The sequence below is a fragment of the Rutidosis leptorrhynchoides genome, chromosome 10 (assembly GCF_046630445.1).
Source record: "Rutidosis leptorrhynchoides isolate AG116_Rl617_1_P2 chromosome 10, CSIRO_AGI_Rlap_v1, whole genome shotgun sequence".
Classification (NCBI taxonomy): Eukaryota; Viridiplantae; Streptophyta; class Magnoliopsida; order Asterales; family Asteraceae; genus Rutidosis; species Rutidosis leptorrhynchoides.
This window is the reverse complement of record NC_092342.1, coordinates 8568361-8640449: the sequence shown is the minus strand read 5'-3', so window position 1 is coordinate 8640449 and position 72089 is coordinate 8568361. Positions and strand designations below refer to the sequence as shown.

The 72089-nt window shown below is 32.7% G+C and overlaps 3 protein-coding genes and 1 long non-coding RNA gene across 5 annotated transcripts; 2 read left to right on the top strand and 2 right to left on the bottom strand.

The window, feature by feature from the left end:
• Positions 1 to 28502: 28502 nt before the first annotated feature.
• LOC139873381 (protein PIN-LIKES 6-like) lies at positions 28503 to 34492 on the top strand. The gene is given in 11 exon segments (XM_071861316.1): positions 28503 to 28685; positions 29086 to 29165; positions 29265 to 29389; positions 29486 to 29607; positions 30420 to 30576; positions 30579 to 30610; positions 30704 to 30778; positions 30871 to 30971; positions 31099 to 31151; positions 34024 to 34212; positions 34317 to 34492. Coding segments are annotated over 11 exon segments (1239 nt in total). The 3' UTR covers positions 34439 to 34492.
• A 6966-nt stretch (positions 34493 to 41458) lies between these two features.
• Positions 41459 to 42699, bottom strand: LOC139870003 (uncharacterized). Its single transcript, XM_071857858.1, has one exon. It carries the CDS (start codon positions 42697 to 42699, stop codon positions 41512 to 41514), a length of 1188 nt encoding a protein of 395 aa, XP_071713959.1. The 3' UTR covers positions 41459 to 41511.
• Positions 42700 to 42715: 16 nt separating this feature from the next.
• On the bottom strand, positions 42716 to 43633 carry LOC139873081 (uncharacterized). Its single transcript, XR_011767263.1, has 3 exons — positions 43594 to 43633; positions 43444 to 43504; positions 42716 to 42806 (listed from the first exon to the last, which is right to left on the bottom strand). It is a non-coding gene; the product is annotated as an uncharacterized lncRNA (long non-coding RNA).
• A 6326-nt stretch (positions 43634 to 49959) lies between these two features.
• LOC139873520 (uncharacterized) lies at positions 49960 to 53519 on the top strand. Of its 2 annotated transcripts, none has more exons than XM_071861448.1 (6): positions 49960 to 50289; positions 51192 to 51359; positions 51552 to 51677; positions 51791 to 51982; positions 52678 to 52842; positions 52991 to 53519. In XM_071861448.1, the coding sequence occupies exons 1-6, from the start codon at positions 50065 to 50067 to the stop codon at positions 53276 to 53278; spliced, it is 1164 nt and encodes a 387-aa protein (XP_071717549.1). In that variant the 5' UTR covers positions 49960 to 50064; the 3' UTR covers positions 53279 to 53519. The 2 variants fall into 2 exon arrangements, with proteins under 2 accessions (XP_071717549.1, XP_071717548.1); XM_071861447.1 differs by having other exon boundaries at positions 52678 to 52860.
• Positions 53520 to 72089: the final 18570 nt, after the last annotated feature.

Here is a 72089-nt window from a genome sequence, read left to right as displayed (position 1 = left end):
TTGTATGGCCGATTCATTTAGAACTTCTAATTCAGGATTTTCAAGACGAGAAAGATGATCAGCTGCGAGATTTTCTGCTCCTCTTTTATCTCGGATTTCAATATCAAACTCTTGTAAGAGTAAGATCCAACGGATTAATCGTGGTTTAGCATCTTGTTTCGAAAATAGGTATCTAAGAGCAGAATGATCGGTATAGACCACCGTTTTAGCTAGAACGAGATATGATCGGAATTTGTCAAAAGCAAAGACAATAGCAAGGAGTTCTTTTTCAGTAGTTGTGTAATTCGTTTGTGCTCCTTGTAACGTCTTACTAGCATAATATATAGGTTGAAATCGTTTTTCAATCCTTTGTCCTAAAACGGCTCCCATTGCAAAATCACTTGCATCGCACATAAGTTCAAATGGTAGATTCCAATTTGGAGTTATCATAATCGGCGCATTAGTGAGTTTTTCTTTAAGTATATTAAAAGATTTGATGCATTCATCTGAAAAGATGAATGGAGCATCCTTTTCTAGGAGTTTATTCATAGGAGTGGCAATTTTAGAAAAATCTTTTATGAAACGTCGGTAAAAACCGGCATGCCCTAGAAAACTCCTAACTCCTCTAATATTGGTGGGATGTGGAAGTTTAGCAATTACATCTACTTTAGCTCTATCCACTTCAATTCCTTCCTTTGAAATTTTATGTCCAAGAACGATGCCTTCTTTAACCAAGAAATGGCATTTCTTCCAATTAAGAACAAGATTTGATTGTTCGCATCTAATAAGCATTCGTTCAAGATTAACTAGACATGATTCAAATGTATCACCGAAGACTGAAAAGTCATCCATGAAAACTTCCATGCATTCTTCTATCATGTCGTGAAAAATTGCCATCATACACCTTTGAAAGGTTGCAGGAGCGTTGCAAAGTCCAAATGGCATGCGTTTGTAAGCAAAAGTACCATAAGGGCACGTGAACGTGGTTTTCTCTTGGTCTTCAGGTGCTATTGGAATTTGAAAATATCCGGAAAAACCATCAAGGAAACAATAGTAACTATTTCCGGCTAATCTTTCCAACATTTGATCAATGAAAGGTAAGGGAAAGTGATCTTTTCTGGTGGCGTCATTTAATTTTCTATAATCAATACATACACGCCATCCTGTTACAGTCCTAGTAGGAATAAGCTCATTTTTCTCATTTGTAATGACAGTCATGCCACCCTTCTTAGGCACGCATTGAACTGGGCTTACCCATGGACTATCAGAGATTGGATAAATTAAACCTGCATCAAGCAGTTTAATAATTTCTTTCTTAACAACATCTTGCATATTCGGATTTAGTCTTCGTTGGCGTTGCACATACGTTTTATGACCTTCTTCCATAAGGATTTTATGTGTGTAATACGAAGGACTTATTCCTTTAATATCATGAATCTTGTCATACCCCGTCCAAATTTTTCTGAACGAATACAATAACATCTGGTACCATTGCGATGAAAGGACCTCTATATGCCATGAACGACTCCATGTGATATCTTTAAAATGAGCAAATGCACGGCGGAAGATTTCTTTCATACCTGAGAATAAACATGCTTTCAAGTGTCAACCAAAAGGTTGGTGAGTTCATTAGTTTAACATAAATAATCATTTCATAATTTTAATAGACCACAAGATTTCATATTTCCATTTCTCATAAACAAACGTCCCATGCATAGAGACAAAATATCATTCATATGGATTGAACACCTAGTAACCGACATTCACAATATGCATATAAGAATATCCCCATCATTCCGGGATCCTCCTTCGGACATGATATAAATTTCGAAGTACTAAAGCATCCGGTACTTTGGATGGGGCTTGTTGGGCCCAATAGATCTATCTTTAGGATTCGCGTCAATTAGGGTGTCTGTTCCCTAATTCTTAGATTACCAGACTAAAAAGGGGCATATTCGGTTTAATAATCCAGCCATAGAATGTAGTTTTAAGTACTTGTGTATATCTCGTCAAACATTTATAAAGCAGCGCATGTATTCTCAGTCCCAAAAATATATTGCAAAAGCATTTAAAAAGGGAGCAAATGAAACTCACGCATATAAATATTATAAAACAGTTAATAAAGCATTTGCATGTATTCTCAGCCCAAAAATGTAATGAGTAAAAAGGGAGCAAATGAAACTCACCTAATGTATTTTGTAGTAAAAATACATATGACGACATTGAACAAGTGTAGGGTTAGCCTCGGATTCACGAACCTATATTAATTATACATCTATTAACACATATAATTGAAATCGAACAAATTTATTGATTATTCTTAGTGATATAATTATTATATTTAATAATTTATAGGTTTCCTTAATAATTTAATTAGATATATTTACTTTATTTACGTTAGATAGATAATTATTGTTTATTATAAAAATACTAATATAATTATGTTATATGTATTAAATATATTTTTATATAGTTAATATTTATTTGTTATAATATTAATAATAGGAATAATATGATATAATAATAATAATAATAATAATAATAATAATAAATGTTATTATTGATAATAAAAATGATAATAATAATAAAATATATAAATTTTTTAATAACGATAGTAATAATAATAAAATAAAAAGGTTATATTATTTTTACAATAAAATCACTAATTTTAATAAAAAAATTTAATACTAATAATACCTAATAATAATACTTGTTTATAAATATATTAATGTTAATAATAGTAATAATAATAATTAGGATAATAATAATTATAAAAATAATAGTAATAATAATATTAATGATAATGATAATTATTTATAATACTTATGTTAGTAATAATATTAATAACAATAATAAAAATAATAATAATACTAATAATGATAATAATGATAATAATTCTAAGTCTAATAATAATAAGAGTATTAATAATATTGAGTAATAAGTAAACTACCTCAAATATGCTAAAAAGAATGCCGTAGGTAGGGATTGAACCCACGACCTCCTGGTTAACCCAACATCCTCATGAACCGTCTCTTTAACTTTGCATATATGTTTGTTACTAGAGTTTTAAATTAATTAACCCGATACATAACAGTTTCCCTTTTCTCCTCCTATTTAATGAAGCCCGATCCAAATCAGGTTAAATGATCCAAGTTGCAACGAGTTAGAAGGGTTTCTATCATTGTGGATTTCGACTAAAACCAAACAAGCAGAAAGCAAACAGAGATTATGCAGCATACTTATTTAGTTATCGGCGGTTAAAAAAAAGAAAAAATAATAAAAATAATTACGATCATCATAATCTTCGGTCCATTTTATCATCACAATCATAATCATGTACACCATTCATTTAACATCTTTATCATCATCATGAACTCATCACAGCATCAATGGGTTTCTTTATCATTATCATGATTATCAAGTTCATCACTATTTTCACTACCACCATTGTAATCGATAGAAAATAATAATAATAATAATAATATCATCTTCATTCCATTTCGCTGCAACATCTTACATCTCTCAATGAACGGAAGTAGAAGAAGAATAACAGGAACATATATCAGTGTAGCAGGAAAAATTGTTGTGTAATTATAGGATTGGGCTTCGATTAAAACATACAACAATTGAGTGTTCGGCTATGGCCCAAAAATTGAGGGGGACTCTAGCCCGTTATTAATTACTTCCACAGCCCAACCGAAATGAATATGAATCTCGGCCAAAGTGTCAACATAAACACAAGCCCACACTCGATTAAATGTCCAAAATAAAATTCGGTGTATATATAAAATATATAATAGGAATGGCAAGCCATAACCATCTTTATTATATATAAAAGATTCGTACAATTTCAAAATCTTTTTGTCTGCCACCATTTACTCAATCAATGATAAAGTAAATAAAAAAAATTGTTGTTGGCTTTATCGAACATGAGAGGAAAAAAAAATATTTAGCAGCAACAAACAGTGGTTCTGGGTGCGTTTAAAAACAGAAACAGAAGTCACGAGTTGCAGCTACATGGTGACGATATAACAAGGAAGGAAATAAAAAAAAATATAACCGTGACCATGATGGTTATGGTGGTTGTACATGGGTTTTGTTTGGATAGAAGAAGAAAGTAGGCGATGTAGGGTTTAGAGAGGAGATAGGATCGAATAAGAGGTTGATACATGAATATGTTTATATGTATATGAATGAAGGGGTGGTGACGGTTTTTGTGGTGATTGATTGTATATAGTATGTGTATGTATATTATATGTATGTGGTGTTAAAAAAATATAGTTTTTGTGTTGGATGAACCATAACCAGAAATAGTACGCAAGCAGTGAATGGTTTGAGTTGGGATGAATGTACATCTCACGTTTGAGGGTTAATGGGTTGTAATGTGTATGGTGACCGATACAGTAAGCAACAAGGAAATTGTTTTGGGTGGTGTTTTATTTGAGGAAGATAGGAACAATTTAATATAGCAGCAGTTAGTAATATTAAGTGGGTGTTGTAGGTGATAGATGTTCATGGTGATTTTGGCATTAAACAGAAAGTATAGTAGGTTAACGGGGTGGTGAGGTTCACAAAAGAAGAAAAAAATTTGGGAAGTTAGAGAGTTAAAGAAAGAGATCATTGTAGTGGTGATGAAGTGTGGGCTCTTCTCATTTACATGTGTATGTATTATAATTAATTGAGAGTGAGAAAGGAAACAAGAAAAAATTTGTGGGGTTCAGGAAATTACATAGATAACAGAAAGTGGGTTGTGATTGATGTTGTGCAGTATATCGAATTGTATTATAGTGGTGATTACGGAAGACTTTTGATTCACGTAGACACGAAGGACAAAGGAACGGAAATAAAAGTTGATTAAGATAGCTAACAAATTTTGTTTCTTGCCTGTACAATTTTAATTATAATTAATATAAATTAAAATAAAGATGTTAATAATAATAATAGAAATAATACTAATTTTAATGATAAAAGTAATTAATAATATCAAATAATAATAATAAAGATAGAAGTAAAACTAATGATAAAAAAATGATAAATAATCATAATAACTAATGATATTTATGTTACATCTAAATTATAATTTCAACCATTCTTATAATAACATTTATATTTAAAAATCCTTATTTTGATAATCCCTAAAATTATTAGAATTTTATTAATTACCATTATAACAGTAATAATAATTATAATAATATAAATAATATTAATATTGCTATTAATATTAATTATAAATAATGACAGTAGTAAATATTATTATAACGACTATATTTTTGATTTGTAACTATATTTAATATATACTCCAATATACATATGTTTACAAATTGTTGTTCGTGAATCGTCGGTAATGGTCGAAGGTCAATTGTTTACATTAATGTAGATTTCAAAACTTTCGAGACTCAACATTACAGATTTTGCTTATCGTGTCGAAATCATATAAAGATCAAGTTTAAATTTAGTCGGAAATTCCCGGGTCATCACAGTACCTACCCGTTAAAGAAATTTCGTCCCGAAATTTGAGTGAGGTCGTCATGGCTAACAATTAAAATGTTTTCATGACGAATATGAGTTGGTGAATAGAGTTTTATCATCATTGAGTAATATAGATAAAACAATTTGATTACGCGAAGAGTATAAGTGAAGCTATCGCAAGAGAGTAAAATGAGTAAATGTAAATTCATTTTAACTGATGACGTAGTTATGATTGATTTTCGGAATTCATGGGATTTAAAGAAAATCTTCGAAATTTAAAAGATTTGATTCTTCGGCGATTTAGGAAATTAGGATCTTCTTTGGTTAAATGCGATAATCTGTTTCGATTGCTCCATCGGATATTTCACTATAAATCCACCCTCTTCGTTTCCTTACAACTCACACCTTTTATTCTTTCTTTCCCAAATCATATTTCTAGAACATTCGTCAATATGCTCTATACCGTTCTAATTCTTGATATTCTTTTAACTTTCATTTCTGTCATTCTTCTCTTTCGTCTACCGCCAGAAGAATCCATTCACTTCTATTATTTCCTTGGGAATATAATGTTTTTAATTCTCCCGTGTCTTTACTTTGCAATACGTATTGATATACAAGGTTTGTAATTTATGTGTTATTGTCGAGTTTTATATTTTCTTTATATTCAAGAGTTCTATACTTTTGTCTCCTCTTCCCGACTTCAAGTCAAGCGAATAATGGTCCGAAATTCGTAGGTATGGATTTTGAAATAAACATAGTTAATGTTCTAAGAAAGAAATCGTAATTGCATGACCTTGATTTGGTAAATTACCAAAATATCAGAAAGATAGAACTATCAAGAATATATGTTCCTGATATGTTTAGAGATTAGATAGAATGTAAGAGTCGTGTAACATGGCACATGATGATGGTACTGTAAATCATCACATTCCATTAGAAACTCAGCATGAATTACTGTAATATAATCACGTTGATCAAGTGTCATTATATTATACTAACTCATGCATCAGTTCCCAATATTACTTCAATAACATTCATATTTTAAGCTCGAAAGTTTCAAGAATATAGAAACTAACAGTTTCTATATGATGTAACACTGATAGCACGAAGAGATTAATGATTTCAAATAAGAATAGTTATAAAATTATCTTCAGAAATATGGTGGATATTTATAACGAAAGATACGATGATATCTTGGAATTTCTAATATCGAATGATGGTGAAGAAAATTTGTCTGCGAGAGTTTGGAGTCAGAAGCAAGGTATTCGCTAATGATTTCAGTAGGCATTGAATCATTTGGATTCTTTGAAGTCAAACTTATTCTTTTTGATTTGTCCACGGCTTCCTTCATAGTTTCGCATAATCCGCTTTTCGGTACTAAATTTTCTATTGAATGTTTCCAATATAATGATACACAGGAAGCACGAAGAGGTATATAATTTCGGACGAGAATATTTATGAAAATATCCTCAGAAATATCGAAGATATTGATGGTGATATTTTGGAATTTCTAAGTTCGATGGTTGATGGAGAAAGATTTTTCGCAAGATTTTAACATGACTTCGAAGCAAGATATTCTCTAAAGATTTCAACGGATCCAGAATTACCTGAATCCTTTGAATATAGGGTTTAGTCCATGTATTTGTCCTTGGTCTCCTTCATGGGTAGCTCAATCTGTTTTTCAATACCCAATTTTCTATCGAGCGTTCCTAACACTCCTTTCTTTATCATCAAACTTTTGGCCGTTTAGACCATCTACCATTTTTCTGTTTCCTCTGCATTTAATGCTGTGATATCTGAATCATCGGTTATTATTCCAAGGTGGTTTCAGGAGAATTGTGTTTTTAGATGATTAAACGCTGATGGTAATATGGTGGAATATGAAAGGTTCCCTGGTAACAATAAAAGAGCACGCGTATATATCAACGTTATAATAAGGTTATTTCGTACGAAAAGTCGAAGTTGTCTTGCTGGAGCTGTGATAAAATTGGCTATTTTGAAGAAAAACTGCAAGGTTATTTTGGGTAATAATAACACTAAAGAAATTAGCACATTTATGTGTTAAACGTTTACTCAGTTTCCGAGAGTTTTTCAAGTGCATAACTATATGCATCAATCTTTTCTTCCGTAGATGAAGTGCGGTTGGTTCATCCTATCGGTTGAGGTGTTTTCAAGAATCATGAAAGGTTTGAACGCAGATTGTAATCGTCAAGATACAAATGAGGTTTAAGATGAAATCAAGTGGCAAACTTGAAGAATTGTTTAGTTTCATATGTTATAATTAATATTTTAATTTATTTTAATTATCCACTGTTGGTAGTCCTCTTAGTCTATAGTTAGCTAGGAACAGTTAGCTAGGATTTTGTTAGCGTGGATTTTTAACAAAATTTCTCATAGTTAATTTGTTTGTTTCTAACAAATTTTATTCCGTCAAATGTTTTCTTCATTATGCCACTTGTTGGATTCTGATAGGTCAAAATCCAAATATGAAATTTGAATGGAAATGGTTATTCTGTGGTGAACGGATTCATATATCTGTGGATGTAAGTAGGATAGTAAATGGATGTTGAATCGGATTTGAAGAATGTACATTGTAACTTATTAATGTGAAATCTTAAATATTCCTCGGGTATTACCTACCTGTTAAAATGTTTTCATCATTAACAGTTTGTACGAAAGAATTTTTAATCACAATCTCTATGAAAATATATATACATATATATTTTCTTCAGATGTAATCATGGATTTAATGAGTCAATATAATATTAGACTCATTTGATTTTCGGTTTAAGCTAGAATAAGTAATCTCTAAAATTATTAGGATCCACATATTCTTCGCAGAATATTAATGAAGTTATGAATCAATACTTCATCGTTAATTGCTGATGGTACTCCTTGGTATCTATGGTACGTATGATGTTGATGTTTGTGGGACAGATTATGAAATTGAGGTGTGGGATGCGGATGTTGCTGTTGGTGGTGGTGGTACTGTTGATGTTGCTGAAGCTGGTAAGTTTTGCACCATATTCTCCAAAATCATTACTCGGGTGCGAAGATCGTTGACTTCTTCGATTACTCTGGGATGATTGTCGGTCGTAACAAACAATGAATAAAGTTTAAAATTTTAGATAGAATCTAATCGTGGCGAGGTATTCGGGAAATGAGTACGAAAATGGTGTTTCTAATAGGTTCATCGGTAAGTGCTTCAGGTTCTTTGCCAAGAGGGAAATTTGATTGATGAAAGGATCGCCTTCTTCTCGTCTCCATTGATTTGGTCGACTACGAACTCATCAGATGAATTGGGGATGGTTGATTGATTGATTCATTCTGGTGATGCTGCTTTAGGAGCTGGAATGGGACTCCGTATCGGAATCCGAGGGACTTGAACTAGTGGTGAGTTCCATTGCGTATGATTGAATAACGGAGTTTTCGATATGAAATGATTTTCGGATATTGGATGATATTCTATTTACATAGAATATATATGTATATAGAACAAAAGATTTCGTAGATTACGGAGGAATTTACGAAATATATCAGGCATAGTTTATGGTAACAGATACGCTAAGATATGGATTAGCAGATACGTTAAGATATGAATTTTTGTCTATACACTATTCATGCAATCAATGCAGTAAGATGTGTTTAGACTTAAGATGATAAGCAGGTGATTTTGACAAGAAATGAAAAGCAAAACTTTTGACATGCAGACCAGGTTCAAGTCCAGACTCATTAATATAACCTAACAACTACTATGTCGAAGTCCAGACTTCACTAATGCATCCTAACAACTACTGGTTAGACACACTAATGTTGACCTGGTTCGCTAAGACTACCGCTCTGATATCACATGTCATACCCCGTCCAAATTTTTCTGAACGAATAAAATATCTGGTACCATTGCGATGAAAGGACCTCTATATGCCATGAACGACTCCATGTGATATCTTTAAAATGAGCAAATGCACAGCGAAAGATTTCTTTCATACCTGAGAATAAACATGCTTTCAAGTTTCAACCAAAAGGTTGGTGAGTTCATTAGTTTAACATAAATAATCATTTCATAATTTTAATAGACCACAAGATTTCATATTTCCATTTCTCATAAACAAACGTCCCGTGCATAGAGACAAAATATCATTCATATGGATTGAACATCTGGTAACCGACATTCACAATATGCATATAAGAATATCCCCATCATTCCGGGATCCTCCTTCGGACATAATATAAATTTTGAAGTACTAAAGCATCCGGTACTTTGGATGGGGCTTGTTGGGCCCAATAGATCTATCTTTAGGATTCGCGTCAATTAGAGTGTCTGTTCCCTAATTCTTAGATTACCAGACTAAAAAGGGGCATATTCGGTTTAATAATCCAGCCATAGAATGTAGTTTTAAGTACTTGTGTCTATCTCGTCAAACATTTATAAAGCAGCGCATGTATTCTCAGTCCCAAAAATATATTGCAAAAGCATTTAAAAAGGGAGCAAATGAAACTCACACATATAAATATTATAAAACAGTTAATAAAGCATTTGCATGTATTCTCAGCCCAAAAATGTAATGAGTAAAAAGGGAGCAAATGAAACTCACCTAATAGTAAAAATACATATGATGACATTGAACAAGTGTAGCGTTGGCCTCGGATTCACGAACCTATATTAATTATATATCTATTAACACATATAATTGAAATCGAACAAATTTATTGATTATTCTTAGTGATATAATTATTATATTTAATAATTTATAGGTTTCCTTAATAATTTAATTAGATATATTTACTTTATTTACGTTAGATAGATAATTATTGTTTATTATAAAAATACTAATATAATTATGTTATATGTATTAAATATATTTTTATATAGTTAATATTTATTTGTTATAATATTAATAATAGGAATAATATGATATAATAATAATAATAATAATAATAATAAAAAATGTTATTATTGATAATAAAAATGATAATAATAATAAAATATATAAATTTTTTAATAACGATAGTAATAATAATAAAATAAAAAGGTTATATTATTTTTACAATAAAATCACTAATTTTAATAAAAAAAAATTAATACTAATAATACCTAATAATAATACTTGTTAATAAATATATTAATGTTAATAATAGTAATAATAATAATTATAAAAATAATAGTAATAATAATATTAATGATAATGATAATTATTTATAATACTTATGTTAGTAATAATATTAATAACAATAATAAAAATAATAATAATAATAATACTAATAATGATAATAATGATAATAATTCTAAGTCTAATAATAATAAGAGTAATAATAATATTGAGTAATAAGTAAACTACCTCAAATATGCTAAAAAGAATGCCGTAGGTAGGGATTGAACCCACGACCTCCTGGTTAACCCAACATCCTCATGAACCGTCTCTCTAACTTTGCATATCTGTTTGTTACTAGAGTTTTAAATTAATTAACCCGATACATAACAGTTTCCCTTTTCTCCTCCTATTTAATGAAGCCCGATCCAAATCAGGTTAAATGATCCAAGTTGCAACGAGTTAGAAGGGTTTCTGTCATTGTGGACTTCGACTAAAACCAAACAAGCAGAAAGTAAACAGAGATTATGCAGCATACTTATTTGGTTATCGGCGGTTAAAAAAAAGAAAAAAATAATAATAATTACGATCATCATAATCTTCGGTCCATTTTATCATCACGATCATAATCATGTACACCATTCATTTAACATCTTTATCATCATCATGAACTCATCACAGCATCAATGGGTTTCTTTATCATTATCATGATTATCAAGTTCATCACTATTTTCACTACCACCATTGTAATCGATAGAAAATAATAATAATAATAATATCATCTTCATTCCATTTCGCTGCAACATCTTACATCTCTCAATAACGGAAGTAGAAGAAGAATAACAGGAACGTATATCAGTGTAGCAGGAAAAATTGTTGTGTAATTATAGGATTGGGCTTCGATTAAAACATACAACAATTGAGTGTTCGGCTATGGCCCAAAAATTGAGGGGGACTCTAGCCCGTTATTAATTACTTCTACAGCCTAACCAAAATGAATATGAATCTCGGCCCAAGAGTCAACATAAACACAAGCCCACACTCGATTAAATGTCCAAAATAAAATTCGGTGTATATATAAAATATATAATAGGAATGGCAAGCCATAACCATCTTTATTATATATAAAAGATTCGTACAATTTCAAAAGCTTTTTGTCTGCCACCATTTACTCAATCAATGATAAAGTAAATAAAAAAATATTGTTGTTGGCTTTATCGAACATGAGAGGAAAAAAAAATTAGCAGCAACAAACAGTGGTTCTGGGTGCGTTTAAAAATAGAAACAGAAGTCACGAGTTGCAGCTACATGGTGACGATATAACAAGGAAGGAAATAAAAAAAAATATAACCGTGACCATGATGGTTATGGTGGTTGTACATGGGTTTTGTTTGGATAGAAGAAGAAAGTAGGCGATGTAGGGTTTAGAGAGGAGATAGGATCGACTAAGAGGTTGATACATGAATATGTTTATATGTATATGAATGAAGGGGTGGTGACGGTTTTTGTGGTGATTGATTGTATATAGTATGTGTATGTATATTATATGTATGTGGTGTTAAAAAAATATAGTTTTTGTGTTGGATGAACCATAACCAGAAATAGTACGCAAGCAGTGAATGGTTTGAGTTGGGATGAATGTACATCTCACGTTTGAGGGTTAATGGGTAGTAATGTGTATGGTGACCGATACAGTAAGCAACAAGGAAATTGTTTTGGGTGGTGTTTAATTTGAGGAAGACAGGAACAATTTAATATAGCAGCAGTTAGTAATATTAAGTGGGTGTTGTAGGTGATAGATGTTCATGGTGATTTTGGCATTAAACAGAAAGTATAGTAGGTTAACGGGGTGGTGAGGTTCACAAAAGAAGAAAAAAATTTGGGAAGTTAGAGAGTTGAAGAAAGAGATCATTGTAGTGGTGATGAAGTGTGGGCTCTTCTCATTTACATGTGTATGTATTATAATTAATTGAGAGTGAGAAAGGAAACAAGAAAAAAGTTGTGGGGTTCAGGAAATTACACAGATAACAGAAAGTGGGTTGTGATTGATGTTGTGCAGTATATCGAATTGTATTATAGTGGTGATTAGGGAAGACTTTTGATTCACGTAGACACGAAGGACAAAGGAACAAAAATAAAAGTTGATTAAGATAGCTAACAAATTTTGTTTCTTGCCTATACAATTTTAATTATAATTATAATTAATATAAATTAAAATAAAGATATTAATAATAATAATAGAAATAATACTAATTTTAATGATAAAAGTAATTAATAATATCAAATAATAATAATAAAGATAGAAGTAAAACTAATGATAAAAAAATGATAAATAATCATAATAACTAATGATATTTATGTTACATCTAAATTATAATTTCAACCATTCTTATAATAACATTTATATTTAAAAATCCTTATTTTGATAATCCCTAAAATTATTAGAATTTTATTAATTACCATTATAACAGTAATAATAATTATAATAATATAAATAATATTAATATTGCTATTAATATTAATTATAAATAATGACAGTAGTAAATATTATTATAACGACTATATTTTTGATTTGTAACTATATTTAATATATACTCCAATATACATATGTTTACAAATAGTTGTTCGTGAATCGTCGGTAATGGTCGAAGGTCAATTGTTTACATGAATGTAGATTTCAAAACTTTTGAGACTCAACATTACAGATTTTGCTTATCGTGTCAAAATCATATAAAGATCAAGTTTAAATTTAGTCAGAAATTCCCGGGTCATCACAAATCTTCCATGCAATAGCTGGTTTATGAGCTTTTAACACAGAAATGAGTTGTGATTTTTCATTTTCAGTAAGAGAAGTCGATATTATTACAGGTAATTCAGATTCACCATGTAAATAAGCATATTCCAAATGGTTTGGAAGTGGCTTTAACTCTAGTGTTCGTGGTTCTTCTATCGATGATTTATATCGATATCTGTCTTCCTCTTTTAGCATTTGAATTTCTTCTGTTGTTGGTTCATATCCATTAGCCATTAGTGTAGCAAACATTTCAGTTTCATCAATTGGTTCAGTTCCTTCTCCTAAAGAACATTCTTCTGTTCCTTGTAATTCTGGAAATTCTTCTAACAATTCTGCATGTGAATCTATAGTTTGAATATAATAGCATGTATCATCTGCAGATTGCGGTTGTTGCATTGCTCTATCAACTGAAAAGGTAACACTCTCGTCCTCTATACTTAGGGTTAGTTTCTTACCAAACACGTCTATCATTGCTTTAGCCGTGTTTAAGAATAGTCTTCCTAATATGAGAGGAACTTGAGAATCTTCTTCCATGTCCAGAACAACAAAATCTACTGGAAATACTAAAGTACCAACTTTAACTAGCATGTTTTCCATTATCCCTCTAGGATATTTTATTGATCTATCGGCTAGTTGTATACTTATTCTTGTTGGTTTCAATTCTCCAAGGTCTAGTTTAGCTTATAGTGAATAGGGCATTAAATTTATACTAGCACCTAAGTCTGCCAATGCTTCTATTGAACTAAGACTACCCAGAAAACATGGAATTGTGAAACTTCTTGGATCAGATAGTTTTTCTGGTAATTTATTCAACAGCACTGCAGAACAATTAACATTCATAGTAACAGTCGAGAGTTCTTCCATTTTCTTTCTATTTGTGATCAGATCTTTCAGAAATTTAGCATATCTAGGCATTCCTGAAATCACACCAATAAAAGGAAGATTTACATTTATCTGTTTAAACATATCCAAGAATTTGGATTGCTCGGCTTCAAGTCTCTCTTTTTTTTATTTTACTCGGGTAAGGAAGTGGTGGTTGGTATGGTTTAACATAAGGTTTAGCTTTAACTGTGAAAGGACCCGTCCTAATCCACCTGGACGAAGTCATCAACATTTGGTCCCATTGCGATGATCGGCTCCAAGTAATGTTCTTATATTGAGTAAATGCACAGCGGAAGACTTAATTCGTACCTGAGAATAAACATGCTTTAAAGTGTCAACCAAAAGGTTGGTGAGTTCATAGGTTTATCATAACAATTATTTCAATATGTTAATAGACCACAAGATTTCATAATCATAAACATAATACACTCGTAAGTGTATGTAAAGCATTCTAAGTGGTTGAGCACTTGGTAACCATACTTAACATTTAATCAACGTCGCATATTCCCTTTATTATGAAATCTCACTAAACCGTACCAAATGTAGTCACCAAAACGAAGTACTGTGCAACCGTTGAATACTGGTCGTCCAGTCCGGTTGGGGTTGTCAGGCCCGATAGATCTATCAACAGGATTCGCGTTTACAATACCCATGTAAATAGTAGTTACCAAGCTATAGGGAAATATGCCAGTGGTACAACTCAACGTAGAATATATTTTTAAGTACTTGTGTCTATTTTGTAAACATTTATAAAAGCAGCGCATGTATTCTCAGCCCAAATATATATATTGCAAAAGCAATTAAAAAGGGAGCAAATGAAACTCACTTTTTCCTTGAAGGTATTTAATTCGACTTGGTCTCCGATAGATATCACGAACCTAACCATATATATAATATATCAACATATTTTCTTTTTAAGTAATCGTTACATATATATATACTTTTAATACTTTTAATATTTTCTTAGTCCGTAGTTAGCAGTCCGATGTTAGTGGTCCACAATTAGTTGCTTAAATAAAATAAATAAAGACCCCCATCATATTCGTATTGATCAGAATTAATCTCGACCCATGGTACCATGTTGTCAAATGACGTGTTGCGTACATAAAGTACCGTGTTGTCAAATGACGTGTTGCGTACAATCATGAGGTCTTATGATTAATCTTCTCGTGTTGTTTACGGGTGGTCCTGAAATATATAAAATCAAATCATAAGTAATTATATATAAAATATCATATTAATTAGAAAAGATATGATTAATTTACTTTTTCTCCAAATATTTTCGTAGCTAAACTAGCTTCGGATACCCAATCTTGTTTTAGTCGTAGTTTCTTCATTACAACTCCGTTTTTGTTGGTTCAACTTGCCACTTCCTTGGATCGAGTTAAATTTTAAGAATATGAACTAAAAATACCTTAGTTTGTATTTGAAATCATAGGTTATAGGTCAAACTTTGGTGAAACTTATGAAAGTGATCGTTTTCCATCATAAAAACAACATTTAATGATCAGTTTTCTAAAAATACTTACACTTTGAGTTAAACCATGAAATTTTTATTTGTTAACATATTCATAAGAAATATCATTTTTCCAGAACATGAACTTCCAATTCAAAGTTCAAGATGGTTTTTAATTATCCAACCCAAAACAGCCCCCGGTTGCACTCCGACGACGTAGATTCAGTTTTTAAGATGTTCTTTGTAAAACCAAGTTATATCTTTTTAGGTTAGCATATCATTATGATATATTACAGGTCTTGAAGTGTTTTAAAAGTCAAGTTAGAAGGATCTATTTAGTTTGCGAACAAGTTTGAAATCATTCAAACTATGTTCTTGTTGTTAAAATTTTATACCACAAAAAAGATAGCTATATGAATATGAATTGAATAAGATTATGAACAAGGTTACTACCTTAAGTTACTTGGACAAAGTTACTGCAAAAGATAAGAAATAATCTTGGAATCAAAGAATGGTGGAGTTAGATCAAAAGGTTGGAAGTAAACTTCTTCAAATGGGTGGTTATTTTGATATGTTCTTGAAAGAGTTTTCTTATGGTGTTTAAGGCTTGTAATTGAAGCTAAATGATGGGGAAAATTTTTGGAGATGATCAAGTATGAAGTTAGGAGTATTTTGAGAGAGAAATGAGGGTGTAGGTATGAGAAAATGGAGTGAAAAAATGGTGTTCATTTATAAAAACGTTTTTAGTTTATAAAGAAAGAAAAGGATTCCTAATTTTGTTTTCTTACTAATAATTCATACTACTTGACAAATCCTAGTTACCTCATATCTAGGGCAGTAATAATGTTGATTAGGATGTTGATTTGATGTGTATATACCAATAGTAAATACGTATAGAAGCTGGGTATGATACGGGTACATATACCCTAGATATACGTATAGAAATCTTGAGGAAACGGAACGAGAATTCAAATATAGCTATCTTTTGTGAATATACTTATATTGTTTTATGTATTTAAGTCCTTAAAAAGTGATTAAATACATTATATATACGATACATGTATAAGCATTATAGATTATAAGTATATATATCAAAGAATGTTACGTATAGTTATCGTTTTGAAAAACTTAAGTTTGTAGTTTCAAAATATACTTATAACTCATTATCATTAGTACACAATGAGATGTTAAACCATCCTTAGATCATGTTAAATATATATAAATACATATATATACACAAACGTATAATTATCGTATGTTATATAGTTCGTGATATCATCGGTCATATTGGACGGTCAAACATTGTGTAAAACTCTTTTCAAAAGCACAAGTCTCAACAATTTGGATTGCTTATCATGTTGGTATGGTTTAATTTATGTAAATATTAATCTCATAAGTATAATTTGGTCGGAAAATTCCGGGTCATTACAAACTGTGTTATCTTCATTAACCTTTTCAACTACCGGTTCTGTTTCCTTATCTTGCTCAAGTTGTGGTTTTTGTGGAGTAGGAATAGCTTCATCAGAAATTACAGGTATTTCAGGTGGTTTAAGTGTAATACCACTTCTTGTAGTAATGGCTTTAGCTGTTTCATTTCGGGGGTTAGCATTTGTATCACTAGGTAGACTTCCCGGTTTTCTTTCACCTATTAACCTTGCTAGGTTGCTCACTTCTTGTTCCAGATTTTGAATAGAAGCTTGTTGATTTCTAAATGCTTGAGCATTTTGTTCATTGGTTTGTTTCTGAGATGTAAAAAACTGCGTTTGAGATTCAACTAGCTTCGTCATCATATCTTCTAAATTTGGCCTTTTATCATCGGTTTATGGTGGTTTGTTTTGAAAATTAGGTCTTTGCTGATTGTAAGTATTATTAGATACTTGTTGATTACTAGGACCTTGTTGGTTGTTGTATGGAATATTTCGATTATAATTCTGATTTTGATTGTAGATCGGTCTTGGCGGTTGATAATTATTCTGATTATTATTTCCAGGCCTTTGGTTTAGATATGAAACATTCTCCCTTTGTTCCATTGTTAGTTCAATACTGAGACAATCTTTTGTCAAATGTGGTCATCCACACTGCTCACAACTAATTCGTATTGAGTGAATATCTTTAGTCATCTTTTCCATTCGTCTCTCTACAGCATCTATCTTTGCGGAAATAGAATCTAAGTCATGGCTAGAATCGGCTCTAGCTGCTTTAGATGATCTAACGATATCTTTTTCTTGGTGCCACTCATGTGAGTGGGAAGCAGTGTTATCAATAATCTTATAAGCGTCAGTTTCTGTTTTCTTCATAATGGAACCACCAGCTGCTATGTCTATGTCTTTCCTTGTAGTGATGTCGCATCCTTGGTAGAATATTTGTACTATTTGACAGGTGTCTAAACCATGTTGCGGACATCCTCTCAATAACTTTCCAAATCTTGTCCACGCCTCATATAGAGTTTCATTTGGCTTTTGTGTGAACGTAACAATTTCTCCTTGAAGTCTTACGGCTTTAGATGCCGAAAAGAATTGTTTAAGAAATTTTTCAACTAAAACGTCCCATGTATCAATCGCCCCTTCAGGTAACGATTCCAACCAATCTTTGGCTTCTCCCTTTAAAGTCCAGGGAAATAACATGAGATATATCTGTTCATCCTCCACTTCTCGGATTTTAAATAGAGTGCAGATCCTATTAAAGGTACGAAGATGTTCGTTTGGATCTTCCTTCGGTGCACCACTAAATTGGCATTGATTAGTTACCATGTGTAGAATTTGTCCTTTGATTTTATAATCTGGCGCATTAATGTCTGGTTGAGTAATTACGTGACCTTGGCCAGTGTGTTTAGCTCTCATTCGGTCTTTCATACTTAAAGGTTCCAGATTTTTCATGATTGAATTTGTTGATTTTGAATCACTAGAGGATTCTGATTTAATGGTTGGTTCCTCAACAATTTCTGTTTGAATGATTGGTGGTTCCGGATGAAAGATTAATGGTTCAGGATCTATGAATTGTCCCTGAATATCTTCCGGATTCTCAATTGTGAGGTCGGATTCAAAAAATGGATTGTCGGAAATTTGAATTGGAGTACTTGGTCGACTGGATGACGATTCTAAAGAAAAATCAACGGCGACAATATTTGCTAGATGTCTTGATCGAGTTACAGGTGGTGAACGTACAAAAGGTGGTGAACGTTTTGCTCGGTGCATTCACTGAATATCCTATTAGTTATAAAAATAAGAAAAATTATATAAGTTATCAAACTAATAGACTTTTCTGATTTTGCCCACATTTCGAATAGCCAAAAGATGCAGCAGAGGGGCAGGATTCGTTTGTTCTCAATATAATTGAGTACTGTTTGGCTCCAATAACCCGATCCACGTACAAATCCAACTATTATTACGAACCAGAAAATTTTGATATCTATTAATTTAACCGCTTAAAACATTTTTTCGTTTGAAATTTAAAGAAATATTAGATAAGAAATAGAGAAAATTCTAAGTCCTAAAAACTAGAATGGTTAGAAATAAGAAAGAAAAAGAGCGCGTCGAAAAAGGTCGAAAAATAATAGGCGTCGAAAAATAAAAATAAGAAAGTAGCGCGTCTAAACTTAAAAAGGCACTAAAAACTAAAAATTAAAAGTTGCGTCTAAAAATATTAAAGCTTAATAGAAAAACTATATCTCAAATGTCAATAACTTAAAAAGAAACTAAAAACTAAAAACGGTGTCGCAAAATTCTAAAGCACCTAGATCTTAGTCTAAAGAAAAAGCACTTAAGGGATTTTACGGCAAAGCCTAAAAATCTAGAAGTAAAAAATAACTTTGGCAAATACTATATTTAAAACTAAGTACGAACGATAAAAAAAATACAAATTATGCTAAAACAAATAAAAAGATACAAAATATAAAAATAAACTTAAAGTTTATAAAATTATAATTTTTATAAAAATATTATTTTTATATTATTTATTTTATAAAAGTATTAATTTTATAAATTAATAAAACTAATTAAACTAAATAAATAAATTAATTAAAACTAAAACAAATTAATTAAATATTTAAAACCTAATTAGGGTTAATAATAATTATTATTATTAATAAAACCCTAAACTATAATTAATGCGTACTATGTTTGACTTGTCAGAGGACCTCCGCGAGTGGCGTTAGTCCCAGTTCAAAAGCTCCGCGAGTCGCGGAGGGTTCAGTTTCAGCTGATAAAGGTTCGATTTTTATGCAGGTTCAGATTTTTTTTTATTTTTTTACTTTTTCTGTTTTTCTGTTTTATAAAATATAAAAAAATATAAATATAACTTAAATAAAAATTTAATTTTAAAACTAAAATAAAAATACTTATTTACTTTATAAATATTATAAACTCTTAAAAATATAAATATATTATTTTTTTATATATATAGCGTTGCGCTTCCGGCGTTTTAGCAGAATTGTCCCCGGCAGCGGCGCCAAAAAAATACTTGATGTTATGCGAGGCGTATATGAAATAGTGTATATTTTACTAGGAAAAACTATTAAATACGATACAATTTTACACAAGATATTTATTTATTTTTAGAATGGATATACTTAAACCTTGCTACAACACTTATAGGCAGTGTACCTAATCGTACAGTAGTGTAGTTTTTAGTAAGTCCGGTTCGTTCCACAGGAAAATCTTTTAAACAAAGCTTAACGCTATATTAGTTTAAATTATAAAAATACAAATATATATATAAGTAATATTATTATTATAAAAGGGGGTTTTTACAGTTTAATGACCGGTTTGTCAATTTTTAAAACTTTAGTCGCAGTTAAAATCTAATGTAAATTATTAAAAATAAATACAACTTAATTTAAAGCGTAAAGTAAATAACGGTAATGAAATTGCGAATAATAAAAGTGCGATAAAATAAAATTAAGATAATTAAAGAGTACGAAAATTAAAAGTGCAATTAAATACAATGACAATAAATAAAAGTGCGATAATTAAAAGTGCAATTAAATATGAAAATAAAGGAATTATGCTTATTTAAACTTCCGTAATCATGATGTTTGACGCGTTGATTTTAGTTTTATGCCCACGGGTTAACTGTTCTTTGTCCTGGATTATTTAATATGTCCGTCTGGTTTTTGTCCATAACAGTCTATCAGTCATAAATATAAAGTGCGAGTGTCCTCGTCAAATTATCCTTATATCCGAAATCAAATATTTCAACTAATTGGGGACTTAAACTGTAACAAGGTTTTAATACATTGTTTAATAATTACACCAGGATGTCGACTGCGTGTAACCCAAGGTTTTAATACTTTGTTATCAATTATGCCAAGTGTCCTTGTACATAATTTCACCCATGTTTTAATAATTCCATAGACTATTAATCCATTCCCGTGTCCGGTTAAATGAACGATTATTCGTACATATAAATACCCCACCCATCGTGTCCGATTGAGTGTATATGGTTATTTATAGGTATGTCCAATTGTAAACCTTTATATTAAAATTAACAAACTATCATTTAGTTAAACAAATATAAAGCCCATTAATAGCCCATAGTCTAATTTTCACAAGTGTCGTTCTTTTGTCCAAATCCCAATTATGGTACAAAGCCTAATTACCCAATTTTAATATTTTTAGTCAAACATCACGATTACTTCGGCATTAAATAAGCATAATAATAACTTAGCTACGAGACATTAATGAAAATAACATAAACATAACTTACAGTGGGTGTTATTAGCGTAGTGGTACACGGACAGAGTTTCGACTTACAAAACCTTAAAATATTCGACTAATCGATCCCTATTATTATCACTAACTTAAAATTAAAATTACAAATTGAGATTACGATTTGGAGTGATACTTGATACATTAAAATGGAGAAAGAAAAATATATATAAAATATAAAAGGTATATATAAATCGTCGAAATGCATGTTCTTTTATAGGCAGAGAGTGCTCCGCGAGTGCGGTGCATTTTGGTCTTCAAAGCTCCGCGAGTGCGGAGCTGTGGATTCCAGCTCACACAAGTTTGGATCTTAGTCTGCCGACGGATTTTATTATAAATATAATATAAATATATAATTTATATAATTAATTATATATTATATTATATTTATATACATAATTAATTTATAATTTCTGATCCGTTGCGTCGTACGTTGAAAGCTGGTTCATGTCTCGGTTCCGGATTTTCGAACGTCCTTTCGTATAATTTAATATCTTGTACTTTGCATTTTGCGTCTTGTACTCTTGTAATTTTGAGACGTTTCTCATCAATAATTTGAACCACTTTGATTGTACTTTGTACTTTTGAGCTTTTTGGTCGTTTGCGTCTTCAATTCGTCGAATCTGTCTTTTGTCTTCACCTTTTATTATTTAAACGAATAATACTTGTAAATAGAACAACTGCAACTAAAAGCTTGTCTTTCTTGAGGGATAATGCTATGAAATATATGTTCGTTTTTAGCATTATCATGTATACAATGGGTCGTGGGGTGATTTAGAGAATATATATATTATGTGTCTTAATTATATTAAGACAATATATAATAGTGTTAGTTAATTCTAACACGATATATATATATATATATATATATATATATATATATATATATATATATATATATATATATATATATATATATATATATATATATATATATATATATATATATATATATATATATATATTATTTGATTATTGGACTATCGGACTGTTGGACTACTAACATTGGACAATTAAAAGTATCATAAGTATGGAATATTAATTATATATATTTTGACATAAAATATTGTTATTAGGTTCGTGAATTGTCAAGGCCAAGTCGTATATCCATCTATTTGAAAATCATCATTTCAAGTGAGTTATAGTCCCATTTTTACTATCTAATTAATTTTGGGATGAGAATACATGTTGTTTTATAAATATTTTTCGAAATAGACACAAGTACTTGAACTACATTCTATGATCGATTGATTACACCTGATATTTCCCCTTTTTCTGGTAACCTAAGAATTAGCGTTTATTATACACCCCTCATGCTGAAAAATGGTATGGGGCCTGTATAATGGCCACTAATTGACGCGAATCCTAAAGGTAGATCTACGGGCACTAACTCCCCTCATACTGGAAAATGGTATGCTTTAGTAATTCGAATTTTTGTATATCAGCAACGCGCTGTATACTGGGGAATATTCTATATGCATGTTGTTAAGGTCGGTTATCAGGTGTTTATCATATGAATGATTTTTATACACATGATTCGTGTACGCTATTTATAAATGAAATCTTGTGGTCTATTATTATTATGAATTATTATATAGGAATAAACCTATGACTCACCAACAGTTTTGTTGACGTTTTTAAGCATGTTTATTCTCAGGTGATTATTAAACGCTTTCGCTGTTGCATGTTAACCCAAGGTCAAGATTTGGAGTCGGCATGCTTTTCTTAATAATTAAACTTGCATTCGGAAGTTGTGTTTGTAATATATTGTCTACTTTTATGTAATGGTGTATGTAAAAATTATGTACTTTGAGGAGATTGTCTTTAATCGACAATCTAAATTTATGTCATTAGACCTTTATCATATAATAAAGGTTATGGTTGTTTTTAAAACGAATGCAAGATTTGAAAAACGTCTCATATAGAGGTTAAAACCTCGCAAAGAAACCAATTAATATGAAACGTTTATAATCCATATGAACACGGCACTTCAAAAATGACATGTGGCGCCTGACGCTTTCTTTTTCGCTGGAAGTTCAACTAACGCCTCTGAGGCGTCAGACCTAACATTTGGTTAATGGCGTTGGGAGGCGTAAGTAACATCGGGGTAGAATTGATCTTAACGTTCGTGTTTCTGTCTTGTTAAAATCATAATGGTGGGGTCTGTACAACTGTGGCGTATACAAATCATATGTTAACCACTAATTATACCTCTCTTTTTAGTCAAATATCTATTGAATATATTTCTTGTCGTATACAAATAATTTTGATTTGAAAACAGGCAACTCACTCTCTATATATAATAAATCTTAATCTTAATTCTTTTTCATAATCTTAATAATTACCAATGCAATTATTGCTATATTATCAACATCAATATGAGTCATCATCCTAAGTCTATTATTAACCTACATACTAATTGGCATGGCAACCGTTTACCAAAATCAAACACACACAAAAATTCCCAAACGACATTGACTAAAAAAAATTAACCAACTATCACACAAAAGACCTCCAAACTTTTACCCTTTTCGCAATTTCACCCCTCAAAATAGGGGTATAAATTGTAAAAACCATTATTTTGATTAATAAACTTATATAAACTCCAGTAACACTTTTAACGAGCCGTATCTTTCCGCTTGCTATGAGTTAAATTATCCCGACATCACCGTTCAACTCGAAATAATTTTACGAACTCAACACAACTAACTATACGCAAAACGGACAGCTTTTTAAAAACGCTAAATATTTCGGACTACCCTTCATACATATACAAACAAGCACAATTAATAACCCAAACTAACTACATCATATCGATGGTTTCGTTCCCCCTTATATACACAACCTTAATCCGAGAGCCCCGCCGCATCGCGCGGAGTAACTTTTGCTAGTTATTACTATAATACTCCGTACTGCTTAGTGAAATTATGTTGCAAAAGTGAAATTCAAGAATTTATACGTAGTACAAGAAAGTCGAATTCTTGGCTTACCAAAAAAAAGAAAGAAAGAAAGTCGAATTGTAATGAACAATATATATCAAAAAACTAAAATTACTTAAAACAACAAATTCACCATAAGCTTAATCCTTAAATTTTAGATGTTAAAAATTACCATCATGTCAATTCTCATTAGTATTTAATATATAAATATATAATAATAGTGAAACAAGGAAATTTATGTCAATTTACTAATTTCACATCAAGATTTCGTTTATAAAATTTTTAACTAAAAAAATTAATCATATTTACCTTCATCTTAATCAAGACGGAAGCACTGGGAAAAGTGGGGGGAAGTAAATTATTTTCATTTTTTAAATATTTTTTTTTCAGGCATCAAGATCACATGAAAATATGAAGATTTGAAAAAGACACTTCGTGATGAATGTTATTATTTGACGGGAAAACGCTCGGAGAAATAAATGATAACATTCATTGCAATCAATGTTTTGCTTCTGAGTTTGTTTTATAGGGTTTAGAAATTAGGGTTTAGAAATTAGAAGTTAAAAATTAGAGTTTAGCTATTAGGCTTGAGAAATTAGGGTTTGAGGTTTACAAATAAGATTTAGAGTTTAGAAATTAGGGTTTATATTGAATTTTTAACACGAACGGTTTAAAGTTTAGGGTTTAGGGCTTAGAGTTTAGGTTTTGGGTTTCCCTAAACCCAAAACCCAAAACCCAAAACTCTAAGCCCTAAACCCTAAACTCTAAACCCTAAACTCTAAATCGGGCTAGATCTTGAATTTTTTTTTCACATATGATGGAAAAACGACGCTCGAAGGATAATATTCAGGAATAACATTACGCATGCTGCATGTTATCAGTTTTTTCTTCGAGCGTTTTCCCGCTAAATAATAACATCTAGCACAAAGTGTCATTTTTTTAAATGTTTAAATTTTCACGTGCTCTTAATGTTGGATTTTTTTTTTTAAAACAAAAATAATAAATTTGTTTCCCTTTTTTTCAAAAAAGTGTTTCCCTCTTGATTATGATCCCATCCCGTATAACTGTTTTCAAACAATTTTTATACCAAGTATAAATCAATGAATCGTCAAGTTTTTTTGTTGTGTCTAAAGTTAAGTTGACCAAAACATATTATAAATTATATGATATGATTAAACTTAATAAATGAGATTAAAAAGAGTTTAATGATTTTAGTAGTTATTTTTGACAAGTAAATAAGTTTTTTTTATAGATAAAATATTTAATAGATAATAATTAAAATGGGATGAGAAAATAACACATGTATACATGTTTTTAAACGTTATCTTCTATTATCCTAACTTTAATTATTTATTGAGAGGGTCTAAAAGTGCCTTCGCAGGGAAATCATGAAATCTGTTTTTTGGTAATTGGAGGCATTTGTCTTGATTTGATCTTTAAATTGAAAATTCATTTTCTTTTATTATCTATCTATTTTATTTTAATTGTTATATCAAAAAATTTAGAAACATTAATCTTGTCCTTTATAAAAAAACCTATAAAATCCAGTTTGTATTTTTTTGAAAGGCTAAAAATTTTATTAATCAAAGACAAATTGCCTCAACTTTTACAACCCATAGCACACCAGAATCGTACTTTTAAAATGAAAAAAGTATTCACCAAAACAAAACAACTAAACCTAACGCCTCTATTACTGATGTCCTGATTTTTGTTTTCATTCTTCAAATCCATTTAGAATTTTAGCACCTCTCTTCGATAAACATAGATGGAGCGAACATAGGCTAAAACCTCCTCGTTTAGAATTAATCTTCGGTCTTCTCTAGATCCATACACAAGTTTATTTCTCCATTTCCACACGGTCCATAATAGTATATATAAGACGGCCAAGTTACACATATTTTTTGCTTCTGGGCCGATGTTGAAGTTATCCGAACTGATAGAGTTTGACTAGCGTATTAAATTTACGGCAGTTGTATTTCTTTTTGTCGGACACATAATTATATAATTATTGCCAAATTTTTAATATAAATATCTAATCTAAATCTAAATAAATATAATATCAAAAAAAAAAAAAAAAATATATATATATATATATATATATATATATATATATATATATATATATATATATATAGTGGTAGGATCAAGAAGGAAGTAACCATTCGGGGGAAGCGGGGGGAAGCCAAAACTTTTTTTTTCTTCGTTTTTTGAAAAAACTTTGTTCACGAACATTATAGATGAGATGAAAATATGAACATTTAGTAGAGACACTTTGTGATAAATGTTTTTATTTTGGCGGAAAACGCTCGAAGAAGTAATATATAACAATTATCGTGTTTTTCGAGCGTATTTTGAGTTTTTAGCTATTGGGGTTTAGATATTAGGGTTTATAGGGTTTAGATATTAGGGTTTAGAAATTTAGGGTTTAGGGTTTAGATTTAGGATTTAGATTGAGTTTTTAACACGAACGGTTTAGAGTTTAGGGTTTAGGGTTGGTGTTTTGGGTTTATGGAATAAACCCAAAACACCAAACCCTAAACCCTAAACCCTAAACTCTAAATCGGGCTAAATTTTACTTCACAAAACATGAAGAAAAAAAACGTTCATATTCTTCAGGAACAATATTATCTTGAATGTTATTTTTGTCGATCGTTTTCCCGCCTAAATAATAACATTCATCACGAAGTGTCTCTTCTAAATGTTCATATTTTTGTGTGATCTTGATGCCGGAAATTTTTTTTTCAAAAAAAACGAAATTTTTTTTTTTTTGCTTCCCCCCGATTGGTTACTTCCCCATTGATCATGCCCCTATATATATATATATATATATATATATATATATATATATATATATATATATATATATATATATATATATATATATATATATATATATGGGAGGGATCCACTGAGAACTATTCTACTGTGAGAACTCTGAGAACTGGCGGACGAACAAAAAAATTGAAATTCGAACAAAAATTTTGGCGGCCGAACAAAAAAAATTAGGTCGAACAAAAATTAAGATGCATTTAATCACATGTTCTACATTTTCTGATGGGTTCTACAAAATTGTAGAACGCAAATTGGTTCGAATTTGGGAAAATTTGTTTGGCCGCCTGATTTTTTGTTCGGTTCTACAAAATTTTGGTTCGGTTCTACAAAATTGTAGAACGAAAATTGGTTCGAATTTCTTTTTTTTGTTCGAATTTTACCTGTTTTTTTCAAAATTCAATTTTTTTTTTTTTTTTTTTTGATTTAGCCTGATTTAGAGTTTAGGGTTTAGGGTTTAGGGTTTTCGGGTTTACGGAAAACTCATTCTAAACCCTAAATCTAAACCCCTAAACCCTAAAATCTAAACCCTAAATCTAAACCCTAACTTAATTTGATGAAAAATGATGTAAAACTAGTGTAGAACAGCATGTTCTACATGCTGTTCTATCATCATCTTCTACATAAAATGTAGAACAAGCTAACAATGCATCTAAAATCCAAAAATAAAAAATGTTCGACTAGAACAATTTTTGTTCGGCCGCGTCATTTTTTTTGCTCGAATGCCTTAATTCTCAGAGTTCTCATTCTAAAAATGTTCTCATTTGATTCCTCTACTATATATATATATATATATATATATATATATATATATATATATATATATATATATAAATTTTGTAAAATTTTAATTTTTTATTTAAAAAAATGAAACAAAATATAAATAGTAAACTTGCGGAAGGATCTCGATTAAAAGTTAAAACCCTGTAGTTTCTTAGGTTTATTATTATTTTATTATATTCTCTAAAGTGGCGACACTATTTATCATCAATACTTCCAAGCAGGCGTCATTTTAAAGTGTTCAATTCACTTGGTGTTTCGGTAACGATGAATTCTTCTCCATTTTCCCCCCATATTTTTGCTTCTTTTTTGTATATACATAATGTATAATGTAATATTAATATTATATAATATATAAATAAATATACAATATTATCACACATTGTGAATCTTCTAAGTGGGTTTTGTTCGATTCGAATGTAAGATATACAAAGTTTATATTTTTCACGTTCTTTGCAATCAATTCTCATCTGGGTTTATGTAATTTATCTTTAATGTGTTCGTTTTCGATACAATTCAAGATCAGCCCCTGATCAATAGGGAAATCAGTGTTTGACCAATTTTGACTTTTGAATCACAATGCATAGATTCTTATCAGAGGTTTTAATGGATACTCAAGGGGGTGGAGAGTCACTTTTGGGTTCTATCAAGATTGCAGTTTTACCAATAGCCAAAGTTTTTACCATGTGCTTTTTGGGGTTTCTTATGGCTTCTAAGTATATCAACATTTTACCTGCAAGTGGAAGGAAGCTTTTAAATGGGGTAACTTTGTTTTTTTTCTTTGCATTTAATTTAGCTTATCATTTATAAATTAAGTTCTCTTTGTGCATGATCTTGTAATAACATAATAGTACTGTTTTATATAGAGTGGTTATAAGTTTGAATATGTTAACTTTTTAGTACAAGACAGATTTAATTGTATACTAGTATGGTAAAAATTGCTGTTTTGTATAAGTTCTATTCTTTCTTTGAGTAAATAAAGTTTGTTACTGAACACAGAAATCAGCCAAAAGTTGGTTCCTTTTTTAGGTAATTAGTTTTGAATACATTGAAATATGAGAAGATTGTTTGGTTTTATGAATCTTGATCATACTTGTATCTTTGGTATACATATATATCTAATTTTGTGGCATAATCTGATTATTATTTATGTTTTTTGCAGTTGGTGTTTTCACTTCTGCTTCCATGTTTGATATTTTCTCAACTTGGACAAGCCATCACTTTCGAGAAAATGATCGAATGGTAATATAAATATATACATAATTAGTAATTATTCGAATCAAATATAACTTATAGAGTTTTTTGGTTATAAATGTACAACACAATTTTACTGTTCTTCAGGTGCTTCATTCCTTTTAACGTCGTGTTGGCTACTATATCTGGTTCACTTATAGGATTACTTGTTGCATTAATTGTTCGTCCACCGTACCCGTACTTCAAGTTTACCATAGTTCACATCGGGATAGGTTAGTCGCACTATCTGTTACTAGTTACTTTCATGTATTATGCGATGTTTGGTTTTTATGTTCCTAACTGGTTTAAATCGAACGAATTATATGCAGGAAATATCGGGAATGTACCACTTGTCCTGATTTCAGCTTTATGCCGAGATAAATCAAACCCTTTTGGTGATTCGCTTAAATGTGCTCAAGATGGAAATGCGTACATATCGTTTGGGCAATGGGTACGTTTGTTTTTTTTTCCTAAATTTTTGAATGCGTTATTAAAAGCTTAATCACATCTATTTTACTGTTCATATCGACAGTCTCCCACTGTAAACTATATCAATATGTATAACCACATAAATCATTAAACTAATTTGATCTTTGAACTAATATACTTATTTTTCCAGCTCTTCTAATAACCATGAGATGCTTTTGGTAGTGTAAATGTCACTTTTTTAAGAACAAACCAACCTGATTTTCCAAAATTCGTTTAATTAATCGGTCAACGTCGGTTAATGAGTCAAAATCGGATTTGTTGGTCGAAGTCAAAATTGTTCAACATTTTAACATGTAGTTAAGGGTAAAAGATAGAAGGTTTTCCATGTTTGGGCTATCCGAGAGGGCGAGTAATTCGACCTGATGTACGCACCCCAAGATTACTCCCTGGTTGTTTCAACCCATCAGTGCCCACCGCTAAATATTTGTCCTAATTCGAACCTGAGACCTCTTAAAGGAACTTAGGGCCCCAACCACTGGGGCTATCTTGTGATGGTTTAACATGTAGTTAAACTAGAATTTAAGTGTTTTGAACAAATGCTGGTTTACATTTAGTGTTTATAGACAATTATGTCATATAATTTTGAAATTTATTATTTGAATGTCTAAAAATTCCAATCCTATAAATTCCCGCTTAATCCCTGAATTGCCGATTACTCCCTCTAAAGTCCCAACCGATTACTCCCCGAGTAGCGAGTTTTGCAACCTTGGTGAATGTATATACGAAAGAATAATTATTCTAATGCATTGACTATGATTAATCTAATCTATTTAGGTAGGCGCAGTCGTTCTCTACACGTATGTATTTCAAATGCTTGCACCTCCTCCCGAAGGTTCTTTTGATATTGAAGATAGTAATAATCTTCCTGTAAAAACCACTTCAAAAAGTAACAGTCCCCCTGAACAAGTTCCTTTACTCGATAACGACCCCGAACCATGCACGTAGATTCTTCTAAAGACGGGAAGGTAAATTTTTTTCAACTCTATATATAATCTTAATAGATAGATGTCAATTCACAAGGTTTAATACTATAAGTTGTTTTTTAACTTCATGCACAGATAAAGCAATTTTGGAAGTTTGTTGTGGATAAGTTGAAGCTAAAGCAAATACTCCAACCGCCTATTATTGCCTCGGTATGAAATTTTCATATATTGATTGATATCTGCAAAACATAAATCTTTTATTTTAAACTCCTTTATTGAAAAAGTATTGATTTTTTTTGTAGATACTGGCTATTTTCATTGGATGTATACCGTTTCTGAAGGGGTTGATCTTTACACCAGATGCACCACTTTACTTTTTTACTGATAGCTGCATGATTCTTGGGTATCGATACTTATATTCTCATTTGTTCATGTTCCCTACTCATTAACTGTAACATCATTAGGATTTAATGGATATTATTATACAATTAAAGTTGACTATTTGATGAATTCTTTTTTCTTCGTTTCAGGGATGCTATGATCCCTTGCATTTTGTTGGCGTTAGGTGGCAATCTGACAGATGGTAAGTTTGCTTATTGATTTTTTATTTTTTTTGAAAAGCAAGATGAATTATATTCACACAAAGAGTACAAGAGTACAATGGTTGTCAATTTGACAACATAATACAACTTGAGACTACAATCTATACAAACTACAAAATTGCACGAACACGAGACTAACGATCTAAACAAACGACTAAATTGCAAAGGAAGCAATTACACCACCAACGGCTTTGTAAACCAATTATGCCACTCACAACACAAGTGTTTATGTCTTCGCGAGATCCAATCAAATGCGAGTGCTTGAATTTCCATAAATAACGAAGGAACCGTCGCGCTATTATTCTTGAATACTTTTGCATTCCGACATTTCCAAATCAAGTAACACGCAATCCAACACACCGCTTGCCAAACCATATGCTTACTATCACTAGCTGTCGAACCAAATGTACCTAGAAAAATATCGTCGAAGCCAAAGATAGCCGAACCATAACCCCACCAATTGAGAACTTTGAGCCAAACGTCTTTCGCGAATTGACAAGAGAAGAGGATGTGTTCCACCGACTCGATCCCCCCATCACAAACCGGGCACCGCAAACTATGTAAATCAATACCTCTTTTATCTAATTCGACCCTTACCGGAATTCGACCCCTTCTAGCTCGCCAAATAAAGATCTCAATTTTTTTAGGAACCAAGCGATTTCGAAGCGACTCAATGTAGTGATTCCCCCTAGATAAAAAGCTGCCATCGATCAGTTTAGACATCTTCTTAACCGAAAATATCTTGCTCGCGTCTAACACCCATTGCCACCCATCATATTTGTCACGATCCATTGCGATGAACTGCAGCAACCCTTGAAGCTCTTTGAATTCTGCATCCGTACGCCCCGAGGGTTCACGGACCCATGTCCATCCAGGTCCTGACCCGTCACCAGAACCCAATTTATCTTTTACACTTGCATCTTTGTTAACCTCAAGCCTGTATAGTCTTCCGAATTTATTTTTAAGGCATTGATTATCGATCCAAATGTCTTCCCAAAACAAAGTATTAGCCCCATCCCCGATTAAGCGAGAGAATGAGCTAGAGAAAGCAATCCCTAGATCATCCACCCATTTTCCTGCATCACAAATAGAAGTCCAAGGACTAGTGAATGAGGGACGAGCAAGCCCGCCCTCAAGCACAAGTCCCCCGTTAGAACCATAGATGCTTCGAATCACGGTATACCACAAAGTGTTGATTTCGGTTTTAAACCTCCACCACCACTTACAAAGAAGTGCAATATTTTTACATTTGAGTGACATGATATTTAACCCTCCTTCTTCGTAAGGGAGAAGGATTGAATCCCAATTAACCCACGCCATTTTTGAATTAGATCCCGACCCTCCCCAAAAGAAATTTCGCCTCACACTCTCTAACTGTTTAAGCACACAAGGCGGGGCCCGAAAGAGCGAGAAATAGTAAAGAGGCAAACTAGAAAGAACCGATTTAACAAGAGTTAGACGACCACCGAATGACACCGATTTAGCCCTCCATTCCGCTAGCCTATTGTTGAACTTCTCAATAACCGGGGACCAATCACTCAACTTCTTCATCTTACTACCCACGGGGAGACCCAAATACATGAAAGGCAATTTACCCGCTTGACAAGAGCACCAAGAAGCCATATTTTCCACAATAGAGTTACTAATCCCAACCCCATAAAGAAGGCTTTTGTTATAGTTAACCTTTAAACCCGAGGCTCTTTCGAAACATTCCAACAAATACATAAGATTACGAGCATTACGCTTACTCCATTCACCGAAGAAAATCGTGTCATCCGCATATTGCAAATGAGAAACCACCACCTTTTCTAAACCGACCTCCACACCCTTGTACAAACCTTTATCCACCGCGACCTTTGTTAAAATATTGAGTCCTTCCGCCGCTATGATAAATAAGAAAGGTGATAGTGGGTCGCCTTGTCTCACCCCTCTTTGCAAACGGAACTCCCGAGACGGAGAGCCGTTAATTAAAATGGAGATTGAAGCCGACTCTAAACACGAAAGGGTCCATTTTCGCCATTTAATCCCGAAACCCATACAACCCATGACCTCCAAGAGATATTTCCAATTAAGAGAATCGAACGCCTTTTCGAAGTCAACTTTAAAGATCAAACCATGATTTTTATTACGCTTAAGATCGTGAACTACTTCGTTCGCAACTAGGGAACTATCTAGAATGTATCTACCCCCGAGGAATGCACTTTGTTCCGGTCCAATAAGGCGTGGGACCACCCGTCTAAGTCTAAGGGAAAGCATTTTCGCGATAATCTTATAATAGCTACCGATGAGACTAATCGGACGGTAGTCGCCGAAGGAGAGAGGATCGGATTTTTTGGGGATAAGAGATACAAACGACGCGTTACAACCTTTAGAAAACTCCCCATTAACCCAAAACCAATTGACTGCCGCAATTAAGTCGCCTTTCACGATATCCCAATATTTTTAAAAAAATCCCAAGTTAAAACCATCCGGCCCGGGGGCTTTCGAGCTGCCACAACAATTAACCGACTCCCTAACTTCGGCCTCGGAAAATGGTAACTCGAGGTCCGTTGCTTCCTGCTCAGAAATCGACATGTAAGACAAACCATCTAAGCTTGGACGTTCATTACATACCTCGCTGAATAGTGTTTCAAAATGAGAGGCTGCTGCCTCTTTGATCGTGACCGGATCCACACACCATGCACCATTTACCGAAACACCTCGAATGTTGGATTTGTTGTAGTTTCTACGCAGCGAATTATGAAAATACTTGGAGTTTAACTTATTGATAAACTGATACAGGTTTGCTTAAAAAGTAAATTGATTATATGTTCTAATTAATATCTTTATATGGAATGATAAATAAAATTACAGGACCGGGAAGTTCAAAACTTGGATTGAAGACTACTGCTGCAATTATTTTCGGTCGATTAGTTTTGGTTCCACCAGCAGGACTAGCAATCGTAACATTAGCCGACAAACTTGGATTTATCCCAGCCGGTGATAAAATGTTCAAATTCATTCTTCTCTTACAACATTCAATGCCCACATCTGTTTTATCAGGTACCCACCAAAATCTTGATGAATCGTTTACACATTGACCAAAAAAAAGTCAAACTCGGTTCTTATGTTTATACACCTACATGGCTACATGTACATATATGCAGGTGCTGTTGCAAGTTTAAGAGGTTGTGGAAGGGAGGCTGCAGCCATTTTGTTTTGGGTTCATATATTTGCAGTAATCTCAATGGCGGGTTGGATTGTTTTGTATCTAAATATACTCTTTTAGAGTCGGGTTTCAGAACCAGGAACTTAACCACAACAGCAACCATCTGGCTGTATTTCAAGAATCAAACGATGCGCAGTGTAGATGTTCACGTTGGAATGATTCATAATGTTTATAAAGTTGTATGTGGTCATTAAACTTTCTTTGTTCATCGTTTGGCCATGGATGTTGCTGAAAATGAAACGTCTAATTATAAAATCACATACCTTGTAAATTTACTAATCATTTTCATTTTGAATCTCAGTTACAATTTGTACTTTGATTCTCTGAAATTGTGATAATGTTCTTAATTTCTCATTTTTATTGTGTACAGGAAATATAGCAAAATCATATCTATCTATAAATTTCTCCAAATTCTTTGTTATTTTATGTTGTCATTTCTTGTATATTTTGTAAATGAAGTTTTTGATAATAACTTGAAAAAAAAAACAAATAAGTTTGTAGGTTGCATGATGACAAATGGTCCTTTCAATGTCTTTGGTTGGATTTAAATCTTTCATAGTGAAACACAGTACTACTGTTTGTTGTTAAGTTTGAATATGACTGGCTTCTTATCCGAGGACGAGTACTTTCTTGTCAACATTGTAAGCGGCTAAAAACCGAACAGATGAGTTGGATGACAAGTTTACTCTATGCTTGAGCCTATAGATGGGCAAAAAAACCGGATCCAGATCCGATCCGGAACCGGACAGAAGCAAAACCGGACACAGCAAAAACCGGATCCGGATCCGAGATCCGATCCGGTTCGACCTGGATCCAGATTTTCAAGAAAACCGGATTTTATCCGATCCGGTTTGGATCCGGATCCGGATCCGATCCGGTTTTTCAAAAAACTAGCCTTTTTTTTTTTTTTTTTTTTTTTTTTTTTTTTTTTTTGCAGTTTCAGTCTTTTTTTTGCAGTTTTTTGAGTTTTTTTTTTTACCATTTTAACCCCAGAAAGTCCATTATAAATACATGGTAATGCTTTGGTTGAAAATGCACCAACAAACATTCTCATATTTATTTCTAAATCACTAAATATTCTCTAATCTCTAGTCTACTTATCCCATAATGGATAATTCACAAGCTTCCGTTTCCGGTTCCGCTTCCGTTGGAACATCTTCACAAGGCTACACTACGGCCGATATTGATTACAAAAAAGAAACAAAGCGAAAAGGGGACGTTTAGTCCAAATTCGAGTTGTGTGTAATGAAGGATGGTGCGGAAAAAGCTCGTTGTACACAATGTATGAAGTTCATGGGTGTTTCGGGTAATACAACGTTAAGAAAACATCTTGACAAAAGTTGTAGTGCAAGGCAAGACCCGAGACAACAAACAATGTGGGCCGATGGTTCGATTTTTGAATACGATGCCGAAGCTCTTCGGCAAGATTTGTCAAGGTTTGTCATTCAACAAGCGCTTCCTTTCAACCACTTCGACAATCCAAGGCTTACGGAACTAATTCGGAATCGACTACAACCGCGATATAGCAATGTAAGTCGTTCTACCTTAAGACGTGACGCCTTTAAATTATGGAAAAAAGCTAAAACTGAAATAATTGAAGGTTTTCGAACATATAAACATAGGGTTTCTATAACTTGTGATGTTTGGAGCGCACCACATGGAACGACAAATTCTTATTTAGCCGTTACCGCTCATTGGTTTAATCCCGATTCGTGGCTTTTAATGAAACGTGTTATCGATTTTAAAATATTTGGTTATCCACATAACGGTAATAATATAAAAAAAGCGTTACAAGACACTTTAGAAGAATATAATTTAATCGATAAAGTTTTTACAATTTCGCTAGATAATGCATCTAATAATGATGCGGCCAGAAAACAACTGGAGCTTACAGCAAGGCCTCCTTGCTGTTATTTTGTGTCACACGGGAATTCAACGAGGTCTTGATTCATTATGAATGAGGGAAATTTGTACATAAGTTTTTTTCCATGTTTGTATTTCTCTTACTTTTCCTAATTACTTGCAGGCCACAATATTCAAGTAAAAACAGTGTACCATTCAAGCAAGAGGTTTGGGTCAAAATAGTGGAGTATTTGAGTGTTGTCCAATGCATGAAGGGTTGAGATGGCTTGAAATAAAACACATTTTTTATTGTTTTAAAAAGGTTAGTGTTCTTTATACGATTACAATAAATATACTATCATAGGACCAATAGTACTTCGGTTATATATAAACTAATTAGATGACTCATTTGAGGGTAAACAAATTGCAGTACCCTCCTCAATCTAACGATTATTAAATGGAGTGAAGAATAAAATAAGGCCAATTGTCCAATTGTGTTTTGAGAGGACAAAATTACATTTTAAACATCACTTGACTAAACCTTGTACTAATTGACTACCTTGATTATGTGGAATGTAACTCTTGAAGAATAAGCTTACGTTTAATGAAGCCTCAACTACAAACAAGAACTAAACCTTGAGGCAACTTTGGCCAGGTAATAGTCAATATCTTACTCAAGATTTTGAGAATATGTCTTCATAAATTATAGAAACTTGATTAAAATGTCATCACAGCTAACATGTTGTTGACAATAACGCATATAATCGACTTTAATAGTTTATACTTTGATATCTGAGGTTACGAGGTAGTCTATTTTATTTGGCAGTCTCCTATCCCCAACAGGAACTTCGAGCTGAACCGGCCAATGACTTCATATGGACCAAGACAAGTTTCCTTATGATGGAGGGATTTGCATTTTTAGTCTTTTTAATTGTGAACATATTTTGCATTAAAAGATGCTAGCTGCATTTTATTATATTTTATTTGTGTCGCGTTTTTTTTTACAGGTGCCATCTACTCCGTCTACGCCTGATAATACTTATTTTGATGTGTGCATTCCATAAATCTCACATTATCTTTCTTACTAAATGGGCTAAAAGATGAAAATGTGTGGATAACATAAAGTATATCCCCAGTTTTTAGGAGATGTGGCGAGTCTAAAGTATTATAGTAATCGTTGTATTCATGTGACTTATTAATTCTCTATGTTATATATACTTTTGTAGCAATAATTAAAAATCAGAGACCCATTCAGTCTAATATCAAGACCCCTAGAAACAAGAAGGCAAAGATGTCTTCTTTTATGAATATATAACCTGCAAGAAGCTTTCCAAGTCTTTTTTTTACCGTGGCTTGTAAGTGACTTTTCGCTATCAGAGTTGTATCATGTTGAAAACATAGTTTCTATCCTTTTTATGTATTTGGTATTGTTAATAACATTTAACATATGGTGTTGGGTCTCAAGTAGCCGCAACACAGTCTTAGGACAAAACTTTTGCTAAGACAGCTGAAAACAAGTCAAGCCAGAAAAGTCCACCTCTACATCGGATGGTGCTCATTCGTACACGTCTTGCAATCGGTATACCTTTATTACCGTGTAACATATTCTTTTGATAATTGTAACTAAAAATGTTGGATTATATACAGTGTATAAATCTAATATTAAATTATTAGTTGTTTTAGTAGCTACATGTCGGATGGTACTCTTTAGCCTCACAACCAAGCTAATTACGCAGGTTAATGATGAGCGTAGTTTGTTGAAGAGGTTAGAGGGTGGCAGATTTTGTTGAGCAATTGACTGAAGGTAGTATTAGATATCACGTTTTTATCGTAAACGTAGGTTGACTGAAAAGCAAAAATTAGAATGTAAAGCGGCAAGAATGTGCGTCGTTTTTAGCATATAATGTCAATGTCAATGTCAATTTGTCAATGTCACTGTCAATTTACATTACTTGTTGTCACTTGTGATTTTAATTAATGTTCAACCTCATCCAAGTAGATACAAAGCCTGAAGCATAAAACGAGTGAAATGATAGAGATAAATTAAAATGCTGTTATAATATGTTTGAATATATTGTAGTTGGCATTTCTATATATCTAAAGGTTATTCATTTCATGTAATAAAATGAGCCATATATATTACTCCGTATTTCCTAATGATTACTCCGTTATAATAATATTTCTTATGTGATCCCGCGAATTCGCGGATCTTAACCTAGTAACATTGTTTATAATCACTTGTAAGATGCTGATTATTATGGATCATTGTCTATTATTCAAGTTACTTTTGACACTTGTGTTCTTGTGAAGTGTTGCAACACAATACATAGCAACGTACAATGTAGTAACTAGTAACAAAATATTTTACATCAATGACACACAATTGTTGATGTTATAACACACAATTTAATATTAGATTTATACACTGTATATAATCCAACATTTTTAGTTACAATTATCAAAAGAATATGTTACACGGTAATAAAGGTATACCGATTGCAAGATGTGTACGAATGAGCACCATCCGATGTAGAGGTGGACTTTTCTGGCTTGACTTGTTTTCAGCTGTCTTAGCAAAAGTTTTGTACTAAGACTGTGTTGCGGCTACTTGAGACCCAACACCATATGTTAAATGTTATTAACAATACCAAATACATAAAAAGGATAAAAACTATGTTTTCAACATGATACAACTCTGATAGCGAAAAGTCACTTACAAGCCACGGTAAAAAAAGACTTGGAAAGCTCCTTGCAGGTTATATATTCATAAAAGAAGACATCTTTGCCTTCTTGTTTCTAGGGGTCTTGATATTAGACTGAATGGGTCTCTGATTTTTAATTATTGCTACAAAAGTATATATAACATAGAGAATTAATAAGTCACATGAATACAACGATTACTATAATACTTTAGACTCGCCACATCTCCTAAAAACTGGGGATATACTTTATGTTATCCACACATTTTCATCTTTTAGCCCATTTAGTAAGAAAGATAATGTGAGATTTATGGAATGCACACATCAAAATAAGTATTATCAGGCGTAGACGGAGTAGATGGCACCTGTAAAAAAAAAACGCGACACAAATAAAATATAATAAAATGCAGCTAGCATCTTTTAATGCAAAATATGTTCACAATTAAAAAGACTAAAAATGCAAATCCCTCCATCATAAGGAAACTTGTCTTGGTCCATATGAAGTCATTGGCCGGATCAGCTCGAAGTTCCTGTTGGGGATAGGAGACTGCCAAATAAAATAGACTACCTCGTAACCTCAGATATCAAAGTATAAACTATTAAAGTCGATTATATGCGTTATTGTCAACAACATGTTAGCTGTGATGACATTTTAATCAAGTTTCTATAATTTATGAAGACATATTCTCAAAATCTTGAGTAAGATATTGACTATTACCTGGCCAAAGTTGCCTCAAGGTTTAGTTCTTGTTTGTAGTTGAGGCTTCATTAAACGTAAGCTTATTCTTCAAGAGTTACATTCCACATAATCAAGGTAGTCAATTAGTACAAGGTTTAGTCAAGTGATGTTTAAAATGTAATTTTGTCCTCTCAAAACACAATTGGACAATTGGCCTTATTTTATTCTTCATTCCATTTAATAATCGTTAGATTGAGGAGGGTACTGCAATTTGTTTACCCTCAAATGAGTCATCTAATTAGTTTATATATAACAGAAGTACTATTGGTCCTATGATAGTATAGTTATTGTAATCGTATAAAGAACACTAACCTTTTTAAAACAATAAAAAATGTGTTTTATTTCAAGCCATCTCAACCCTTCATGCATTGGACAACACTCAAATACTCCACTATTTTGACCCAAACCTCTTGCTTGAATGGTACACTGTTTTTACTTGAATATTGTGGCCTGCAAGTAATTAGGAAAAGTAAGAGAAATACAAACATGGAAAAAAAACTTATGTACAAATTTCCCTCATTCATAATGAATCAAGACCTCGTTGAATTCCCGTGTGACACAAAAATAACAGCAAGGAGGCCTTGCTGTAAGCTCCAGTTGTTATTCGGAGAATTAGTATCCATACGAGAATTGGTATAATATTTAAGATCCAAACATCATATATAAACGTTGATGATCGATATAATAATAATAAACAGTCATAATCGAGTTAGAAAACTAAAATAAAAGCCCTAATTGAAATAAATTCTTACCCTTTTTACATGATATCCTTTTAGAGTTTTTGATGTATGAATTGAGATAGGGTTTAAAATCTATGAAACTGGACGATTTTGAATTGAATTTCACTTCCAGTAGTAATCCACAAGAGGTGCGCACACTGGATGATTTTATTGTTACAAATCGGCGGTGATCGCTAGCCGTATTAAACTTGATTTCGATCGAAGGTATTGAAGGTGATTTAGGGTTCGTGCCAGATTGAGAATAGATTACGGATGATGTTTTGTAATGGGAAAGATCGTCAGAGAGAAATTGAAGGAACTATTAGGTTTTCTGATTCAACTGTCATGAGGTTAATTGAATGGTACTTTTGTAGATTACAATTAAATATGAGGGTATTTTAGTCATTTAACTGGATGATTACCTAATCTAGTTTTTTTTGTTAGCTAATACCCCAAATGGTTCTCTTTTAATGTTTAGAAGAGATTGATGCAATAAAAAATTTTTTTTGAGTAAAATATACTCAAAAAAGGTATAAACCATAAAGTACTGTTTTGAACCGCTTTCAATATATTTCCTTTTATCATTTTTTTTTAACAAAAGATATCGACATCGAATGCTCTTATTTGTCACCCACACACGCGTTAGGAGAAAACTCTTCACACACCATCAATACAACCTAGTGTGCTTTGGATTAAACTGAGAGGCTTAAGGCATGCCCGTATCACTCCAACAGAATCCTTGAGAAATAGGATGCCTTTCATCCCTAGTAGAAATAGAAATGTAAATTAAACCAGAATTTCATATTTAAATGGGTCAAAATGACCACTTAAAAGTATTTTGTATTCAGAAATGGATCAACCTTGGGCTTTTAGTCTTTAGGACAAAGCTTGGCTGACTTGATCAACTCATTACAAACACAAACAAGTTTCAAGAACTAATCCAAAAGCAACAAAACCAATCATCAAGATCCATTACATAAGCAGAACTATGTGCAAATGCTAACTCAAAATCCTTTCAACCATTCATTCATCTTTTAAACAGTTGCATTAAAACAACCATAACATAACAATAACAAAACAAAACAAAGAAACCAATTCCACAGTCTCATTATCAGCCCCATAGCTTTAACTTAACTAAAAAAGACCCCACCATCTCCTGGTTCTATTCCCCCTTTGACTAGTCACACATGAAACCGAACCCATAACCGCTCCTCGGTTACCCAACCACAAAGCAAGACCAATCCCTACTAAGCTCACTAGCGGTGCAGCCACAAACAACCACCTTCCTCTTCCTCTTCCACCATTATCATTCACAATTTCTAAACCTTCATGCTCTTCAAACGAACCATCTTCCTCTTGCACTTCATCTTCTCGAACCACATTTCCATCGCTAATAACCCGTTTCCGGTTCTCATACTCCACATCATCGGTTGGAAGCTCAAACCGACACAACGGGCAAGAGTTTCGTGCACTTAACCATGGTTTAATACACGAAGGGTGGTAAAGATGAAGACAAGGAAGCCGGTTAACCACGGTACCAACAATCAACGAGTCCTTACAAATGGCACACGATAAACCACAATGATCTTTTTCATTAATCACCACAAGGTCAAGATTATTCACAAACGATATAGACGCAGGCGGTGCACCACGTCTTGAATTATCCGTTTCGGCTAACCGTTCTAATAGTTCTTCAAAGCTTCTAGAATCAAGATAATCACCCGAATGTCCCACAAACGGGTTTAGCCCATTAACCCCTCTTCTTTCGCTGATTCTTACACGAATCGCACCTTCAATTTCAGTCGATCGACCATATCGTTGAAGTTGAACTCTCGCTATCAACGAACCAAGAGTGTTTTCATTGTTGTCACCGTCTTCAACCTCTTCCCATTCATCTTCTTCATCAGAACTCCATTGATTCAGACCCGCGTGCATCGGGTCAATATCCGTATCCGTATCCGAATTAGCACCAAGAAAGCTATGAACATCAACAGAAGCATCTGAATCGTCTTCGTAATTTTCATACGAAATAACGTCACTTTCGGCATAAACAGAATCAAATCCGTCACTTTCGGTATCAGAAACAACTCGTCTCCATCTTCTAGAATTGTTAGGAGTCGTTCGAGAACTTGTATCGGAAACAGTATTTGTGTTGTGTCTAGCAAGATTTATCATGGTTGAAAACTGTTGTGAAAACATATCTTCGATTGACTCTGAACTATTACCATATCTTGTTCGTCTTATTCTAGGAGGATTACGTGGAACACTTGACGACGGGGTGCCGTTTTCTTCTAAAAACAGAAACTTACAATCCCCACACATACTTAACGATTCAAGGTCCGTAGGTTCATTCTCTGATGAAAGCGTTCTATGGCATAATGCACATACACCTGGTGGCTCGAAAGGCTCAACAAGTAAGTCATTCATGTCTGCAAATTACAACCAGAACGATAAGGAGCAACACATACATATATATAGTGGAATGATTGAATAAAGGCATCAAGAAAACAGTGCATTATGATACGTCTTAACGTATTATTCGTTCAGATGCCGACACAGATCATGTTACAGGATTTCGATTATGCCCAATTCATTACGACGCACAAAAATGACACCTGTTAGCAACATAATCTTTCTCAGTATTAAGGGGGTGCTTGTCCTACAAGCTTATTAAAAACTGATATTTGGACGAGCTAAAAAGTTAGCATACGGGTTTTTACAACCCATAACCCAAAGTTTCCATTATAAACTGAGTGTTTCAGCTTTTCGAAACTTAAGTCAATGAGCTGTAAAAATATGCAATTATGTTAAAAGTGTCTAATCTGTGAAGTACAACTGAAAGCTGATCACTATTTAGCAGCAATGTTTTGTCACTATGATTATGTCAAAAGAGGACTAAACTATAGAACAACATTAACCTAAAAAAAAAAAAAAAAAGTTACAAACTTTTACTGTATAATCTAACCCTAATTATATGCAGATAAAAAAAAAATAGGGATCCATAATATTTTTTTTTTTATTTTTTTTTGGGCAAAGAATTTTTAGGGATCCATAATATATTATTACCAGAAAATTAAAATTAACAGTGAGTTTCAACTCCACAGAATCCGATCGTCAACTTTATATCCTGAAATCAAATTAATACACAAATCATCAGTAAAACATAATCATACAGAAATGAAATATCGAAGAACCCTAAAATCGAAAAATGTTTACCTTGGAGTAAAATTAACAGTAAATGAAAATGATTAATGATTAATAAACACATTTAATTACATAATTGGAAAAGCGCAATAATTAGGGGATTACGCTGATTAAAAGTGGAAACGATGATGATTATAGAATCGATTTTGAGGGGAACTAAAGGTTTAAGAATTTGGAGAGTGATTATTGAGGTAATCAAAATGAAGTTAGCTTAATCAACGGAAATTGGGCGTTTTTTTGTTGCAATTGTGGCCTAGATTAGGGACGAAGGAATGATAATATGTGTGTTCTTGAAACCTCAGAAAATAAAGAGGTAGATAAGATGCACCTTTTTGACTTTAACCTCATTTTTTTATTAATCTGACTTATTTTTACGTAACACAGTGCACACATTTATTTCTAACATTAATTATTTCTTAATTTATTCTCCGGTATTTTATTTTTAAAATAGCTCAAATTAATTTTTAATTTCATAAATAGAAAGAAAATAAGAAACTTAAGTTCTATTATTCACTTGATGTATATGAATAGAATTAAAAAAGAATCAAAATTTAAGGGCAAAATTGAAAAGTAAACAGAATGTACAATACTTTTATAACATTTCTTTAAACTTTGTGTTTTTTATCTTAGAACATTTAATATGGAACGGAGAGAGTCTTTATTCATTATTTTTAATAAACAACTCTCACATCCAAACTACACTAATTATATTAGGAGAATGATAAAGCAACCTCAATTTTTTATAAATCACAGCTTGCTTTTATGCATTAACAATAAACAACTTCTAGGATACAATTTATCAATGCACAAATGTAATGCACAAATGTAATGGACCTATCAATATATACCCTAAGAGCATATGATAATGACATTAGTATATTTGAGATTCATAATTTCATATAACGAGTGGTCAAACAGGTCACGCATTGCTGCAGGAAATGATTTTGTTCTATAATCGAAACATGATTTGAGTTGTAGAGATGACCTGCACATAATTAAAGCTCGGGGGGCTTGATTACCCGAACTCGTTAAAGCTTGAACTCGGAATAAACGAGTTCGAACTCGAATAACTCGTTAAAAGCTCGGTTCGGTAACAGTCAGGGTCGATCCTGAGTGTTCTGTTGTCCGGGGCAAAACGATCAAATAATGCCCCCTATTCTATTTATAAACAAGTCCTCGAAAGCTAATCGACTTATATAACTCATTTTCAAGTTAATTTTTTTTATAATTAAATTAGTGTGACAATTTGAAGAGATAAACTAATATAAAAGTAATGACTTCGAGTCTAGTTAAAATCTTTATAGTCTTTTTCTTTTCATACATGATTTAATTAATGCGTAAATTGTAAAAAAAAATAAATCAAGTTAATGTAACATGTGTCTAAATTATTAGACTATTACTCGATCTATCCAGAAATATATGTCTATAATTTTATTTTTCTTTTGATTCAAAATAATTGTCTACCTTAAAAAAGACAATCAACTTTACGTTTTTATTCTTAAACATTTTCTCAAACATTGGCATCTTAAAAATATTTATTTTTATACTATACAAAAATTTGTGTGTGACACATCAATAAAATAAGACTTTAAAAAAGGTATTTTGTTCCTTGTAGAAATAATTAAATTAAAGAAAATATAAAAATCAAGTAGTACTATGGAGTATTATATTAAGAAATCAGTAAACTTATTTTATGAATTCACATTATTATAGCACCTCTATCGTTGGACTAGAGTTTCAAAATCCATACGTGATTGTACAATATGCTATATGTGTTGTACGATATATTAGATTTTAATAAACTTAACACATCTGACAATGGAAAAAAAACTACAATATCAAAAAACAAAAGATTTTTTCTCTTTTCAACTTTTGGCTTTTCCTTCATCCTCTCCCTTCCTCCATCAAATTTCTCCTCCGAACTTACCAAAAAAAAAAAAAAAAAAAAAAAAAAAAAAACTCAACTGCACTGAAAAAAAACTCAGAACTCCAGATTTGATGCCCCTTAAAATGTGACGCCGATGCGGTCGCCCCTTTAACCCTACCCTAGGGCCGGCCCTGGTAACAGCCCTAATTGGCATAATACAGTATCACTTACGTGACTTAACCTTGAGTTTTGACTTACTGTTTTAATCTCAAAAATGAGAGGAATATAACAAAACTAATCCTGTGCATATATAACAAATGTTGTCATGTTGTGATATGATATCAACTTTTGGAGGTTGTAATCATGTTATTAAAGACATGTTTGAATGATAATGGTCATTTATGAAAAGAATTATTGGGTAAATTTGGATTGGAAAATTTCAACATAGAATTTGACAGTTTTTATATATTGAGCAATAAATAAATAAATTATTAGGATCATTTAGGATTATTTCTACCTTTTATAACAAGAGCACATAACTTTTCTTCCCCTTCTAGAAATTTATTACAAAATATTTCGTGATAAGTGGCTTTACCAAAATTAGTATTCGCAATTGTTAAATAATTAATCTTTGATTAAAGCCTTTTATATTATATTTGAATCCATACACAATTAATATAAATTATTTACTTATTTTAGTATAAAGAATATGGGAAAAGATCATTTTTTCCTTACAAAATGCTTGTTAGTTCGTAAGAAATTAATTTTGTTGTATCAGAAAGTCATGAACCAAGTATGGAAACCAAACAAATAAAAGATTGTAACCAAATATATATGGTTAACGTACAGTTGTGTCTCATTAATTGAGACACCTCAATATAGTAAGCTGCAATCCTTTTAATCTGATCATTTTTCTGTTGTTGCATTATGATTCATTTTTTGTTATACTATCTCAATCAAGTTCGTATCAACAAAACTGTTTGATTTCATTCACAAGTAAGTTTTACTTCAGTTAACATTAAGGGATTTTTACTACTAACATTTTCAGTATTTATAGTAATAGAGCAGGAGAATGCTAAGAGATGAAGAAAGTAGCAACAAAAGAAAGCGAAAAAGTCCTGCAAAATCGGGTGCTGAACCTTCAGGCACCAGAAAGGCTCAGCAGCAGCAGAGCCGGTTCAGGTCATTGAGGGAAGACGAGCTACGAGGTCCACCTTCACGTACCAGGGCTAGCCTCAGGAGAAGGCACCATGAAGCTTCATCATCCAAGCAAAAGGTGCAATCTTAAGAGCAAGGGGAGTGGAGGCTCGTCCCCCCCTCCGTCCCACACCTAGTCACCAAATTTTCCACTCCCCACATCCGTTTACCCCATGTCAGTCACCTCCATTTACCCCATGTCAGTCTCTCCCACGACGTGTTTTGAGGCATATTCATATACAAAAATAATATTATTTTAATAAGTGACATACCTCAACTGACATAGGTCACCACTCCTCACTTTTTCTGACTCAGCAAGTCAGGTCTGACATACCAAGTGACCTCAGTCACCACTCCCAGTGCTCTCTAACTTTGTAATTTTGGGCTATTTTATTTAGACAAAATTGCACGGCTCTCCTCGTGGTTTGCATGAAATTGCACTCCCAGTCCCAAAACTTTTTTACAATATTCCTCGTCCTCATGGTTTGAGTTTTATAAGGTTAATGATATGTTCAACGTGCAAATTGATAAATTCATCAAAGTTATGCATTAAATAGTTATACTGTACAACAAGGTAATGCAAAAATGTGTGATTCATTATCAAACTAAAAATCCTTTTTTGATCTTCAGGTGGAAAAGAAACTAACTAAAGATGATCGGTCAAGCAAAGGTGGTAAGTCAAGTATGAACATTTCGACGAACTTGCATTCATATAACGTCGCATTTGACATGAATTATTTCATACTGTTTCTTGTTTATTCGTTACAAAGATAAAACGCTTATCATAGAGCCTATAGAGAACGCAAGGACTGATGCAACCTTAGACGAACCATTGGGTGAGCCATTCGTCACTCAATCATCGTTGCCTGATAAGCAGACATTAGAGCTGATTATCGATACATTACAAAGGTTTGTTGAATAATCAGTTATATAATATCTTTACTACATGATATGATAAAGTATGTAATAGATCATTAACGATCTTATATTAAGATCATTTTTGTCATAATTCAGGAAGGATATATATGAAATATTTGCTGAACCAGTTGACCCTGAAGAGGTTTGTGCTTTTTATTCATGATGTTATTTGATCAAACCGCTTTACAAAAACTGATTCGAGTTTTTGTGAATATTAAAAAGGTTGCAGACTACTATGAAATCATTGAGGAGCCAATGGATTTTGGAACCATGAGAGCTAAACTTCATGAAGGAATGTATACTTCCCTTGAACAATTTGAGGTATCTCTCTTAATTATTATCCAAAAAAGAACGATATAAGATCAATTCCGTTATATATTTTTAATACTTTCGGGAAAATTGGTTGCATGCAGCATGATGTATTTCTAATACCAGGGAATGCGATGCATTTTAATTCTTCGGGTACTATTTTTTTCAGACAGGTACGAATTCATTAATGAATCTGACATTTAGATGCATTTTTTTGGAAGATCGTCTTGCGAAACTCGATTTTACAGGCTCATGGAATAGACAAACTGGCCAAGAGGGTTTTTCATGTTTTGAAAACAAATCCAGAAAACTTTGAGTCAGAATTTTCGGGGAATAGGCGAAGATCTTGCAGGAGATCACAAGATGAAACTAATGAGTTCAACTGCAAATCGTTCTTAAAAACTTCCGAAAAGAGTAGTATTGCAACTACTGATGCATTCTTAGATAACAGTACCACTTTACTCGAAATGAATTAACAGAACATAAATGTCAGACTTTTGAGGTCATATGTGCTAACTTTTATTTCAAAATTTCCTTCGACTAATTTCGTTTTCAATGAAATTATACAATTGCTTGAGACCCTATACCAAAAACTACAAGCAAAATACAATGAGATTTAGGACTGTTCAAAAAGATCACATCAGATTTTGATTTCACAAAAAAAAAAAAAAAAAAAAAAGTTGACCTCAAAAGTCAAAACTGTATTTCATTTGGAGGTTCAATACTGTAAGCTTATATGTGATATATGCTACACAACAGGTAATAGATGTGATTCTATTGAAGCAGACCGAAGATCAACTTATAAACCTTTCTTGAATCTCAACAACGAAAAATGCCCAAAATCATTAATCCACGTAAGTCGACATTTTAAAGTATAGTATTGTACAGTACAACATTTTAAAGCACATTTAGAGGTGTACGGCTAAAATGTGGTGTACGGATCACCTACCTAACTGTATATATTAAAACTTTCAAGGCTGAACATTTATAAAAAGTTGTCTTCATTGCAGTTAAATCAACAGGCAGAACATCATAAACCTTGGAAAAAAAAAATCCTTTAACTTTATATTTGGTCTCATTGCAGTTAAATCAACAGGAGCATAGCTATAGTCAAAGTCTTATGCAATTTGCCAAAGGCTTAGGTCCAACAGCTCAAATGGTCGCCAAACGAAAACTCCAAAACGCTTCACAAAACCATCAAATAGCAACTATTGAGACTGTTAAACACCTACAAATTCCATCTAACCAAATGTGGTTTAATTCTTATGGTCAAGTATCGAACAATAGAGATGAAAGCAGTAGAAATGGAATGATAAGGAGTTATTCTGATCGGTGTATGGGTCCGAACGTTACTTCCACAACGATCCCTAAGTGGCTGCAACCTTGTGTATCATCAAGATTTGCATTGGACTTAAGGTTCTTGCAATCAAATTTAGGCAAGATGAATAAGGAAGAAACTGGTAGCAAGTCGTATGATACTAAAGATTTGAGCCTTAGGTTGTAGTTTACTTTTTGTACTAATAAAAACTTGATGTTAAAAATGAAATTATTGCTCGTATATTTTTATTTTATTGATATTTGATTTAATAAAATATAGTGATATATTGATGACTTGAGATTATAAGCTGATATCCATATTGGTAATGTTGTTTCACGAATGAAAGTTATGATTAGCTAATGGAAATCTAATTGAGTAATTTCCTTCGTTTAATTTTATAATTACATACATAAAATGGGAATATATTCCAAAAAAGTTTTGGACATCATGGATCCAACTAATAACAAGCTACCTTTGCTTAGCAAACCGAATAAATTAACAAACCTAAAACAAAATAATATAATTAAAGGTAGTCTGCGGTATACGAGAGAGCCTTCTGAAATCTGATTAGATCAATACAAATTGCCAGTTAAGCATAAGTCCTTAAAAAAAAAAAATAATAACACTCAATTAAAATAACCTAGGTTGAGTGAAATTAAATTAAATTAAATATTTTATTATTGTAAAATATGGAGTAGTTTGGGGGTCGATAAATTTAAAAACGTAAAAGGGTGTTATAACCTGCTTCCAAATCTCCGGTCACATTTTCCCGGTCATAACTGCCCATTTGCCTGGCGGTCATCTTCCTGCTAATAAATCTCATCAGTTTCAATCCAATTATCAATTATTAATATTATTTAATTTAATTTCTTAAATGGCGTACCGTAGACGCCAAGGCATTCCTAGATCTTCTACATTCAAAGAAGAAATTAACCGTTCTCCAAACGCTGATGACACAACCACCGCCTTCACCGCCGCAGCTCCGTCGTCATCACTCGCTGCTCAGGCGATCAGAGCTTCTTCCGATCACCGTGATTCTTCTGTTTCGTCCGCTTATGCAACCTTGTCATTTCACTCGTCGTTTAATGATCGATCTAAGGTTTTCTGATTATGATCCTTTATCATTTTACTTCAATTATGTATAGTTAAATTCTAATTTTCGGTTGTTATATATGTCGACGCTGTTAGTTTAATTGAGTTTTTTTGATTTATCTATGTATACACGTATTGGATAGAGTATTATGTATGCGTAATTATCCATACTTAGGAGCCCTAACTGTTAGTATGATAATAATAAGGTTAAGTGTTTGAAACTGCATTTGCTCAAGTCTGTTGTATGTATCAAAGTTTCAAGTTACTGCTATTCTTCATGAGGTAACCAGTTTTTTATTGACTTGGCCATATATGTAGCCATTTAACCAAAACTAATGCCACATTACAGGGCTCTAAGATTGTTACATGCCATAGAAACTTATATAAAGTTTAATACTTGTAACATATGATAGAAGTTTGGGTTAAGTTTAATAGTACATTTTTATACACTTCCCCCTAACAGTAATTAAATGCTAACGACAGCCCTTAGGGCTGTTGTTAAGGTGCTTAAAAAACTTGTACAAATCAATAACCGTCACATTAAAGTCAAATTTAACAGTCGTGTACAATTTTTTTATGCTTCTTAATGACAGCGGGCTGTTGTTAGCATTTTCTTATATAATAATAGTACAAACAATTAGTAATGTCCTAAAAGGTTATTTTCAAATTCTAGTGTAAAGCTTTTCATTAACTGAAGTTGTTATATGGCGTTGGATCATATGTATAGATTATGGATGTTAGTTATCTTTGGAATCAGTCGAAAATAAAATTTAGACATACGCGGATGCAAGATGAGAGAGAGTTAGAGAATAGTACAACAACAACAACAACAAAACCCAATCCCACATAGCTGAGTTAGAGAATAGTGTTTTTGTTTATGCTGATCAGATGAGATACCTGGTTATGCAGGGTTCTGCCACCTACGATTATACATCGATGCGAAGTACGAATGAACCGGGAGGATTTTGGGGTGTCTTAGCAAGGAAGGCTAAATCGATTCTTGATGACGATGATGCTCCACGACATTTTAATACTCCTATCAATGTGAAGACGGAAACAGTTTCAACAAGCAACCAGGTATATGTTACCTTTATAATGCAAACGATGGTCGGAATTTGATATGATGAATATCAAAATATGGGAAAACTCCTGGATCTTTTATATGTCATGACATGAAGATTTGGATTATTTATTGTTTAATAGTAATATATAATATATAATACTCTCTTGGCTAGTTAACCTTGGTGCTTGATTTGTTTTGATCTTTAGGTTGAGCATCGGTACGAGTCTTTTGAGAATTCTAGAAAGATGGATAATCCAAAATTAAGGAAGGGTTTGGATAGACTCGCGTCTTCACTTAATCAAATCGGTGACAGCATTGGAAATGCGTTAGGGGTAAATTTCGTGGATCGAAAGTTATGATTTGTATCTTTGCTGAATAGCCATTAGAAACTGAAGAGTTTTTTGAGTTTATAAGTGATCAATTTTTATTTTGTGATATTGCTTAGGAAGGACGTACCATTGTGGATAAGAAAAAACAAGACATCATCCAAGAAACTCGCAAACTGCAGAACAGAAGAAAAGAAACGCATGACCAGCATAATCAGTTTTCTGACACGCAGAGTCAATCGCAGGAACCTAAAAAGCTATCTAAACAAGAACAGGCAAACCAAGAAAATCAAATCAAGGCATCTCGCGACGTAAGGTGGCAAATGTGTAATTTAGTATTTGTGGTTAACATATATATTTAGGGAATTTTCTTCTAATAATTTTCATCCCGTGCTCAAAATGCACACCTCGGTATATACTAATTACTTACTGGCATACATCATAATTGCACATCATTCTGTTAGTAAAGCAAAATATAGGGAAAACTAAAGCTTGTCTTACATGCAGAGGCGAAACTAGGCAGTGGAATTAAAATTTTTAGTGCAAAAATTTTGAATTTTTTTATTTGCGGTGGATTTTTTTTCCCCCAAAAGTTTCCATATTTTGCCCCAAAAGCCTCCAAAAAACCTCCATATTTTGCCAAAAAGCCTCCATATATTGCCATAAATTATTGCTACGCTTTAAAAAAAAACTTTTTGCCCCCGGTTAAAAAAAATTCTGGTTCCGCCAATGCTTACATGTCAAGTGGACACTTATTTTGGGCAAGTAGAAGTTTCATGAAAAGTTAATATGTTCGTTTATCCATAAACTTAACATAAAAATGACCATCATGGTGGTATTTACTAATGATAATTACAATCGAAGAGAAAATTACTACAGTACATGATTCTGTCTGACTTGTAAATGGAATTTTATTAGATTTATTTATAAAATGGCCATCATGTGTTGTGTTTTAGCATGTATCCTTTCCCGTGAAATACATTGTTTCTTTTTGTTTGGGTGACAGGTGGCAATTGCAACAGCTGCTAAGGCGAAACTACTTTTACGTGAGCTGAAAACTCTGAAAGCAGATTTAGCTTTTGCAAAAGAAAGAAGTTCTCAGCTAGAGGAAGAAAATAAGATGCTTCGTGAGGCTATTGAAAAAGGAGACCATCCTACAGACGATGACATGGTATTGGATCATCTCCTTGTATGTACATTATGTCTTTTCTGAATGTGGCAAAACGGCCGGGTTGGGTAATGGGTCAAAACTCGGGTATGACTGAACTATACTAGTCTTTTTAAATCTTTAATGTTTCAAATATGATTTGTGTGATCAGATACGTCTTCAGCTTGAGTCACTGTTGGCAGAGAAGGCTCGTTTGGCTAATGAGAATTCTGTATATTCACGTGAGAATCGCTTTTTGAGAGAAATAGTTGAATACCATCAACTAACAATGCAAGATGTCGTTTATTTGGATGAGGGTATTGAACAACTTACGGAAGTTAATCCGGGACTTTCTAGAACATTATCCGGGTCGATCTCATCACCATTACCACCATCTCCCCATTCACCTCTGAAAAGAACCATCTCTGAACCTCAATTACCTTCATCCCCACATGGTTAGTTATAGACTTATAGCTATGGCTGATTGTTTTGTCTATTATTTTATTTATTTTTATTTTTAATTTTTTAAAGTGATGGGGGTGATTGTATATTCTTTGTTTGGTTTTGTAAGTAAGGTGTTGTTAATGTGTATGTTGGTGAATAATAAAAAAGGGCTTGTGGTGTACTATGGCCTATAATGGGTATCCTAATTCTTTACAAATAATTTGTTGTGTAGATGAACCATTTTATTTAAAGTTGTAATCAGGATTTTTGTTAGTTAACTTTTCGTCTAATGAAGCGATGTGATCGTATAACTTGATAATAAGTGATGTAATTATATTAAAAGCCAGAAATTATTATTATATACCTTGCATTTTAAATTCGTTACTATTACGTTTCTTGTCAATTTGCTCTAGTTGAACTTTACCTAATACTTCAGTTTTAGTTTCGTAATTCCTATAGCTCTATATTCAGTACTGTCAACCCAACGCTCCGAGAAAATACGACTTTCCTCGGTGGTTCACAATGCTTTTTTATTTTATCTTTCCGTATCTTGTTGGGGTTGTTCTGGTTCGGCTTCTTTGGGGTGGGTTTCTTTACAACCTCTTCGAATGACGGTGTTTGAAAAGGTGTTTGAAAATAAAGTTATGGCGGAATACCCGAAACCGCATTGTTGTTGAGCTTGGTTAAACATATTCATATGTATTTGGGTCTGTGGGTCGTTGGGCGGTAACGAAAATGGTTTAGCAACAAGTAGATTTGATGAAAAATTTATAGTGTTTCGGGAATATGACCCCGATGAATATATTTGAGATTCTAGTAAGTTTTGAAACATATCTTGTGTTTGAGAAGTATAAATTTGGGTTGTGATTTTGATTGTTATTATGGTATCGAGTAAATGGGAATGTAGCATATATTCTACAACTGAAAAATTGCAGCATATATTCTACAAATTATCTTCCCAAATATTATCCGTTGTGAAGACATCAACATGATTAGACTGAATAGTCATTGATTTTTTAGTGTCCTGAGAAGCTAAAGCGGAGAATTAAGACAGTGAAGGATACTGAGTTTTTTCAGGGTCTTAAGTCAAAAAGGCAAGCATCTTTTAGAACATTTGTAATGGTGATACCAATTTTTTACTCGTGTTTCTTGCTTTTTGTACTTTTTTGATGAATAGGACATGTTTTTTTTTAATGGAGTAGTAGTGGTGTTGATTTTTGATGTTGGTTAGAAGTATTGTGATGATGTGTTAAAATAAAATTGGGTTAAGTATTAAAAGGGAGTAAAAAATATTTTCAAAATAATAAAAAAAAAGAAAAAAACGATAGACGTGTGTTTCTTTTGGTGTTGGAATCAAATGCACATCAAAGAAATGCCTCAAAGAAACGCCTTGATACGGATAAAAGTTGGTGTTTCTTTTTGCCACATAAGCCAAGTGTGGTGTTTCTTTGGACCGCTACAAAAGGTCTTATTGTGTCAACCCGAAAGTAAGCCAGAATACCGATAAGAAGTTGTGAATGCCGACTCCCCGGTGTTCTCAATTAAAAGGTAAAACCTTTTTGTCGCATCTGATTCATCGTATCGTGTCCAGTAAGGTTTATCTATAGGTTCTCTGTAGATTTTGTTTCAATTAAGTTGACAGACTTGTAGCGACCCGACCAAAATCGTCATTGACGGCGCCGCTAACTGAGGTCCCGTTACGTGGTCGTAGTCCCTATATGAGACTCGTTTGACCAAAATTATGTCGCATTCATTTGAAAAGTACAAGACTTGCAAAGTTTAGTTTAACAAGCGGATCGACAACAAGTTTAAGTTTACAAAAGTTATAAAGTACGAATGAAATATTTAGCGACATAATTAGTTTAAATCACAGTTGCTATAAATAGCGTAAATATGTAGACCAAGGTTTAAATCCAAAAGTGCTATCCCTAGCGTATGCATGCATGGTTGACTCCAATCAAGAAATCAAAGAGTGCGGAAGCATGTATCAAGTAGCCAAGTATGAACCTGAGAAAACATGTAGAAAACTGTCAACGCAAAAACGTTGGTGAAATCATAGGTTTAAGTAAGTAAGTGAGTAAAAGTAAAGTAAGTCGAACCACAAGATTTGCAAAGTTGAATAATAGTACATTCTAAAAGTTAATATTCACGAGCACCCAATTATCAAAGCTTAACATTCCGTCCGTTGAATACCCCATAAATTAGTGCTAGAACAACACTGTTTCCCGAAAATATATTTCATCCGTAGACGGTAGCGAACCGTCAAAGATGAGGGTTGTCAAACCCATATGGCCATATAACATAAGTTCTCGCTTACACCATCTGATGTAACTAATGATAATCGGATTGAGGATTTTCGTTCTAAACTCGTATGTAGAATGTTTGTTTTCCCGTTCTTGTGTTCACTTAGTTCAAAAGAATCGTTTATGTTTTCTCATCCCAAAAGTAAGTTCAAAAGAGTAAAAAGTGGGACTATGATCTCACCTCGAGTGGACGAGTATAAAAGTACTTCACAAAGTAAACGTGTGCATGAAAGTTGCTTAGCCTTGACCTAAACAAGTAAGTTGTATCAATTAACCGGTTACGACACAAGGTCGGGCGAAATGTGTTCAATTAGTCCTATGGCTCGTTACGACTCGATTAAATATAGCATGTGAATCACGTTGCCAAGTTTCATGCGAGAATCAAGTATAAAAGCATGTTAGAACGATTGCATAAAAGTTTGGTTAAGTTTGACTAAAAGTCAAACTTGGTCAAAGTCAACGAAAAAGTCAACATGTTCGGGTCGGGTCCCGGACTATTTTTCTATGCTAATTATTCATATACAAGTATATTAGAACAAGTTTCATGTGAATCGGAGGTCGATAGCTAGTCAAACATTTCACGTGAAAAGGGACATAATGAGCAGAATCTGGCCAGACCCATTTGCGCGCCGCGCGGGGTGAGGTGCGCGCCGCGCACCATGCTGTTCAGCTATTTTCTGCAGTTTTCAACTTATGCACGAATCCAACTTCAAAAATTCCTAACTCACAAACCGCAAATCTCCTAAACATGTATCTTATATCGTTGGAAAGGTATTTTAACAAGGAATACAACTAAACACTTTTCATAGATCATAACCGACAATTTCCAAATCGAAAACATCATCAAAGTTCATCATTTTCAACCAAAAATCAAAGAAACGCATTTTATGATTCGGGAACTTTTAACATACAAATGATATGACGTTTTGAAGGTAATAACGCATACATTGCAACTAGACGCATATTCCAAGTTTCAATAAACATTTACTACGTCAAAATCACTAGCCACGTTATCGTTTCAAAATCAATTTTGACACAAATGAGACTTATGATTCACTAATCAAACGCTAGCATACATCACACCATTTCGAAGCTATTTACGCATACAATTTAACTAGTTAACTAGCATACATTCAAACAAGTGTCTCAACTAGCATTCAACCGCATCAAGTTCCTACCAAAACGATAATCGATTCACCAAAAACACATTTCATGTTATTGAGCTAGTTTTTCATCATCCAACATATCAAAACGAAGCTAATGAAGTAACTAACACTTTTAACACATACACTTTATCTTATAACATCATTTGAGCAACCAAAACTCAAGATTAAGCTAGACCCATTTGGGTGTTCATGTCATATTTTCAAAACACGAAGAACGAGCATACAAATTACATACACGACATCCCTACGAGCCATAGACACTAATTAACCACTTGACAAGTCTAAAAACGAATTTAACAAGTTAGGGTTTCATGAGAAATTCTTACCCCATGCCATGAGACTAGTATCAAATCGAAGAGGATGAAACGAGGATTCCAAAAGTACAATTTGTTTTGATGTTTGATTCCTTGCTTGAATTTGGATGATGATTGAAGATGATGAAGAATTTAGGATGGGAGTTTTTGGTTGAGAGAAGAGAAGAAAGAAAAAGAAATTAAATGTGGAGGATGGTAGAGAAGTAGTTGACTTAGTCAACTACTAGTGAGTAGTTTGGCCATTTGGTAAAAATGGTCCCTCAATTTTAAGCCGGGTGCGTAATTTAACCAAACGAGATATTTTAAAACGCTAGAGTAAACGAGTGGTGTTAAAATTGAATAGCGGAAATATTATGAACGTTAGTCAACGGAAACTACGAATTTAAATAACGAAAGATATTATAAAAAAAAGAAGACGGTGTTAAAATAAATTTAACGAAAAAAAAAACGCGGGATGTTACATTATCCACACCTCAAAAGAAATTTCGTCCCGAAATTTAGTTGGAAGTAGTAGTTGTTGAATCTTCATCGAGGTCTTGTGTTGCCGATTCTACGAGTGAGGGAAGGTACGTCCTTGGGTATTTCAACGAACCTGAAGGTCGGGGTCGTATGTTGTTTTAAGGTTTGGTTCCATGATTTTATGGTTTCCGGTCCTCCTAGGAAGTGAGGTTTATCGTCGATAGTGAGTTCATCAAAGAAGATAACAAGTTCTCGTTTCGCAAAACACGTCTTTGAGTTGATACATCGAATGTAGGATAACGGAGACCCAAAATGAGTCGGAAAAGTCTAAACGGCTAGCGACGGGTCCAAAACGCCCCAAGAATTTAAAGGATCGAAATATAGCGGATTTAGCTTCCTACGTTTCCCGAAACGGATTGCACCTTTCCAAGGTGCGACTCTTAACGTGACGCGGTTTCCCACCTGGAATTTGAAATGTTTACGTCTAAATCGGCGTAGCTCATTTGGCGGCAACGAGTCGTGTTGGGTCTTTCTTGGATATGGATAAGTTTTCTCGGTCGCTCATGCATAATCCCTGTCCCGGTGAATTGGTCATCGTTTACTTGGTTCGACAAAAGGAGAATGACGTTTCCGGTCATATAAGGTTTCGAAGGCGTGGCATCAATACTCGAATGAAAATTTTGTAGTAAGAGAGTTTGATTAAAGGCAAAGACGTTTCTCAAGAAAATTTGAAGTTGGTAATACAAATTCGTATTATGGTTTTCAAGACTTAAATCGTATGTTTGTTCGGTCCGTCGGGTTGTGGATGGTACGCGGTACTCATGTCTAAACGGGGTCCCGAGGCTTTTTGTAAGTCTAGAAATGAAACGAGGATCTCGATCCGAAACGAAGTACATTCCGTAAGGTGTATTTGAACAAGTTTGTTAGGACTTGAAAACGTTAGTTGGAACAAGTTTCTCAAGAAATTCACGTCGCGGGAGATTTATCGGTTTCCAAATACGTTCGTCGGGACAAATTTCTTATCGGTTTTTGAAAGAAAAACGTTCGTCGGAACTATTCACCCTCGAGGTGAATACTAGTATCACGTGGAGAGTCCCTCCCTCCATTGAAAGTTTAGAATAAAGATTTCCTGAACCGAAAGTACGAGTGTGGTGAGAGAGAAGTTTCCGCCTCAGTGCGAGCATAACGAGTAAATTGTAATTAGTCAATAAGACTGTGCGAGGACGAGCTAGTATACACGTGTAACATACGGTTGAAGCCAAGAGGAATCGGTAATTCATTCGGAAGCATAAATACAGTTCGACAAAAGTCGAAGGTGTGTCCCCGGTATGGTTGTTATCAATATTCTCGGAGTTTTCAGATGTCCAAACATGAAAGGATGAAGTCATGTACATGGCACATGGTGGTGTTTAGGTTGATCGAGTCTAACCACCATCACGTGTCACTAGAACTTTGGTATGTCTTACCGTAATATAACTACGTTGATCGAGTGTAGTTATATTACGCTAACTCATACTTCCATTCCCACATCACTCCATAGTTTCAAGTTCGTGTCATCGCGAAAATCTAAAATGAACAAAATGTAACGACGTCTCAAACGTGACTCGTATTAAATCGAAAGAGTTTCTACAACTCTAAAGAAGCGTTTCCCCGTGGGAAGTGTATAAATGATTGTTCACGTCAAATCGGTTCGATTCAAACAATAATGTATTTAGGTACGAAAAGAGTAACGAGTCATGATAACGAGTAGTACGCAACCGTAGCGATAAACAGTGATGACGATACTCATCTAGAGTAGTGACGGTGACTTTACAATACTCATGAATAGTAAGATGAGACGGGGTGAATAACAACCATGGAGTCAGAGTTCCCGAACCAAGGTGGCAGAATATGAGCTCGTATGATGAAGGTTGGGTACCATTAAAAATTTTTTCTAAGAATGATTCAAGTATAATGCACAGGTAGTCAAGTAAGTGCTATCTATAGCAAATGTATGTCAGAATGCAATGGCTAACTATCTGGTTGTAGTCTAGACTCACTAATGCGTCCTAACGACTCTGTCAGACACACTAATGCACGCCCTAGTTCCCTACAACCAACGCTCAGATACCATCTGTAGCGACCCGACCAAAATCGTCATTGACGGCGCCGCTAACTGAGGTCCCGTTACGTGGTCGTAGTCCCTATATGAGACTCGTTTGACCAAAATTATGTCGCATTCATTTGAAAAGTACAAGACTTGCAAAGTTTAGTTTAACAAGCGGATCGACAACAAGTTTAAGTTTACAAAAGTTATAAAGTACGAATGAAATATTTAGCGACATAATTAGTTTAAATCACAGTTGCTATAAATAGCGTAAATATGTAGACCAAGGTTTAAATCCAAAAGTGCTATCCCTAGCGTATGCATGCATGGTTGACTCCAATCAAGAAATCAAAGAGTGCGGAAGCATGTATCAAGTAGCCAAGTATGAACCTGAGAAAACATGTAGAAAACTGTCAACGCAAAAACGTTGGTGAAATCATAGGTTTAAGTAAGTAAGTGAGTAAAAGTAAAGTAAGTCGAACCACAAGATTTGCAAAGTTGAATAATAGTACATTCTAAAAGTTAATATTCACGAGCACCCAATTATCAAAGCTTAACATTCCGTCCGTTGAATACCCCATAAATTAGTGCTAGAACAACACTGTTTCCCGAAAATATATTTCATCCGTAGACGGTAGCGAACCGTCAAAGATGAGGGTTGTCAAACCCATATGGCCATATAACATAAGTTCTCGCTTACACCATCTGATGTAACTAATGATAATCGGATTGAGGATTTTCGTTCTAAACTCGTATGTAGAATGTTTGTTTTCCCGTTCTTGTGTTCACTTAGTTCAAAAGAATCGTTTATGTTTTCTCATCCCAAAAGTAAGTTCAAAAGAGTAAAAAGTGGGACTATGATCTCACCTCGAGTGGACGAGTATAAAAGTACTTCACAAAGTAAACGTGTGCATGAAAGTTGCTTAGCCTTGACCTAAACAAGTAAGTTGTATCAATTAACCGGTTACGACACAAGGTCGGGCGAAATGTGTTCAATTAGTCCTATGGCTCGTTACGACTCGATTAAATATAGCATGTGAATCACGTTGCCAAGTTTCATGCGAGAATCAAGTATAAAAGCATGTTAGAACGATTGCATAAAAGTTTGGTTAAGTTTGACTAAAAGTCAAACTTGGTCAAAGTCAACGAAAAAGTCAACATGTTCGGGTCGGGTCCCGGACTATTTTTCTATGCTAATTATTCATATACAAGTATATTAGAACAAGTTTCATGTGAATCGGAGGTCGATAGCTAGTCAAACATTTCACGTGAAAAGGGACATAATGAGCAGAATCTGGCCAGACCCATTTGCGCGCCGCGCGGGGTGAGGTGCGCGCCGCGCACCATGCTGTTCAGCTATTTTCTGCAGTTTTCAACTTATGCACGAATCCAACTTCAAAAATTCCTAACTCACAAACCGCAAATCTCCTAAACATGTATCTTATATCGTTGGAAAGGTATTTTAACAAGGAATACAACTAAACACTTTTCATAGATCATAACCGACAATTTCCAAATCGAAAACATCATCAAAGTTCATCATTTTCAACCAAAAATCAAAGAAACGCATTTTATGATTCGGGAACTTTTAACATACAAATGATATGACGTTTTGAAGGTAATAACGCATACATTGCAACTAGACGCATATTCCAAGTTTCAATAAACATTTACTACGTCAAAATCACTAGCCACGTTATCGTTTCAAAATCAATTTCGACACAAATGAGACTTATGATTCACTAATCAAACGCTAGCATACATCACACCATTTCGAAGCTATTTACGCATACAATTTAACTAGTTAACTAGCATACATTCAAACAAGTGTCTCAACTAGCATTCAACCGCATCAAGTTCCTACCAAAACGATAATCGATTCACCAAAAACACATTTCATGTTATTGAGCTAGTTTTTCATCATCCAACATATCAAAACGAAGCTAATGAAGTAACTAACACTTTTAACACATACACTTTATCTTATAACATCATTTGAGCAACCAAAACTCAAGATTAAGCTAGACCCATTTGGGTGTTCATGTCATATTTTCAAAACACGAAGAACGAGCATACAAATTACATACACGACATCCCTACGAGCCATAGACACTAATTAACCACTTGACAAGTCTAAAAACGAATTTAACAAGTTAGGGTTTCATGAGAAATTCTTACCCCATGCCATGAGACTAGTATCAAATCGAAGAGGATGAAACGAGGATTCCAAAAGTACAATTTGTTTTGATGTTTGATTCCTTGCTTGAATTTGGATGATGATTGAAGATGATGAAGAATTTAGGATGGGAGTTTTTGGTTGAGAGAAGAGAAGAAAGAAAAAGAAATTAAATGTGGAGGATGGTAGAGAAGTAGTTGACTTAGTCAACTACTAGTGAGTAGTTTGGCCATTTGGTAAAAATGGTCCCTCAATTTTAAGCCGGGTGCGTAATTTAACCAAACGAGATATTTTAAAACGCTAGAGTAAACGAGTGGTGTTAAAATTGAATAGCGGAAATATTATGAACGTTAGTCAACGGAAACTACGAATTTAAATAACGAAAGATATTATAAAAAAAAGAAGACGGTGTTAAAATAAATTTAACGGAAAAAAAAACGCGGGATGTTACAAGACTTAAATAAGAAAATAATCAAAAGTAAAATGGACTAAGTTTTTTGGATGCAATATAACCGGAATATTTTGTGATCGTTTTTCGACTCTTTCTCTAATCAACTCAATACGTGGAAGATGTGATTTGTGAAGGTCATGGGGTTTGAACTCCAAGCCTTTTTCTACCATGTTGGTGGTGGTTAAAAGAGTTATCAAGTAAAAGTAGTTTACATAAAGTAACGATGGATAAAATGGATGGTGGTGTATAGAGTTAAAAAGTGAAAGTTGTTCCATACAATATTTTTGTTTGTGTTACAATATCTTATGAAAATTTACCAATTACAAACACGTTTAAAACGTAATCATACATATAAATTTCATTTCATCAAATATTATATAAAACAAATAGGAATATTAAAAGTTAAAGTTGTAAAGAAATCCTTTTAAAAATTAAATGACACTGTTATTTTCGGACGGAAAGAGCAAGTGTTATGGATCGAACTTTTGGAGCATATAAAGAAATGAATGTGTTTAATAGTTAAAAGAGTAATTCACTCCGAATAACAAAGTACAAATTCAGTTAAAACGTTAAAAACACAATCATCAAATGCTGAATGATTTATCATTCAGTGCTCAATCATTTTTTATTTTATTTTTTTTGCGAAAAAATAACCATATTCTGGAAAAATAGAAAAGGAATAACAAGAATACAATCTACAAACAAAGGATGATGAGCTCAAGAAGCAAGCAAACAAAACCTAACAAAAACAAGAAAACGAGCTACAAAAATAAACCCGGACAACAAAAACATACAACCAAACCAAAACACAATCAAACGAGACGAACAAAGAAAACACTATGGAACCACCAAACAAAACAAACCACCTAGCTGAGTTCGACCGTCCATGGATTTTTCTTTGCGATTCTTGGAAACCGGCTTGAAAACCATTCTATCTTATTTGTTATAATTGACAACCTTGCCCACCCGAGATTTGATGGTATACATAAACATGTTCGACAAACCATCACAGTTGAGTGTAGTCAAAGAAGGAGGAATTAATCCCCGCCTTGCTAACCCGTCGAATAACACCGTATTTTTTTCTCTACCTAATTTATTGTGATGACCCGGGAATTTTTGACCAAATTTAAACTTAATCTTTATATAATTCCGACACGATAAGCAAGGTCTGTAATGTTGAGTCTCGAAAATTTTGGAAACTATGTTCATATATTCAAATGACCCTTTGACTATTACCCAACGATTCACGAACCTATAATTGAAAATAAAAATGTATATATATAAAATGTATAAACAATAGAAGTTATTATATAATATATTATACGGATATGAAATATTACAAAAGTATAATACATATATATATTATATAAGTATAACTATAGTTACTAATATTATTATTACTTTCAATATTAATGTCAATACTGATTTTATTAATATTATTTAAATTATATAATCTATAGATGTGAAATATATATATATATATATATATATATATATATATATATACATTATTGTAATATTATTAATACTAATATTGTTATTATCATTAATAGTATTCGTATTATTATAATTAATATTATTATTATTATTATTAATATTATTATTATAAAAATTATAGTTATTATTATTATTATCATTAATAATAAAATTATTATTATTACTATTATATGATTATAAATTTGTCATTATTATTTATAATATTAAGAATTATTATTATTATAGTTATATTTAATAACTAATGAGACTAAACACATATATGTATCCAGATATATATATGTGTGTGTGTGTGTATATATATATATATATATATATATGTATATATATATATGTATATATATATATATGTATATATATATATATGTATATTTATATATATATATATGTATATTTATATATATATATGTATATTTATATATATACATATATATGTATACATATATATATACATATATATGTATACATATATATATATATATATATATATATATATATATATATATATATATATATATATATATATATATATATATATATATATATATAAACAGATATATCTAATCACAGTGTATCTATATATAAATATATACATACAAATATATATATAGAATTACAATTTATATTATAATTGTCATGTTATTATTATTACATTCAGTAATATCAATATGCATTAGCATTAAAACCAGTATTATTATTGGAACATCCTCAATCGGGCCTAGCTGTAAGATTACTAGATTGCCCTTAAGTTTGTATTGCGTTATTATATGCTTTTATTTTTATTTAATATTTATTATTAAATAATGATGTGGTTAGGACCAGTTTGTGACAAGGGTCACAGAACATGATTGTTTATTTAATTTGTACTTCGTTTGGGTCTCCAAATGATGTACGAAAGATATCAGATAACTGATAAATACCCGTGTGTCACACAGTGTGAGAATTATCCATAATTAATTGACTAGTGGGCTGTGTTCTTGCCATTTCTATATAATTCACCAAACACTCCCGTACCTTTCCTTTCACCTACAATCAAACCCTAATCCTTAATCTTTAGCTAGAGCTCAAATTGTTCATATCTTTGTGTTCCTTGTGATTCATTGATTCTTTTAAGGTAAGAATTACAAGCTTCCATGCTCTAATCTTTGAGAATTTAAGGTTTTGTATTAGTTTTGTAAAAAGCTTGAATTTGTGTCAAAACAAGTGATTTAGGTGTTGTTATGGTCAAATTGTTGTGGGTTTTGAGTCTATAACATGTAGTGAACAAGTTGTGGTCGATTTTGGTGTTTAAAACGAGCTCTAGATCGAGATTTGAGGATTTCATCGTGAAGTCCGTAGCCTTTGTTCAGTTTCTGATGAAGATGAACACACTCGGCTGACTGTCGGTCGACAGTCGACCGACTAAGGGTTGAACCGGCCGATTGACGAAGACAACCGACCGACTGTTGAGTGAACCGACCGACTGAGATTTACCTTCGACCGATTGATGTAATACCAAATGAATCGACCGACTGGGAATGTCAGTCGACCGGTTGTGTCGACAGTCGACCGACTGTAAGAGTCAGTCGACCGACAGAGTGTCCAGGGCAGAATATTTTACCTAAGTGTTGATTTTTAGCATAACGTGTTAAGCAAAAAAAATTAGCGGACAGTTTTTGATACAAAAATTTATATATTGTGTTATTTGATGTTAACGAACAGAAACTAACTTGTAGATATGTTTTTCTCAGGAGAAAAGGAGAAAGAGAAGGTTCAGTGATTAGATAGCTGAATACCTTCTCGTTTGCTGGTATTTGGTGAGTGGGACTAACTGGAGAATATAGTATATAGAAGCATGTTATATTGTGATTGCCATGCTTGTTAGATATACTTATTGTTGTGGTTAGTTAGAATATAGTATATAGAAGCATGTTAGTTGATGCTTGTCTGCTGGAGCCCGGTGCGTCCCTATTGTGTGGTAGCCTCGGTAGGAGAGATCAACCTGCGGGTTGGGTTCCTCTGTGGTATCCTAGACAGCCGTGGTGTATATATATGTGAATGACGCATCCGTCGTGTGTGGATTATGTATATACCTACGGTGGTGGAGGAACTTCTGGTAAGCCCCAGTCCGATCAGCTGGTGGTTAATGGTTTGGCCGAGCCGCCAGAGTCTCTGTAGACGGCACTTGGGTGATGTTTGTGTGTTAGACTATTGTGACATGATTAGTATAACGCTTATGTATGCTATGGCCTGTAGTTAGTCGTACTCACTTAGCTTCGTGCTAATTCCCCTCCATCTCCTCCCTGCAGGTTGTTAGCTTTTGTAGATAGTGCTTTTGGGAGAAGACGGGCATGATGATGTTATGTTTGACAGGGTTAACTCTGATGTGGTCTTTTAGAATATGAACCGTGTACTTTTGAAAACAGAATGTATTTACGTCTCTTCCTGTTAATATGTAAATTGTTTTAATGACACGTGACATCGGTTTGTACAAATGTTGATGTCGTATTTATGTAGATATCATATTTAATTAATATTATGCTTCCGCCACGTATTTATTATAAAAAAAAAAATATTAGCGGTGTCACAATTATTATTTGTTATTAGATATTATTATTAAGAATTAATATTATTATAAAATATTATCATTATCAATAGTTATCAATTATTAATAGGAATTAAATATAAAATATAAATGTTGATAAAGGTACATAAAATCAATTATATATATCTTGACATATACAGATACAAATACAGATATATATGGATGCAATTAGATATATACGGCTAATTATATATAAATACATAAAAATTAGTATTCTGTTTCCAATCCTTGTCAAGCTATGCTGTAAATCGATTTCTATCAACCAGCTGGTGCAACGAATTCAACTAAGTGATGTTAGCAAACAAATTTTGTACAAATCAACTTTAAGCATTGGAACCAGTCCAAATTCTGTTATCAATCCACTTCTCCTTTTATTTTTTTTTTATTTTCTTGTACCTGCTAAACTCAAAACTGTCGACTACTTTCGCTACTGAACAAATTGACCATATCAGGTTTACTGTTTTAAATGATTCGATTACCATCATAATCATCATTTAAGTACTACTACTCGCTACAGCGGATTGAAAAGAAAACTCACACAATTCACCTGTTTCCTCTCTTCGCTAGATGTAATAATCAAAAGCTTAAGTCCGAACCATCATTTACCATCTTCATCAAAAACCATGACAACTACCATAGCCATTACCATCAAACTCATTTCATCACCACGAACTACTACACCACTTGAATCACCATGAACCACCACCTTAAATTTTGTTTTGATGAACCATCGGCTAATCATAAACTCGAGCACCACATCTCACCATCTTCACGCCACCACTCAACCTATCTACTTTGTTCTTACTCAAAGATCACCACCACAGACTAGCCATCACCATTCGAGAACCAACTTAAAACAACCATCATCACCACACGATCATCTTCATTAAACACCATAATTATACCGCCACCTTTTCTCTCATTCTTCTTCTTGAGTTCTCTCTTCATGAACCGCCACCTTCACTCTTTGATCAACCACCTTCGATCACCATGGATACTTACAAATGCTAATTAACCTGACCATCATCATCGTCTACATGCTGCTGCTACAACTATCACACATGTATTTTTCTTTTTGTTTTCGGTTTACTCCAAAACCAATGTTAAAAGAAATTGAACCTATGAGTTAGTTTTTAAACTACTTTCGGTGCTTTCCTTTTCTTTTTCTTCTGGCCGACAAGCATTACACACAAATAACCCCACCCACTCAACTTGTTAAAGGTATAAGTATTATAATAAACCAAGTCTAGTCACGATGGGATATTTTTTCTTTCTTTCTTGGATCCTAAACAATGAACACCGTTTCTTTAAACTAATGTCCGATCCATATTGCAACTCGTGGAAGTGTGGGACATGCAACTTGATTTGGACAACGATATTTTTTCTTATGATGGTGGGGATATGAATGATGATGAAATAAGATGAGGATGATATAGTTATTACAAATAACAAACATGACATGAGGTAGCCACTTGCTTGTGTTTGATATTTGTTTTTTAAAAACCGAACCCCACACCACTAAAAGGTGTTCCACGATTTAAGTACTCCAGCTATATTTTTTTTTTTTTGGTGTTAATAGAGTAAACAAATGAAAAAGCCACTTTAATTGTTTAATCGAGGGATTGAGAAGTGGCAGACAAAGGAGGTTGATTATTGGAAAGTAATACGAGTAATATATTATATATATGTGGATATAGATTCACATGTTGTTATAGTGATTAAGGTGAAAACGAAAAACTAAACAATTTCATAATGCTATTGGGCCAGTTTATAGATGGTGACGGGTTAGTTAAATGAATTATGGTTAGAAGATAATGATATAATGAAGGTGGTAATGAGCCTGCTTATTTATTGATGATATATACTATGACTGTGACGATCGCTCCAAATTCATATGGACGAACACGTCATTCATCGATTTCATTGCGAGGTATTTGACCCCTATATGATACGTTTTGTAAATATTGCATTCTTTTGAAAAGGCACACTATAAATGAATATTTAAATCAAAGGTTTTCGACATCTGATGATTTCTACATATAGACAATCACCGTAATATAATAGTTTACAATAGTACTTCCATTGACAATGCAGTCAAAATAAGATACACGGTGATGATTTGGTGAATGCAACGTTTCCTTAAAAAATATGCCATGTAAGACTCCATGCACATAGCTTGTCTAACATATAAGCAAATAGCGGAAGACTTCTAGGGAACCTGAGAATAAACATGCTAACAAGTGTCAACACAAAGGTTGGTGAGCTCATAGTTTTAATGTTGCGCATAATCTGTATATAAAGGTGAATCACAAGTTTTCAGTTGTTTCATCCAGAAACGTTTATCAAAATATTCTACAAGATTGAGCACCCTGGTAACTAAACTTAACGTATATATAATTTGTTCCCTTTGTATAATCATCTTAATAATACACGCAAACCAACGTGTACGCTTCTCAAATAGCATACGTCCGTTAAAAGGCTAGTGCTCTAGCTCGGACGGGGATATCAAACCCTATGGATCCATATACTACTACTCGCGCCCACCAGTTCTTATAACCGGCAGTTACTAGTTACCAAAGCTAAGGGATTTTCAGTTCAAACTCAGTATATAATTTAGTATGTACTTGTGTCCATTGTTTAAAATAAAGTGCATGTATTCTCAGTCCAAAAATATATATTGCAAAAGCATTTAAAAAGGGAGTAAATGAAACTCACCTTAGCAGTATATAAAGTCATTCATCGAAATGTGACCAAAACTCGGAATGCAAAATAACCGTAGATCTCAACCTAGAGAACATATGTTGGTCAATACATATCTAACAAGCTAGGTCTGGTCATAGTGTATCACAATCCTAATGCTCGAGATCGACATACAAAAGTTATCAAAAGTCATTTCAAAAAAGTCAATTTTGAAAATTGTTCAACAAAATGAGACGTGCCTTATATAAGGATTCATTTACTCGGCTAGTAGTATTCAAAATCCAATTTATCAATTTCATAAACAGGTTGTTTAAATCATAATTGCAGATTCAAAAGCAATTTCAATTAACGTCAATCATAATTCAGTTGATTATATCTTTTAATTCGTTCATCGAAATCATACGATATCTAAATGAAAAGTTATTGATTTTTCGCCAGCTTTCCAAAAACATGCATATCATATACCTTTTATTAGTAATATATGTATTTAATTCGTGATTCATCATAAACTGTTTAACGATGAAATTTAGCATACTAGCATGCATAAACATATATACTCGAGCACTAGACATGTATACACTATTAATATACAAAAGATAAGATATGAATGCTCACGTATCAATATTGTAATTCAATATTGCAGGAAAGTACGTAGACGCAACGGAGATGATAAACACTAGGTTAGACTTGCGAATAATACCCATGAACATTACCCATAATCTCCATAGCTATAACTCATAGTTTCCTTAGCTTAAACCCGTTTGAAAACTTGTTTTGAAAGTGACATGCTCATGACTTCGTCGTAGTATTTTATGTATAATACTAATTAATAATACTCCGGACTATAACATTAATAATAATATTAATCTTAATAATAATAATAATAATAATAATAATAATTAATATATATATATATATATATATATATATATATATATATATATATATATATATATATATAAGAGAAGATAGGATGATATGTGTGTACACCAAAACTGAATTCGACTGAATTTATAGATCCTCTCCTGAAAAAGCACCCCATACGATCGCATGGGGTTTGTACTGGTTTGCCATGCGATCGCATGGCCGTAAAATCCAGCTCACAATGTTTTTGTCTCGTTGTTTGTCGACATATTATAATATAATATATATAATATATTTAATTTATATAATTATTTATATATTATATTATATTTACATGCATAGTTAACTTGTAATCTTGGTTCTGATGTCTTGTACGTTTACATTCGACTTATGTCCCGCTTCCGGTTTCTCGAATGCATTTTCGTATGCTTAGAAAACTAGTACTTTTTGTTACGCGACGTGTACCTTTATCAAAAATTAAACTTAATCATTGATAAACTATGTCACTCGAAGTGTAGCTTTAATCAATTAAGTGTTTTGGTTATTTGCTTCTATAAATCATCTTCTCGTAGTATATACATATACATATATACATTTTTATTTTGAAATAGTGTTTACTGTAGCAAAGTTACTGCAGTAAAGTTTTTTTACTGTAGCAAATAGTGATTTTTGAAAACACTGTAGCTTTTCGGGTACTGTAGCAATTCAAAAATACTGTAGCAAATTAGTGTTTTACTGGAACATCTTAAACGTTTTAGTTAACTTATCTAAATATCAATCGAATCAATAATCGAATGTTACTATCGTTTACTAAATAACTTGAAGTCATATATATATATATATATATATATATATACATATATATATATATATATATATATATATATATATATATATATATATATATATATATATATATATATATATATATATATATATATATACATACATGCACATTAAGTTATATATATATTGTTCGTGAATCTTCGAGAACAGTCAAAGAATAATTGATTATATGAATATAGTTCCAAAACTTGAGACTCAACATTACAGACTTTGCTTATCGTGTCGAAAACATTAAATCATTTAAAGATAAAGTTTAAATTTGTTCATAAATTTTCGGGTCGTCACAATGACGATGATGAACATCGAAATTGATGATGATAATGATGCATAAAACGATGATGATAGGGATATTATGATGAAGAGATAATAACGGGATGCATGATGATGTAGAAGAAGGAAAAAGGGGATCGGATAGTAATGGGTTAAATAAAAGGACTGTGTAAATATAATCAGAAAAACGAGGTAGAACATATGGTTAGGGTGTTATCAAGTTAGCGGGAGGTCACGGGTTCGAGCCCGGGCTGCGACATCTTTTTAGGAAGCTATTCTTTAAGGTAGTATACTTATTATTCATATTATTATTATTATTATTATTATTATTATTATTATTATTATTATTATTATTATTATTATTATTATTATTATTATTATTATTATTATTATTCTTCTTCTTCTTCTTCTTCTTCTTCTTCTTTTTAGGAGGCTTGTTACGGCTCTGTTTCGGGAGCCATCAGCAAGCGTCTACTTATTGGCGACTTGACTGTCGCTTAGAGCCTAAATCGAATCCCAGGAAACATTTTAAAACCCATGGAAATTTGTTCCACCATTTTCATGGCGTTGGCATTTACTTTTTACGATTTTTTTTTTTGCCGGAGGTCCGTTGGAAGCAATCTCTTTATCCGTCGAACATAGAGAGGGAAGATTTTCTCTACTCTTGTGAGTGTTTCACTCGGGGTGGTAAAATGACTTCTCTTTGTCTTAGGGTAGAGGAAGGATTGTCTACGTCCCACCTCCCCCATACCCTACAAGTGTGGGATTGGTTTTTGTTGTTGTTGTTGTTGTTGTTGTATTATTATTATTATTATTATTATTATTATTATTATTATTATTATTATTATTATTATTATTATTATTATTATTATTATTATTATTATTATTATTATTATTATTATTATTATTATTACTAACTATAACTTTAGTTTTAAATATTTTTAGTATATAAAATATAACTATATTTTTATGATATTAAACTATGAAGATAGATATTATAAATTAGATACAAACTTTAAATATATAGTAGTATATATAATAAGTATACTACTTTTACTAATAAAATACTTTTTGTTCATTTACATTTTAATATAACTCGAATTTACTAAAAATG

What these genes read in the sequence shown, in the direction of transcription:
- LOC139870003 (XM_071857858.1), bottom strand. Translation starts at nt 42,699, where the DNA reads ATGTGTGGGGATTGTAAGTTTCTGTTTTTAGAAGAAAACGGCACCCCG.
- LOC139873520 (XM_071861447.1), top strand. Translation starts at nt 50,065, where the DNA reads ATGGCGTACCGTAGACGCCAAGGCATTCCTAGATCTTCTACATTCAAA. An exon ending in CGTTTAATGATCGATCTAAG is followed by an intron (nt 50,290 to 51,191) that starts GTTTTCTGATTA and finishes CTGGTTATGCAG; the next exon opens with GGTTCTGCCACCTACGATTA. An exon ending in TGGTATTGGATCATCTCCTT is followed by an intron (nt 52,861 to 52,990) that starts GTATGTACATTA and finishes TTGTGTGATCAG; the next exon opens with ATACGTCTTCAGCTTGAGTC.